Source organism: Pseudochaenichthys georgianus, chromosome 24 (assembly GCF_902827115.2).
Source record: "Pseudochaenichthys georgianus chromosome 24, fPseGeo1.2, whole genome shotgun sequence".
Classification (NCBI taxonomy): domain Eukaryota; kingdom Metazoa; phylum Chordata; class Actinopteri; order Perciformes; family Channichthyidae; genus Pseudochaenichthys; species Pseudochaenichthys georgianus.
In genome coordinates, this window is record NC_047526.1 from 32,301,458 (window position 1) to 32,373,546 (window position 72,089).

Consider the following 72,089-nt stretch of genomic DNA (forward strand, 5'->3'; position numbering starts at 1 on the left):
GAAGGAAAAAGTGTGTGAAGCAACCAATAATTTTGTTACAACAATGGGAGTTTCTGGCATTCCTATGTCCGAGCCCGTTTCAGAGCACACTAATATTTCAATCGAAGGATCACATGTCCAACACTCTTTCATTATTTCAGATGGAAGTCCTATTAATCTAATGGGCCAAGATTTGCTTTGTAAATTACAAGCAACAATACATTGCACTCCAGACAGATTATTTTTGACTATTCCTGACAGCAAAGTCAATCAAGCTGTCCAATTCATTCAATCATCTCAAGACAACCTTTATTGTTGGTCATTTCCAGATTTCAACATGATTTCTGTTTTCTCAAAAACAGGAATTCAGAAAATTGCTGGCATTTCCCCTGTGTGTGCTTCCTTAATGTCCCTTATGCTGCCTGTATTGAATTGTCACTGCACAGCTGCTTTTAACCCATCAGATGACTATGCGCTATCAGTAAGAGGTTTTTGCAACAGCTCAGATCAGTTGGAATGTGAGCAGTTTCTATTTTTAGGACCCCAGGGGTGCGCATTGCCTGTTAGGCTCACAACCACACAGCAGGCTTTTTATGCTGCAGACACGATCCCTCACCTCACACTAGCGGTCACTTCAGGAAGTGAACCTGAGGAAGTGCGGGCCATGGCAGCCCACTGCCATGCTCTGCTGAAGGCTGCAAAAGCATCTAATTAACCTCGGAGAAGAACATCACATGCTGTATCTCTCTGAGCAACTTTCTCTCCCTCAAAGCACATTTCTTCATTTACAGCCACCTGCACCCACACATTATGGACCTCCATCAGATTTTTCTGAGGTTCCGGCCACATTATGGGCTAAACCAGGGGTGCCCAACCTTTTATAACCGAGAGCTACTTTTAAAGTTGCCAGTCTGCCGAGATCTACCAGTCCAAATAGAGGCGTAGCCATTACTACAGGTAAATACACACTTCTACTTGTATAAAACTGACCTTTGTACGATGAATACTTCATAAAATACTGCAGATCCTTTATCTCACCTCTTTCTAATCTATTCTACACACATACAAGTATTTAACTGAAGTTAACAGTGTTGTTGATACAGAGTTGGAGTTTATTCACACGTCACACTAATGTTTAAGAAACATTGAACAGTGCTGCCACATATGACACAGGAAAAAACTCTGAACCCTTTCTTTGCCATTATTTAAAAATAGTGTTGCTACAAAAGTATAAATTAGTCTTACTAATAAGACGACTCAGATCTGAAGCTGCTCAGGAATCTGATGCAACAGTGCAATAAAAAAGACAACATTAATAGAATCAAACCCTTTTTTGTAGCATTTTAGTAGATTATAAAAATAAATGCCTTTAAAATAGGATGCAAGCAACACTAGCTTCTTAACCTGAATAGACTATAATCAATTTAAGTTTGCATTCTTATACCATGTTGTACAATAATTAGAATGAATAAGTTCAAACAAACTCAAACTTACAGCTGATTAATAACGGTATCTAACTTGAGTTTTTATCATATCAAAAACCTGTTGAAATGCTTCTGTTATTTTTATTACGCGTCGGCAGCCTCCAGGAATGCTTCTTTCACAACTTTGCCGTCTTTGAAGACTTCATGTGTTTCGCAATAACGTGACTGACACGATAAGATGCTCTGGTAGCAGGCCTTGCTCTTGTGTTGGGCCTGGTGGAAATGGACTGCTGTGCATTTAGCTGTCCTTTCAGGCCCCCTCCCCTTTTGGGAGCATAGGGTAGAATCAGGAGGGAATTCCGTCTTGTAGCATTTGTGCACTGTTTTGAAATGCCGCTCCTAAATGACCCTTCTTCGATAAAGCCACGCTCGCAGTGCAGATGAGACAGATGGACTTTGAATTGGAATAGATCTATACAAACATAAACATCCTCCCACTCGGAGTGAAAATTATATATGTTTTGCTTCTGCCATAATTGCGGTCTTGTGTGTGTGCGGACTGTCACTTCTGTTGACACGGACAACGTTAGCAAACTAGTGCCCACTGCGGACCAGCCACGCCCCGACACACGCCGGCCAATCCCAAAGCTTTGATGCGTTCAAGTGCATTATTCTGGCACAGGAAGATTATGTTATAGGACATTAACGATAAAACAGAATATTGTTGTTCTATTTTTAGACACATCTCGCGATCGACTGGGAATCTCCCGCGATCGACCGGGTCGATCGCGATCGACCGGTCGATCGCGATCGACTTGTTGGGCACCCCTGGGCTAAACACAAGAATCACGTGGGGTTTTGTTTGCTCAGCCCCTCCACACAGAGTCACACTTAAAGCCAATGCCAGATTGCCAGCTATCAGACAGTACAATTTACCCCATAGAGCCATTTGGGAATTGAAGGAGTCATCCAATCTCTGCTCGATCAAGGCGTATTAATCTACACGACCAGCCCGTGTAATACTCTGATTCTGCCATACCTAAACACAATCGCCCTGATGAGTGGCGTTTTGTCCAAGATTTGCAAGCTATTAACGCTATTGTCATTCCGACAGCTCCTATAGTGCCTGACACTAATTCAATTCTTGCATCATTACCGCCAGATTAAAAATGTTACACAGTAATTGATTTGTGTTCAGCATTTTTATCTGTTCCTCTGCATCCAGACAGCCAGTATCTGTTTTCATTTACTTTTAAAGGTAAACAAATCACATACACGCACCTCCCACAGGGGTATGTTGAATCGCCTACTGTGGTACGCAGCAGCGGTTAAGAGAGATCTGGACACTTTGGTCCTTACAGGAGGTAGTACCTTGCTTCAGTACGCAGATGACCTGTTGTTAGCTTCTCCCAACATGGACGCATGTCGCATCGACTCCATTCTGCTCATGAAAAGACTTTCTGAATGCGGACACAGAGCATCCCTGGCTAAGTTGCAGTAATGCCAGACTGAGGGTCACATACCTGGGTCACATTCTGAGGGATGGACACCGACTCCTCTCGCCAGTGAGGATTTGCCTTTTGAACAAAGTGGCACCACCCCGCACAAAGAAAGACATGCTGTCTTTTTTGGGCATGGCTAACTATTGCAGACACTGGATATACGAGTACGCTGCTTTGGACTCTGTCCTGCGTGCTGCCACTCTGCAGGCTGCTCCTAACATTGTTCAATGGTCTGAGGACATGCACACAGCTTTTCAGGACTTAAAGCGAGCCCTGACATCAGCTCCTGCCCTGGGGCTCCCTGATTACCATCAGCCGTTTCACCTGCACGTCCATGAAAAGGGGGGCTTTGTAACGGGCATCTTGGTACAGAAGCATGGCTCTAATTTCCGGCCTGTTGCATACTACTCATCTCGACTCCCCCCTGTGGTACTTGGTATGCCTTCCTGCCTGCGGGCAGTGGCCGCAGTTGCAATTGTTATCAAACAATCCTCTCCCATTGTACTGGCCAGTGACTGTGTAGTACATGTCCCACATGCAGTTTTGCATATTCTGAACACCTCTGCTACTCAGCATATGACAGCAGCTAGGCGATCTGGTTATGAAGCAATAATTATTTCAAGCCCACACATCACACTTAAACGCTCCCCCCCTCTAAACCCAGCTACACTGGTGCCAATTCCAGATTTTGAAATAACACATGACTGTGTCACAACGATTGACATGTCTTCTTCCCCCAGAACTGATATGTTGCAAACTCCTATCCCTAATTCAGATATTATTCTATACACAGACGGGTCTGCGAGCAGGCCGTCTGACACAGTACACTTAGCAGGGCTATGCTGTTGTAAACAACTGGGAGGTTTTAGAAAGCCGGGCCTTGCCAAATGGCACGTCGGCTCAGGCCGCAGAGTTGTATGCTCTGGTGAGGGCGTGCATTTTGGCTAAAGATAGAGTTGCAACCATTTCCACAGACTCCAGGTATGCATTTGGTGGTGCCATGATTTTGGTGTCTTGTGGAAAATGCGCGGTTTCTTAACATCGGCCGGTAAGCCTATTCAACATCATGCTATTAGACGCTATCATGCTCCCTACACAACAAGCAGTAGTTAAGTGTGCTGCTCACACAAATTCTGATGATCCTATTTCGCGTGGAAATGCGTTAGCCGACACCGCGGCTAAACAAGCAGCAGTTTCCTGCTCTTCTATGGTGCTCCAATGCCTCTTGACACAATCCGCAGAGCCCATTTATTTGCCTTCCTTTAATGATGCATGCAAGCCCGCGCTGATGTTAGGGAGAAAGATTTATGGCTAAGACGAGGTTGTACACTTGACGCTGAGTTCAGCTTATGGCTCCACCCAGACGGACGGATGGTCTGTCCACGTTCGTTCCTCCATGTTTTGGCACATGTTGCACATGGCAAATCACATGTAGGAAAAGGAGGGATGAATGGGATTATAAAGTCACAATGGTTTGCTCCAGGCATTACACTAGCTACACAGACCCTGGTAGATAGATGCATGATATGCCAGCAGACAAGACGAAGAAGTGGTCAAGTTCAGCATGAACACTTACCGCCCCCCTCGGGGCCCTTTGTAAATATGCAAATTGACTTTTCACATATGCCACCATGCCAAGGATTCAAATATCTTTTGGTAATATTGTGCCAGTTCTCCAAATGGGTAGAGGCCTACCCTACCAGAAAAGAAGATGCTAGAACAGTTGTAAAGTGTCTTCTCAAAGATGTTATTCCTAGATTTGGTGTGCCCACAGGAATGAACAGTGACAGAGGTCCAGCATTCATTTATAAGATAACCCAGAGTCTAGCTACAGTGTTAGGGTTCAAATGGGAATTGCACGTTCCCTATCACCCACAGAGCTCAGGCCAGGTTGAGAGAATGAACTTGACTATAAAGGAGAAATTCACTAAAACAATGTTGACCACAGGACTAAAATGGGTAGACGCGCTGCCGCTAGTTCTGTGCTGAATCAGAAGTTCACCAAATGCAACGACAGGGCTTAGCCCACACGAGGTATTGATGGGAAGGGTAATGTTCGCAGGAATCTAGCCCCCAGTAACACCCCACAAACTCACTCTTTTGTGGACAGAGGATTACATGACTAACTATGTCAAATATCTAACTGACATGTTGGGAAAGTTTCACAGGCAAGTGGCTGACAGGCTCCCCCAGCCGGGAGAGGAGCCCACCCACCCCTTTCAGATTGGTGATAATGTACTAATCAAATCTCTTGAAAAAGATGCTCTGTCTCCCAGGTGGAAAGGTCCTTTCCAGGTGTTAATAGTGACCAGAACAGCCCTGAGAGTACAAGGGAGACCGGAGTGGATTCACACTACCAGATGTCGTCTCTCTCCTCTACCGGATGCTGGCGTGTGAAGGCAGTCATCATCATCATCATGCTGGGTCTTCTTTACCTGGCCAAGGACGCCCTGCTAGATGGAGCTGTGGAAATCCCAACGACAGGTGGCGAGGGATCTCGCCCGTCTGAGGAAGAAAATAAGGTGCTCTTATCTAAGAGCGCAGACGACTTGACCACTCAGGGCCCAGACCCTGAGGGCGAAACGACACCAACGGGCAAAACAGTGCCTAGCGACAAGGACAGGTTGTATCCAATCACCACACAGACATTCAGTATGGTGCAAGAGACACAACGAGAGAGAAAAGGAGGAAGAATCAGGAGGATTGTCTCCCTCCCTGATCATAAATCAGAGACTGTTTCTTTTAACTGTCCAGCTTTAATATGTGATCCATCTAACTGTATTATTATATGTTATGTGTCCTTAGTTCACTCAACGTGGGAGATATATCCAATGGACCAGTACCGTGCGGACGGTGTTGCATCAAGGGGGGTGAGAATAGCACTCGACACCATTGAAGACATGCCCCCAGAACTGTGGTGTAGCACTAGAGAACAGTTTAAGACACTGATAAAGGATAAAGCAAACATGTAGAGTGAGGAAACCAGATTACCAGGTTCCCAATCCAGGTGCTACTGCATGCAAAATGTCTGGACCAGATAGAAAAACAAATGTTCTATCCACTCCACTTAAACACTCAGGAGGTGATGTAGATTTTTCAAAAAAGGCCTTAATCACTCCTTTTAAACAAACTAAAACTAATTCTGCAGTAAGTTTAATGTTAGACTGCGCACATGAACGCAATATTAGCAACTGTTGGCTGTGCCAAAATATACCAGAATCTATGCATTCTCCTATGTTTAGCCCAATTCCTTTCACGAAAGCTGACTATAAATTAGTCAGCTGGAATGACATTGATTCCAGAATTAGCGATAAGGCTGAGGACTGCTACACTCCTTCATATCCAACAGACTCTGATAAACCGTTACAGTACGAGGGTCTGGTCTCTCTCATTGTTGAGACAGTAAATACAAATTACCTGCCTGACGGTTTCAAACGATTGATGTTTTTAAAACTAATATATGTGAAGAAATACATTAACCTAGCTTTTGAATACAGATTCCAGTTAGCTCTGGTACAAACTAACTGTTCGGTTAATTCCACAAGTCCAACATGCACAAAACAACCACACATGGCATCTTTGTTAGCTGAAGCTTTAGTGACAGTTGTGCCCTGGTTTGGCTCCAGAACAGTGGACTCCGTTGAGGTTAAAATACATGATTGTACGCAACCAATACCCCTAGGCAATCACCCTACACGTGACTGTTCAATATATGTTCCCCCAATTGTAGTACATGAATGGAAGAATGTGTCCATCTGTTTCCAGAATGAAGCAGGATCTCACACCTCTCCAGATGTGGGACACAGCGACTGTAATACCATAGTGAGGGTAAAATTAGCCAGAATTTACCCGCCCACAGAGAGTTTACTTAGTTTGTGGAGACCGAGCGTATGGCTGCGTGCCCTATGAATCTTTTTATGGCACCTGTTATCTAGCCTACCTAATTCCTTTAATCCGTGAAGTAGAGGCTAATGAGATTGCAGCGATACTTCCCTCTCTACACAGGAACAGCAGGTCCATTACAAAAGGACAACAGATAGCGAGCCTATTTTTGCCTTGGTACGGCATTTATGTTAGTCAGCAGGAAATCATGGCATTATCCAAAGTAGTGGAAAATCATCTAAATGTATCTAACACAGCAATGTTAGCTGAACACAAAGAATTACAAGAAGTTAGGACAGTAGCACTACAGAATCGCATGGCGCTGGACCTCCTCTTAGCTGCCCAGGGGGGCGCATGTAAAGTAATTTGTGCGGAGTGCTGTTCCTTTGTCTCTGACGCCACACCGGAAGTTATGGATATGATTCATGATACGGCTAACGGGATAAAAGAATTGCATGAAACTCATGGGTTTACATTTGGGGATTTAAGTGGAACCCTTGGATCCTGGGGAGTGGGGTTGGTTACATTTGTTGTTACTGTTGCAGTGTTTATCTTGGTTGTGCTAATCCTAGTGATTTGTTTGATCACTGTAGTTAAATTAGCCATACACAGGGTTGCCAAGACTGCCCTCCAGGCCCCACAGAGGCTAGTGGGGTATTCAACTGTAGATAACACAATGTTAATGTACGACGCTGACCTCCCAGACCCATGGGTCTCCATCGCAGTTCCTGCACCTTGGGTACCCCCTATCAGCGATTGATAAATTGATTAAAGTTGACACTCAGAATAAAGAACAGATGTTTTGATTTTCCTTGAATAAAGAACAGATGTTTTGGATTTTTCCTTCCTCAGGTTGTTACAATAAAATGTCTGACTTTTCCTTTTCAGATTTTGAAACAAATGTATTTGAATAAAATGTATGTAGTAAAGTGCCTTACTCTTGAATAAGCGTATTGAAGTAAACGTAATGCAATGTTAAAGATTGAGGACACTGTAACTTTACAGATTACAGATTGATCGATTCATCACTGTGAATGTATACCTTAACTGTGAATCTTAACTGGATCCCTTATGATTCTGATTTTATACCTCAATTGGATTTCTTATAATCCTAAATTATAATTGTGTTTTAATAAGTAATTGCCTTGAAGTAAATCTTTAAGATGTTGATTTTGAATTTGTGTTTGATGAAAGAGATTAACTGAGTGATAAATGATAAAAGATCTTGTTCTTGAAACATATATTTTACTATTATATTTTTGTATTGCATGTGTGTTATTATTGTGCTTTGTGACAAAATAAATCAAACACTGAAGAGAGATGATTTTTCTATTGTGGTTGTCTGTATCAACCATTGTGATTGACTGTTTCAATCTTATTCTGCTTTTGATGTAATTAATGTAATGGGAACCCACACAACTCTGAGGACGTTTTATTTGATTTAAGTAGTGACTGAAATACTCTTAGACTAATGTTAATTGGTTATCAATAAATTGATAAAAGGAAGGATCTGTGAAGGAAATATTGTAATGAGAATTACATGGGAGAATGTTAGTGTTTTCCTATGTGTCCTGCCTGTAACTTGAAGAGGGCACAGGTCAAGAGGCCCTGCCTTCCTGTGGGGGAAGTGTGGACCATGCGCAGATGGCTTTAACATACTGGTTATTTGTCTTTAACATGTCTGGTATCTATTAGGATGGAAAGCGCGCGAATATAGGCCACTCCTATATTCTCTGTGTAGATTTGCGCTGTGCTTCTGTGTATTCCTCAGTGTTGACTGGGTCTCTTCATGATGAAAGTTGTGTAAGATATCTTGTGAACGCTCCCGGCCGTGTGACTCTCAATAAACTTCAGTGGATGATTTAAGCAGATTTCAGTCTTCCATTCTTTCATCACTTTGCTGATCAGAAGTTTCTTTCACAGCCACTAATTATTTTAACGCGATTAACGCATGTGTATGTTTTGTCCTCGGCCGGCCGGTTGTTTCAGAGCGCATGGAGTTTAAAATACCATCGACAAGCTGATGCTGACAGCCCCGCTCCTGCTGCCCGCTTGCAGCAGACCACACTTCCACGCTCACCGGCAGGCACCGACTGTCCATCGGGAGGTCCGGGAGGGTGTGTGTATGTGTGGAGCGAGCGAGCGAGAGAGTCCTTACGTGTATTGTTGTTGTTAGCATCTGGTGCTAGCTAGCTGCACTAACGGATATAAGGAGCTGTTTAAATGAAAACAGAGGAGCGACATTTCGCCACAACTGCGCCGAGCACTTGACTTTATGCAGGAAGCAGACAGCGGGACATTGTATGAAAAGTCATTACACTCAGCACGGATAGTGCGCGTAACATGATTGCAGCGTCCAGGCAGCTCCCGTTCGAGCATATGCCTTGAGTTGCACATAGCTCCAACGATCCATCACACACACACACACACACACACACACACACACACACACACACACACACACACACACACACACACCACACCACACACACACACACACACACACACACACACACACACACACACACCACACACACACCACACACACACCACACACACACATTATTGTATGAGAGAGGTTCCAGGTTGAATTGAGGAGAATATTTGTAATGTTCAGAGGTTGTTGTGTTTAATATTCATGAGAATATCATTGTTGAAATGATAATAAACATTTGCATAAAGCATATTTGTCCACTCATATGTTGATAAGAGTATTAAAAACTTGAAAAATATTCCACTAAGGTACATTTAGAACAGATAACAAATGTGCGATTAATTTGCGATTAATCGCGATTAACTATTTTAATCGACTGACAGCCCTAATATATATATATAAAAACAACAAAATGAAATTATTAAATACGGATAAGGGAACAAATAATATAATAATTGTTGGTATAAAGAAATGTACAGATTATAAGATCAGTTTTTCGTGAATAGTATATTGTAGTATAACCGTAATGGTATGTTGAAGGTGCTCTTCCGAGAGTATCCTCAATCAACCTTCAAATAGCAGCAACAATGGATCACTGAAGGACTAAAGAGAGCGGGCTGCAGAGAGAGGAAGAGCCTGTGTGTTTCAACCGTCCCAAGTAACGAACATTAAGGTAAGACGGGTTTACCATCAGGATATCAAACATTATTCACAATTGTAAATGTATTATCTCTGCCTGGGTGTTGTAGTATTGTTGTCAGTCCCCTCAGGAGAGAAAGCTTCATGTTGTCTCCGTCCATATAGTCAGGTGTCAGCAAAACCAACATGTGGTGTAAAAGCACAAAGAAATAAATTAATCTAAAACTAGATACATTAAAAACATGTGATAATAACAATAATAACATTCAGATCAGAATCAGAATACCTTTATTAGTGCCACAGAGGGGAAATGCACATTGTTACAGCAGAAGAGAGCCAGAGACAGCTTAATGTTACCTGAAGCGTGCACACAAAAGTTTTAAAGATTAAAAAAACTGAAAAACGCCATCATGTGCTTCTTGGTATTGAATATCTTCCTACTCCGTGGAAATGTTACTCACTGCAGTTTATTTAGACTCGGTTTATGAAGAAAACGTGTTATTACCGGGAACTTGAGTGAAAAATAGTCACGTGGGATTAATTGAGTCGGGGTGATTAACGCAAAAATGTCATAATTGAAAACTGTTCTTCGTGTTCTCCGTAGCCGTTCCTCTGACTGTTTCCAAAGAGTTGAGGGACAGAAATTGAACCTCATGCAGGATTACGGGGCTGAACGCACTGCCATTTGTTGAGAAGACGATATTCCCTCATGGACCTGGAAGATAAACAGGGAGAGTACTCTTGTTATATAACCAACGATCACTGAAAACAGATCTCTTAAACAATTAGTAATAAGTTACACAAAAGTTCAATGTGATGTTCAGAGAGATGTTTATATTCCTCCACTTTCCCAGTGGTGGGTTTATTTATTTAAAATATATAATATGTAACATTTCCTTATTCGAATGTCAAAAAATGATTACCCTATGGTTTTTAAACATTATTTTTGAGTTGTGTTCATCCAATACCTGTTCTTTCACACAAGTGAAAAGCTATCATTAGGCTATAAAGGACCTGCATCACAGTCACATGGTTTAACATCACAGCCAATGAGGAGATGAGTTTCTCCGTGATCAGCGTGATGACGTTATTATGAATTTAGCCACGCGTTAGAACCGCCTGTTTAAAGACACTCTTTGAGCTTTATATTATTTAATAGTTAAACATTTATTTTCTTGCTGTTTTTGTGTATATTGAAGGTATTATTATTTAGTGTTGTTATTGAAGTGAGTTAAAGGCATTTTGAAGGCATGTTTGGGCACTGGGTGTGATTGTATATATTGGAGACAGGTGGTGGAGGGAGTAGAGCACTAGTGGGCTCATGGGCTGCGGTCCAATTGTCCGTTTAGTTTAGGAACCTTCCTAACGGAGTGAAATGACCCGGAAGAACCTCAGTGGCCGCCATGATACGAGCTGTTGGAATTCTCTAGATGATAGGAAAGGAGGTTTGAAACTTCCTTTATAACCTCCTTTAGCTTAGGAAACACTGGACCTTCCTTTACGAAAGGAAAGGAGAACATGCTGCCCTAGCAGCCGCAACATTTACCGTGACTCAACATTGTGATGGAGAAATTATATCATGAACGTTACGGTGCTTATTAAGCATTTTACTTGCCAAAGGGCTTTGTTTTGAACGTCCAACACTATGATAATCAAAAGGAGAAATATGAACGCTACTTTTTTACTGAAATTATCAAATAAAGTCAACATTTAATAGTGTTTACTGAGCTGTGTGGGGTTTTCTTAAACTTTAAACATGTTTTAATGGTGGTACACAGTGGTAGATGTTAAGGACTAACACGTTTATAGTAAATACATTGTATTTATTTTAATATCTTTTCATACAATCATCATACGTATTGGGATTCACGTGGATTAATACCTTTGGACTGGAAGGGGACGAGCATAAGTTTCACTTCACTTTTTTATTTCAATTCCAACCTTGATCATGAAGAATATGTTTCTCTGTTGTCCACGTTCACAAAGCATAAAACAACACCATCAGAGCACGGTGCAGAGTCTCTAGATGCGCTTCCAGTAGTCCGCCGTTCTTATTATACATCCATGTAGTCCGCTGTATAGAAAACTGTAGTTTCCCCACAGCAGCAGACGCACACCCCGTGACGTCCACACAGAGGTCGAGGAATAGTGGATAGGAATAGACGATAGCTGATTTTTGGACAATTCGACTGCAACCCTCGTTTTTTACCAGGGTGATACAAGCCACGAGGAAAGCCATAAAAAAGGTCTGAAGGAAAGGAATCGATAGGAAAGCTGCTCATTGTACTTTTGTTAATGATATTGGACCATGAAAATAAATAAATGCACAAACGGAGATTCTTGTCTGAACTTGTATCAGTTTGTAAGATTCAATAACTGGTGCCTCAGCTGCAGGGTTATTTTAAGTTAATTATCTGTTTTATTTCTATATGGTTTCGGCCGCTTCAGACACATATAAACCTCAACATTCAGTGTGGTATTTATTGGATATAAGTGTGTCTAACGTTAACATTTCTTAACATGTTGTTAATCACATTATTTCAGGCGTCAAATCAAATACACATTTGACTTTAAGACGAAGGAACAGGAAGTGTCATTTCAGGGTTTTAGGATGTGTTCCTGTGGTCGCTCGCTGCCACCAGTGTGTGAATAAGAAGCACAACATATAAGGCTGCTGTTATTTTGCAGCTTAAAGAATGAAGATATTGAAGTTACTGTTATTTTGTATATATTGATTGTTGTGTTTTATCTTAATGTGTGCATATGTGTAAATGTGTTGATTGTATATATAGAGGATATACATATTTGTATACATATTTGTATTTTGTATTCTGGATTGTTGCAAACGTTATTTCGATCTCTCTGTCTGTACAAACACACAGAAACATTGATATTAAAGTTGACTTTGAAAGAGAAAGTTGATTGGTCTAATGGTATTTACACAGATTCGATTCAATCACTATATTTCATTTCACTTTTGAAGGGATACTCTACGCATCATTTGTTTGGATCAGACCTAAACGCAGTTCTTGAGCAAAACGTTTAAATCTGTTAAACTGTCACAAGTTTTATCGGTTTATTTTAACAATGTGATCGCATGATTCCTTCAGGGATTACTGCAGATCTGCTGTAAGCTAGCTAACCTTGTCCTTTCAGATATACTGACAAAACACTTAATATGAAACAGACTCTGCCACCAACAGAGACAGCTTTCCAACTTTATAATGTTGACCAACTGTCATTATACTGTTCTATATCTTTATAATATCCACACTTTTTAGTGTCCGCATTTCAGTTCTGTTTTAAGCTTCTTGCAGCGTTTGCTTCTTGCAGCGTTTGCTTCTTGCAGCGTTTGCTTCTTGCAGCGTTTGCTTCTTGCAGCGTTTCATTAATATAGGGCTTTTAGTAAATGCTACCTTTTCTAAATACTGCATGTGTTGTCAAGTTGGTGAAGATGTTTCTTCATTTGCATGTGTTTTGGAACATTTGTGTTTTTATATTGCATTGTATTTGAAGCTTCAGCGCCTTTCTCCTAATGTAAGTGTTTTGGGCCGTTGGAGCAGGTTAGCTCAGGCACAGATTTCATCAAGTGATACATATATAACCAGTGGCGACGGGTCATTAGGGGCAGGTTGGGCACAGCCCCACCTAGTGTCAGCAGAAAGTATTACAAATAATGATTACACAAAGAAAATAAAAATACAATAAAAAAAAAAAATATAAATATATTTAAGATCATGGTTAATCATCTGATTCGTCTGTACATTGCTGTTTTAGTCTGTGTTCTTCTAATTAGTGTCTAGAGTGCCGTTTTGAGCTGTTTAGAGCCATGTGGGACAAAACCCGATCCTGCCCCTCCCTCTCACAGTCTAAGTGAACGGTGCTGTAAAAACTACACTGCGCATGCTCAGAGTATTTTTCTATTTAATGTGTGTGGCAAAAAATAATGACCGTAGGGGCATAGTGCTGCCATCCCCACCATACGTCATCTCACATAATTCAGAATTGATTGGCTGTAAGTACTCACGTGTGCAGTGCTGCGAAACGTCACGTGTAGTTTGAAGAGGAGACGAGAGAGCAGCATATAGCTAACATCACCAGCGATTAAAAGAAGTAAAAAACTGAAAGAAAATGAATGAAGTTGACCATTTACTGGAGCACACATTTGAGACACTTAGTCTCGGAGAGAAACTGGAGGTAAAGCGCCTCGGTGCCCACCATCCACCGGATTTCCAAATGGTCCAGACTGCGGGCAAAGTTAAACGTGGGTTTAACGCTGAGTGGTTTGCTAAAAAAATGGCTAACGGCGAGCATCCAGAAGAATTCCCTCTTTTGCTTTCCTTGCCTGCTTTTTGGTGAAGATCAAGGTACTTGGTCGAGGACAGGTTACAAGGACTTAAAGCATCTTTCGGAGAGGACAATGAAGCATGAGAGCAGCAACAGTCATTTGGAAAATGCCGTAAAATTGGGATTACTTGGAAGGGTGAATGTTGCAGCTCAGATTGACAGCGCCTACAGACGCGGCATTGATTCTCATAATAGGAAGGTGGAAGAAAACAGGTACGTGCTTGGTCGGATCATCACCTGTATTAAACTGTGTGGGAAATGTGAGACAGCACTGCGGGGCCACAACGAGTCGGCGGACTCTCTGAATTCAGGGATATTCAGGTCAATTTTCGAGACAATGTGTGAGGGCGATTCCAGGCTTCAACGGCACTACGAAGCTCAGCTTGTTTTCAAAGGGACATCAAGCACCATACAGAATGAACTCTTGGACTGCATGTATGATGTGTACAGGGAGGAAATAGCCAAGCAAGTGGACAACACATCATTTGTTGCCGTTCAGGCCGACGAGACAACCGATGTCTCCTGTAAATCGCAAATGGTGATTGTGTGCGATACATTATGCCTGACCTCACAGTTACAGAGCGTTTTTTGAGTTTGTGGAAGTAAAGGACAAAACTGGTGTAGGTCTCTCTAACAGCATCAAGGCTGTTCTGGAACCCCTGAAGCTGAAAGAAAAGCTAATCGCTCAGACCTATGACGGGGCAGCCGTCATGAGCGGTAACGTGCGGGGGTAAGACGGTGATGAAGGACCCACGTACCACCAACTGAACCTGACCCTGCAGCACTGTGTTCAGCAAGGATGAGCATCCTGAAGGTGTTTTGCAGATCTAACTGCTTTTTCCACTTTTTTCTCCGGTGCTCCAAAACGTGTTGCAGCTCTTGCAGAGGCAACACAGAGACGCATACCACGGCCACCGGCTGTGAGATGGAACTTTAAAAGCAGAACTGTGGTTTGGGAGACCCGAGAAGCACTACTTCAGTGTATGAGCATATACGCGCAACCAGGATGGGATGCGGTCACCATAAGTGAGGCATACGGCCTGTCAAAGAAACTGCGGGACCGAGCATTTATGCAGCTCCTGGAGTTTTTTTCGTTGCTTATGCCAGAAGTGGATGTTCTATACAACACTCTGCAAAAACGAAGCATCGATGCACCTGGGATCAACAGCGCGCTCTGCCGTTTCAAGGAAAATGTCCAGAAAATGAGGCAGAAAACTGATGCATTGGCCGCCACGCTCATGATGGAACAGACGAGCCAGGCCGACGAGTCAGCAGCACAGCGCCGGTGATGAAGGAGGCTGACACAGTCATCTCACAGGTGGAACAGAGGTTCTCACAGAGTGACCATTTGATCGCTGCAAAGCTTGTTGACAGCTCATTCTTCCCACAGCATGTCCTGTCATTTCCTACACCTGAGCTTGACTGCGCCGTGAAACTGTGGCCTGCGTTGGGAAACAAGGAGAAGTTGAAGTCTGAGCTGACCACGCTCTACCGCCACAGTGAGCTTCACACTGGAAACACTGCCCTGTCTCTGTTGAAATCCATTCACGAGAACAACTTACGTTTGCTGAGTTATTTTGGTCAAAATAATAGTAACAACTCCGATGACGACATCCGAGTCAGAGAGGAACTTTTCCACCCTCAAAAGGATAAAGACTTTCACTCGCAACACCATGGGACAGCCGCGACTTAACGCATTGGCCATGCTTTCAATTGAAAGCCAGTTGATCCAGCAACTACAGGACTTCATCCCCAAAGTGATAACTCATTCTGTCAGAGGAAGGACCGCCGTGCCGCTTTTCTTTCAAGTGAGCCTTCAGCTTTGGTAAGTTCATTTATGTCATATATTTTGTTGATCTTCTGTGTTTTGCCTCTGCTGGATCGATTGATATTGTGACCTCGGTGATGAGTGTTGTGTTTTCCTTATATTTACAGTCTATGGTGTTTTAATGCTAAAGCATCACGGTTGTTGTTATTGTTAAGAATTGCTTTGTGATGGTGACCTTTACTCCATGTATTAAGGTGCATTACTATGACATCCCCACGCTGTGTACGTAAATGTATGCGCTCAGAGTGTTGCTCCGTGTGTCTTTAGTATGAAATTTGACACTCCCCCCCCTCTCTCTCTCTCCTCCCGTGCCCCTCTCTCTCTCTCCTCCCCCTCTCTCTCTCTCCCCCCCTCTCTCTCTCCCCCCTCTCTAATCTGTCTCTCCCCCTCTCTCTCTCTTATCCTCCCCCCTCTCTCTGCCCTCCCCCCTCTCTCTCTCTCCCCCCCCACCTCTCTCTGCCCCCCCAGTTGTGTACACATAGAAACGCCACTGTATATTACCTATGATTTGATTGCATGTACGATAGTTGGATATATCTGGAGGATATGGGTTCAATACTCACATTTCTTCTGTTTCTTGGCTTTCATTGTCTAGTCATCGATCCTGCAGAGATGAACACAATCCAACAGTTATAGATAGAGTTAAAATAAGTGTTTGTTCTTTGAGTTAGTGAGCTTCACAGTCAGAGTGATCCAATGCTTTACATCACATCATATCTTCTCTGCAAACACTACGACTGACTGTCCACAGCGCTCAGCTGCAAGAGAGAATTAACTAGGCATTAGTCCAGGAACTAAAAAACGTCATAGGAAAAACAAACAGACTACCTTTTTAACTGTAACATCCCATGTGTCTGTTAAGGAGTTGCAGCAGACTGAAATGTGGCTTTGCATTGTCAGCTTGTATTATCTTGCTTGATAATAATGAAAGTAAAGAACCGCGAGATGAAGAAAAGGAGGAACTGCAGATAAACGGTAACATCACTGATGTGTTGTGCTAAGCTAGGCTACGGCTGGAAGGTGGAACTGGAGAGATTCCCCAGTGAGAGGAACACATCCACCTCCCTGTGTTTGATACAATCCTGCTGAACCAGCAGAGAGTCGACCCCTTACTGACCTGAGAGCCTCCAGTCTGCAGTCTGGACTCTCCTGAAGATCTCTCAGCAGCTTCACCTCCTGAACCCTGCAGATTGTTGCCTCTCAGGTTCAGCTCTCTCAGATGGAGGGGTTGGACTTCAGAGCTGAGGCCAGAGCAGCACAGCTGATCTCTGACAACCTGCAGAGCTGCAGGCTGAATAAAGAACACATGATCACATGTCAGTTTAAACCATTCAGTCAGTATGAGCATCTTTTAGCTTCATACAAATGTTGGAAGAAGCAATACTGAATATATTTGTATGTTTGATTGGAAAATACTTATTAATTTTACTAATTTGTCTTTTATATAATGTAGTAATATAAAACTTGACGGAGGGTTCAGCGTGAAATATGCAGAGTATAATTCTTATTGTATATTTACATTAAAGCTGAATATTACTCTGCCACGGTCAATGAACTAAACCACAGAAGAAGAAAATAGCCTTCAGCATTAAGATGCTCAGTGAGGAGCAGGGTCATATCAGCCTGATGTCTGCAGCTCAGAGTCAACACAACTCTCACATATTCATCTCAGCACAGAAGGAAACGATGGAGAACTGACCTGAGAGCCTCCAGTCTGCAGTCTGGACTCTCCAGATGATCACTCAGCAGCTTCACGACTGAATCCTGCAGAGCGTTGCTACTCAGGTGCAGATCTCTCAGATGGGAAGGGTTGGACTTCAGAGCTGAGATCAGAGCAGCACAGCTGATCTCTGACAACCTGCAGCTCCTCAGTCTGAATAAAGAACACATGATGCAAGTTTAGAAAACAATGTTCCTATTGAAATAATGAAAGTTCTAATAATCTGATTATAGCTGGAGAAGTAGAGAATGTAGAAGTTTATAAAGTGGACACTCCCGACAGGTTAAACACAGTAAGTTCCAGAAAGAGAACAGAGCTCTGATTGATATGAAAGACAACGTGCTTCACCTTCAATACAAAGTGGTGACTTCACATCTGAAGCTCTGCTCCTTCGACACTAACTCGTGATGTGCAGCCAGACAGATACAAGCCCACAGAAACTGATTCAACTCAAGATCACAGAGTTCACAAAGATCACAAAGATGTCAGGAAGAATTTTGAAGAAATTTGATCAAAAATAAATAGAGAATATTTATTTTAGGAATAGTGGAGACATAGATCACAGCATCTTCAGTTTAAACCATTCAGTCAGTTTGAGCATCTTGTAGCTTAATACAAATGTTAGAAACAGCAGAAACTGAACATATTTCTTAGTGTTTGATAGTTTTAATAGAAATATTTAATTATTGTATTCATGTGTTTATAATGTCATTTATAAAAACATGATGGAGAATATAAGATGAATTCAGGTTTTTGAGAGGTTCAGAGTGAATTATGCAGAGTATGATTTGTCTTTAACATTGCTCTGCCACGGTCAATGAACTAAACCACAGAAGAAGAAAATAGCCTTCAGCATTAAGATGCTCAGTGAGGATCAGGATCATATCAGCCTGATGTCTGCAGCTCAGAGTCAACACAACTCTCACATATTCATCTCAGCACAGAAGGAAACGATGGAGAACTGACCTGAGAGCCTCCAGTCTGCAGTCTGGACTCTCCAGAAGATCACTCAGCAGCTTCACGACTGAATCCTGCAGAGCGTTCTGACTCAGGTCCAGCTCTCTCAGATGGGAAGGGTTGGACTTCAGAGCTGAGATCAGAGCAGCCCAGCTGATCTCTGACAACCTGCAGCTCCTCAGTCTGAATAAAGAACACATGATGCAAGTTTAGAAAACAATGTTCCTATTGAAATAATGAAAGTTCTAATAATCTGATTATAGCTGGAGAAGTAGAGAATGTAGAAGTTTATAAAGTGGACACTCCCGACAGGTTAAACACAGTAAGTTCCAGAAAGAGAACAGAGCTCTGATTGATATGAAAGACAACGTGCTTCACCTTCAATACAAAGTGGTGACTTCACATCTGAAGCTCTGCTCCTTCTACACTAACTCGTGATGTGCAGCCAGACAGATACAAGCCCACAGAAACTGATCCAACTCAAGATCACAGAGTTCACAAAGATCACAAAGATGTCAGGATGAATTTTAAAGAAATGATCAAAATAAATAGAGAATATTTATTTTAGGAATAGTGGAGACATAGATCACAGCATCTTCAGTTTAAACTATTCAGTCAGTTTGAGCATCTTGTAGCTTAATACAAATGTTAGAAACAGCAGAAACTGAACATATTTGTTAGTGTTTGATAGTTTGAATAGAAATATTTAATTATTGTATTCATGTGTTTATAATGTCATTTATAAAAAAAACAGTCAGTATGAGCATTTTTTAGCTTCATAAAAATGTTGGAAGAAGCAAATACTGAATATATTTTTAGTGTTTGATTGGAAATACTAATTTTACTCATTTGTCTTTTATATAATGTAGTAAAATAAAACTTGACGGAGGTTCAGCGTGAAATATACAGTATAATTCTTATTGTAATATTTACATTTAAAGCTGAATATTACTCTGCCACGGTCAATGAACTAAACCACAGAAGAAGAAAATAGCCTTCAGCATTAAGATGCTCAGTGAGGATCAGGGTCATATCAGCCTGATGTCTGCAGCTCAGAGTCAACACAACTCTCACATATTCATCTCAGCACAGAAGGAAAAGATGGAGAACTGACCCGAGAGCCTCCAGTCTGCAGTCTGGACTCTCCAGAAGATCACTCAGCAGCTTCACGACTGAATCCTGCAGAGCGTTCTCACTCAGGTCCAGATCTCTCAGATGGGAAGGGTTGGACTTCAGAGCTGAGATCAGAGCAGCACAGCTGATCTCTGACAACCCGCAGTTCCACAGTCTGAATAAAGAACACATGATGCAAGTTTAGAAAACAATGTTCCTATTGAAATAATGAAAGTTCTAATAATCTGATTATAGCTGGAGAAGTAGAGAATGTAGAAGTTTATAAAGTGGACACTCCCGACAGGTTAAACACAGTAAGTTCCAGAAAGAGAACAGAGCTCTGATTGATATGAAAGACAACGTGCTTCACCTTCAATACAAAGTGGTGACTTCACATCTGAAGCTCTGCTCCTTCTACACTAACTCGTGATGTGCAGCCAGACAGATACAAGCCCACAGAAACTGATTCAACTCAAGACCACAGAGTTCACAAAGATCACAAAGATGTCAGGAAGAATTTTAAAGAAATGATCAAAATAAATAGAGAATATTTATTTTAGGAATAGTGGAGACATAGATCACAGCATCTTCAGTTTAAACTATTCAGTCAGTTTGAGCATCTTGTAGCTTAATACAAATGTTAGAAACAGCAGAAACTGAACATATTTGTTAGTGTTTGATAGTTTGAATAGAAATATTTAATTATTGTATTCATGTGTTTATAATGTCATTTATAAAAAAAACAGTCAGTATGAGCATTTTTTAGCTTCATAAAAATGTTGGAAGAAGCAAATACTGAATATATTTGTAGTGTTTGATTGGAAATACTAATTTTACTCATTTGTCTTTTATATAATGTAGTAAAATAAAACTTGACGGAGGTTCAGCGTGAAATATGCAGAGTATAATTCTTATTGTAATATTTACATTTAAAGCTGAATATTACTCTGCCACGGTCAATGAACTAAACCACAGAAGAAGAAAATAGAATTCAGCATTAAGATGCTCAGTGAGGATCAGGGTCATATCAGCCTGATGTCTGCAGCTCAGAGTCAACACAACTCTCACATATTCATCTCAGCACAGAAGGAAAAGATGGAGAACTGACCTGAGAGCCTCCAGTCTGCAGTCTGGACTCTCCAGAAGATCACTCAGCAGCTTCACGACTGAATCCTGCAGAGCGTTGTAACTCAGGTCCAGATCTCTCAGATGGGAAGGGTTGGACTTCAGAGCTGAGATCAGAGCAGCACAGCTGATCTCTGACAACCTGCAGCGCCACAGTCTGAATAAAGAACACATGATGCAAGTTTAGAAAACAATGTTCCTATTGAAATAATGAAAGTTCTAATAATCTGATTATAGCTGGAGAAGTAGAGAATGTAGAAGTTTATAAAGTGGACACTCCCGACAGGTTAAACACAGTAAGTTCCAGAAAGAGAACAGAGCTCTGATTGATATTAAAGACAACGTGCTCCACCTTCAATACAAAGTGGTGACTTCACATCTGAAGCTCTGCTCCTTCTACACTAACTCGTGATGTGCAGCCAGACAGATACAAGCCCACAGAAACTGATTCAACTCAAGATCACAGAGTTCACAAAGCAGCAGCACCAGAGACTGAATAAATAACACACAATGTAAGTTCAGAGAACAATGGTCCTGCTTGAGGTAGTTCAAAGTTTCATCATCTTTTCAGACCTGGAGAGGGTTCAGAGGTCAATGTCAGAAATGATGTAGATACTTTTATAAATGTAATATATAAAAGTATCTGTGATAATGCATCAGAACAACCTCCTTCATCTCCCTCACAGCTCATCAGTGCTGACAGCATCTTCACTGAGGCATGGAGCGCAGTGAGAGTCTGTGGAAGCTCCAGCACTGTCCGTCACACATCTACTTTCTCTGCTTTCTGCTAGTCTTGTTAAATATTCAGCAATTTAGAAAGAAATGTGAACTTATTAAAATATCTTTGTACTCAGGCAAATCATGGAATTATAAATATATCAGTTATAAATACTGTACAAAACCACATGAACTGCAGCCAGTGATCTGACCTCAGAGCCTTCAGTCTGCAGTTTGGACTCTTCAGTCCAGAACTCAGCTGCTCCGCCTCCTCTGAATCCAGCGGAATGACTTCCAGATCCAGCTCTCTCAGATTGGAGGCCACGACTTCCCAGTCTAAGAATCCACTGTCAGGAATTCTGTTATAACACATATTACAGAATGTGTTAATATAAAAAAAGGGGAAACAATATATTGACTTCATGCATTTGAGGAAAAACATTTTGAATATCACGATCTGATCACCACTGGATGGCTGAGTGTGATCTGATCCCATGTCTGTCCCCTCTTTGCTAGCTACCTTCTAGACTAGAGTCAACATCAATCAGATATTACTCTGTGTCTAATTTAACGAGAAAGAAACTGCAATCATTTCATAATAACTTTACTCCATTTAATGACATAATACAATGATTCTGTATGTTGTGATCACGTGTTGCTGTGATAAAACATCCTTCATGTCTTTTTGACAAGGACAATGAAGAGAAGAAAAAACTGTACAATTTTGAAATTATTAGAATAATTGTTTTAATTCAATTTTGCTCTCACAGAATGTGAAACAGCAAAAAGTTGTATCGTGTTTATTTGAAAGGCTAAAATCCTTATCTACTCTAATCTATAAAGTTAATCACATCTGGACTCACACAGCCGTCCTGCAGTTCCTCTCAGCTGGAGTCCGTCTCCGTCGTCTCTCCTGTGATGTTTCGTACTTCTCCAACTCATCCAGACCCTCCTCTGACATCTCCAGCTTGGAGGCCAGAGCTGAGCAGCGTTCCACAAAGAGTCTCTTCTCTGATCTGTTCTCTGACTTCAGGAACTCTGTGATCTCCTGAAGTACTGAGTGGTCGTTCATCTCTGTCAGACAGTGGAAGATGTTGAGGCTCCTCTCGGGAGAGACGTCATCACTTCTCATCTCCTTCAGGTTGCTGATGGCTCTCTGGATGGTTTCTGGACGTGTGTCTGTGCGACCCAGCAGGCCTCCTAAGAGTCTCTGGTTGGACTCCAGAGAGAGGCCGTGGAGGAAGCGGACAAACAGGTCCAGGTGGCCATTTTTACTTTTGAGTGATTTCATCATGGCGCTCTTTAGGAAGACATCCAGGGATGGGTAATCCTGATCACTGCTAAACATGTTGTTATAGTCTCCCTGCAGGAAGTCCTTCAGCACCGCTGTGTCTCTGTTGGTGTGACAGTGCAGCATGTAGACTGCAGCCAGACACTCCTGAATGCTCAGATGAACAAAGCAGTATACTGTTTTCTTGAAGATCACACTCTCTCTTTTGAAGATCTCTGTACACACTCCTGAGTGCACCAAGGCCTCTGTGACGTCAAGACCACTGCGCTCCAGGTCTTCTTGGTAGAACATGATGTCTCCTTTCTCCAGATGTTCAAACGCCAGCCTCCCCAGCTTCAGAAGAAGCTCCCCGTCAGCCTCCGTCAGCTGCTGTGGACTCGTCTCATGTCCCTCTTCATACTTCTGCTTCTTCCTCTTGGTCTGGACCAGCAGGAAGTGTGAGTACATGTCAGTGAGGGTCTTGGGCAGCTCTCCTCTCTGGTCTGTAGTCAACATGCGGTCCAGAACTGCAGCAGTGATCCAGCAGAAGACTGGGATCTGACACATGATGTGGAGGCTCCTGGAGCTCTTGATGTGAGAGATGATTCTGCTGGACCATTCTTCATCACTCGATCTCCTCCTGAAGTACACCTCCTTCTGGGCGTCAGTGAAGCCTCGTACTTCTGTTACCCTGTCGACACACTGAGGAGGGATCTGATTGGCCGCTGCAGGTCTGGAAGTTACCCAGACGAGAGCCGAGGGAAGCAGCTTCCCCCTGATGAGGTTTGTCAGCAGCACGTCGACTGAGGACTGCTGAGAGACATCAGACACAACCTCATTGTTTCTGAAGTCCAGAGAAAGTCTGCTTTCATCCAGACCGTCAAAGATGAGCAGCACTTTACAGACAGCCAGCTGCTCTGCTGTGACCTCCTGTAAGGTCGGATGGAAATCATGGAGCAGCCTGAGAAGACTGTACTGCTCACCTTTGATCAGGTTCAGCTCCCTGAAGGAGAGCGGGATCACCAGACTGACATCTTGGTTCTCCAAACCCTCGGCCCAGTCCAGAGTGAACTTCTGCACTGAGAAGGTTTTTCCAACTCCAGCGACTCCGTTGGTCAGGACCGCTCTGATGGGAGTCTGCTGGTCAGGTGAGGCTTTGAAGATGTCCTGGCACTTGATTGGAGTGTAATGGACGGTATTCTTCTTGTAAGCTGCCTCAAGCTGGCTCACCTCATGTTGGGTGTTAACCTCTTTACTCTGTCCTTGTGTGATGTAGAGCTCAGTGAAGATCCTGTTGAGGCTGGTTTCACTTTTATCAGTTCCTTCAGTCACTTGTTCACATCTGCCCCTCAGACTGAGCCTATGTTCATCTAAAACCTCCTGCAGACCACGTTCTGCAGAAAGAGAAGGACACGTGAGAATAATGAAAATGTTTTAAATGAACTTATATTATGTACAACACAACAGGAAGAATCCTGTTTTCAGGCATGAAGACACCAGGAGACAGAGGTTAAGACTTACTTTGTACTGTTCTGGTCTGACTGGCTGTCTGCAGTCCAGCTCTGGTTCTGGATCTTTCTCCACACTGGGGACAGGAGGAGTCTCCTGATGGAGGTCGCTGCTCCCAGTATGAGGTGATGCACTGTCTGCAGAACCAGTGTCCACAGCTGGTAGAGACTGGATCCTTCAGGACGTCCTGACACAGAGCACAGCTGGACAGCTGCTCCTCCACAGGAACATGACCTGTCCTCTTCCGTCTGTGGAGATGAACACATCCTTTAGAGCACATTACGGTGACTGATTGTTTAAGTTCTTTATCTGTAGATGATATTTCATCCTGATAACTGTTCCCAAGTGGTAGATATTTAGTTATTCATATCATTATGAACCAAAACGCCCTTCTGTCTGTAGCATCATCGCCTACAGCATGTTCACTGTACCTCACAAGTTGTACTACGGCGAAATTAAACTGGTTTATGTAATAACTACATAATGATTCCAATTTGTAAAAGCAGTTAACACTTTGTCAGGTCTGTCCACAACATGGAAAGCAAATCACTTTACAAATGCTAGTTAATGAATAGGGATTAGATTGAGTGGAGTGAGACTTAGCTGACATTGTGGCTGCTCCATTAACAGTCAAACTAACATCAATGGTTGATACACATACATGTTTAACTTCAATTCAATATGAAGTACTGTAGAACTGTAGGTGCCGATATTTTATACTGAGCTCTACTGAATTGCTATACTATGGGCTACTGCACTCATGTCATTATTAAAGAAAAGTGTAAAATGATCAGATGGCCTATATATAGATGTATACAGTATATATCTCTCTCTCTCTCTTTCTCTCTCTCTCTCTCTCTATATATATATATATATATATGTATATATGTGTTTGTCAGGTCAGTTCACAGTAGAAACAGACTCTTACTTTGTGCCTGCGGGTCCAGGTTCATTACTGAACCATATAGGTTCACCTTTGGACCGGTCACTCTTCAGAGACTGACAGCTGGAGAACGGAGACTCTTCTCCCCGTCTGTGGAAACAACGAATGTTTAAAACACATCAATAGTTCTTGTAAAAAGCAGCGTTTGATTTCAGTTTTGATTTTCTTTCCCCTTTTAAAGATTTTCGTTTTTACTCTAAACTTTATGTCTTAACAATTGGGTTTTTGGGTTTCTGTTCTGTTGTTGTCTTTGAGTGAAAAGTTCTACATGTTCCAAGTTAATTTACTTAACCAAACACAAAGTCCTACATGTCGAGTGTGAGAATGATTTCACTGTTGCAGTTTATGTACTACCGCTGATGATACCAAGGAGAACAGCGTCACAGGCGTGCAAAGTGTGGACCCAAAAGCACGGATGCAGACACAGCTTTGAAGCACAAAAGAGTCTTTACTTGAGTTACTGATAAAAGACACAATAATGCTGTGATTCCAAAAACACAGGATCAGCAGATCCAGAAAAGACATACAATAAATATCTACACTAAAGCTTACCTATCAATAACTAGAAAAATACTTAATAACTACTACCTGATCTTACCTTACTATAACTATGAACGTTGACTATTACTTTAACTGGACGATGATTTACGAAAACGCTGGAGAGCTCGGCACAACACACAAGACAATCTGGCAACGAGACGGTGAATAGCTGGGCCTACATATACTGACATCACCAGAGGCCTGTACTACGAAGCTGGTTCAACCTAACCTGGATATGTTTGAGTTAGCCGGTTGGCCTAATCCAAAACATACGCGCTCTCGCTAAACTGTCCTACGACGCTGGTTATCAAGTGGATCGCTCAAGCCAGCCGTGTCCTATGTAGTTAGGTGCGCGTTCACATGAAAGGGGTGGTATCTGGAGCATTCGACCAATCACAAACATGGAGAAGCGTATGAAGAAGTTAAACTTTAAACATCCATGACTTAAAGAGCCTGTGACAGCATCCCAACAACTGTTGTGCAATGAAATATTGGGCTACTAGTAATCTCAAACCGTCAGTTTAAAAAAGAAAAAGCGATACCGTTCCGTTAAATATCAATAATTTCGAACATCGCGGCGAAATTCCTTCGACTCATTTTGAAGTTTTGGGGGAAGCCGGAAGTGACGTCAGTGCGGGAATGCTTCGAGAGCCAAACACGGACAAAGTGTGTTGTCATGCGTAGAAATGGTGAATTACTGAGTTTAGGCACGTTAATAACGTTGTAATGAAGTTGACTACAGTATATTCATATTTGTCAGTGCTTTCATGTCAATTCGGCGACATAAACATAGATGATCGTGGTGAAGATGATGATTACATTAGGATTAAAAATCGGGAGTGAGAGCTGCTGAATTTCCTCCCGTCGGATGTGATATAAAAACAAATCGATTATTTTTGTAGTAGTAAACTCAAGTGGATGAAACTACATTTATTAGTGCTTTCATGTCAATTCGGCGAACATATGATACATTAAATGATCGTGAGGATGATGATTAAAAATCGTTTGTTTGAGCCGGTCTACATTTCCTGATGAGAAAACAAACCGATGCTTTTTGTAGTTGTAGTACACCAACAACGTGGATTAAACGTGTGTTTTTTTTACCACAATGTTGGGGAAATTAATGGATAAAATGCACGGATTATTATTATTATTATTCCCACTCCGATCGGGACACTAGGTCCACCGAAGTATTATTTAACACATTATGTTGACGAAACACTCGAGACAAATGTAAATAAAGTCAGATCCACTCGTGTTTTAGACGTGAACGCGCTCTCAGCTGGAGAGAGAAACCCTGGCTTGATTTACCGAGTTGATAACCAGCGTCGTAGGACCACTTAGCGAGATCTCGTTTGTTAGTTTGTTGTTGTTAGTTTGTTTGTTACTCAAACATATCCAGGGTCTGTTGAACTGGCTTCGTAGTACAGGGCACAGGTGGCTAGCAGCGCTAAGGTCAAAGACACAGACATTATATTTGTATTTTACCAGGATGCAGTGACACAAATATTTACATATTTTTTACATTTACTATCTAGCACCCGCCGCCCCTGACATCCCCCACTCCCCCCGTTGACATTTTACTAGCGGTACCGAAGTGGGCCGGTCGAGAGTCCCGGGATGATTTTTGGTCCCATATTGACGCACCTCATTCCTAAACTTCTAACAAACAGATACAACATAAACCGATCCTTCAGCCTCATATGAGCTCTCAGACACGTTCAAAATTAAACTGTCATCGCTGTCTGAGCTCGCTGCTGGGATCCTGAATGGTGCAGCTGGAGCGCTGTGCCCGCAATGACGTCACCCATCATTTGGCGGGATTTGAAGAATCCGCGAGAAGATCCAGAAAATTGTCAACATTGAAGGCAGATTAATGGTTATCAAAGTACAAATATCCAAAATCAGTTCAGTAACGGTTTTCAAGGGGACAATATGTACTCAAATTGATGGGTTTGGATGATGGGGGAAAACCGTGTCACAGGCTCTTTAAACACTTGATCCAGGATCAAAGCCACATCGCTGCAGCTGCAAGGTGAATACAGCTGGTAACAGAACAAGTGTTTGAATGCTAACAGGTTTATGATATCACTGCCCCGTCTAAAACACGATCTGACTTTAATTACATTTGACTCGAGTGTTTAGTCAACTTAATGTGTTGCTTAAATAAAATAATACTTATGCATGCAGTATGTGACACTGAGTGTTGCACAGTCAGATACGGCTCAGCTGACTCAGATAAGGAGAGATATGATACATTATGATGTGATATGATGTGATATGAATGATAATGGGACACATCGACGTCTGCACTCACAGTGCCGCTGACTGTAGGCTACGTAATGTACTCTGATCCGGTTACTTATGTTGTGGCCGATATTTAAGTGCTTTCTTAACGCTAATGTTATAATAGTCAGATTGCTCTGAAGATGGAGGTGATATTCTATTCATGTTCACGTTCACACAGTCGGTGATTTTTGCCGGCCGTCTTTCCTGCAACGGCAGTTTTTCTGTATTTCCTTTCTCCTGTAATATGACTTGATCGCTTTAAACTCCGCACACTGAGCTCTGATTGGTCAGCAGGCAGTGCTTTCACTGAGTTGAGCTCTAGCCTGCAACCTAACCTGCTCCCGACCAGGGGGGTATACTACGAAGCAGGATTTTCGTTTAGCAAGATAACTTCTGGGATTTCCGGTACTACGAAGCTGGTTCACTTTTTAGCGGGCTAGATCTCCATGGTGACTTATCCTGGAACCTAGCCTGTGCTCCGATGCCGGATAGGTTCCGGGATAAGAGATCAACTCAGCGAAAGCACCACGCCTGCTGACCAATCAGAGCTCAGTGTGCGGTGGAAATACAGTTTTTAACTGCCGTTGCAGGAAAGACGGCCGGCCAAAATCACCGACTGTGTGAACGTGAAAATGAATAGAACATCACCTCCAACTTCAGAGCAATCTGACTATTATAACTAGCCTACACTATTATGTTAAGAAAGCTTAATTAAATATCTGCCACACCATAAGTAACCGGATCAAAGTAACATTACGTTGCCGACAGTCTGTGGCACTGTGAGTGCAGACGTCGATATGTCCCATTATCATTCATATCACACGTTGTAGGACAGTTTAGCGAGAGCGGCTTCGTTTTGGATTAAGTCAACCGGATAACTCAAAACATATCCAGGATAGGTTGAACTAGATTCGTAGTATACCCCCCTGGTTAGCCATTCAGCATAAGTTACCATGGAGATCTAGCCTGCTAAAAAGAGAACCAGCTTGGTAGGACCGGAAACCCCGAGTTTTCCCTGAAGTTAGCCGGCTAAGCGAAAATCCTGCTTCGTAGTATAACCCCCTGGTGCAGACAATAATGACGTGACAAACAATCACCGGGGTGGGAAACAGACCAACATATGAGGAAGACAGACTATCAAAATAAAACCCGGAACTAAACATATAACATGAAGTTGACTAAAACTGAAACTTGACAAACATTTAACAAAGTTGACGACGCACAACAAACAGCAAGATTCAATTAAACTTCTTGAGTGTACTTTAATGCGTTTCTTTACTGTAATCTACTACGATTATTTACAGCACTGTGTTTCTCTACTGTAACTGTAATACTCTGACAGAATATGTGGATAAAGGCCCTGTCACACTGTCCCGAAATTGACACCCGATGGACACACGATAAAGGAAATGTTCAAATTCGGCTCTGATCGTAGCAACATCGGGCCGTTCGTGAGGGCATCTTAAGCCATCGTATGACCGCCGGTGGAGTTTCTCAGGCTCCGGCAGCAACTTCGTGAGCGGCAACTTTGTAAGGCACTCGTGAGGGCATCTTGTCAAATCGTGTCATCTTCGTGTTATCATCGGTGCATTCACCCTCACTCTGATCGGGGCGAATGCCCGATGGCACTGATGATAACAAGATGCCCTCACGATGGCCTTACGAAGGGCAAAATTGACACACGAATTCAACACGAAAATGAACCTTCGCAAGGTCCTTCGGCAATTTTTTGGCATGCCAAAGATTTTGCCACCGCTCACGAAGTTGCTGCCGGAGCCTGAGAGACTCCACCGGCCGTCATACGATGGCTTAAGATGCCCTCACGAATGGCCCGATGTTGCTACGATCACAGCCGAATTTGAACATTATTTTGAAGGAGAGTTGACAGGAAGTTGTTGTTGCTATGGAAACAACATTACGGAGAAAACGTAATATTTTCTACATATAAAGACGGAGAAAGTAAAGAACAAAGTCTGAAGATATCAGTACAGTATCATAGTACTGTAACATAATTGTTTTTGGTACTTTCATTGCAGTTGTATGTCTTAAATGTAATTTAAATGTTGCCTTCGTGTGTGGTTCGGGCCATCTTCGTGCGAAATTCACAATTCCATATTCGTGTGTCCATCGGGTGTCAACTTCGGGACAGTGTGACAGGGCCTTACGCAATGCTTGTTTATGATTGGTCCACGTGATGTCGTAGTAACAATATGCGTCATCAGCCAGACAGACATAACTCTACAGTAGAAGTTTACTGTATTCTACTGTACTGTAATCTACTCACTCGTATAATTATAACATTATATTTTAAATTGTCAGATAGCATTCTAACTAAATCCTCTTCAGGTCTGATCACTGTTGAAACAGACTCTGGTCCGCCTAAAACAGGTGGTCTCGGAGCGCTTGCTCGTGAACTCTGGAGCGGTTCATCGCTGGTGTGAACGCAGTACTAGTGTTAATTTCGTCAGCTATTTTTTAATTTAGTTTTAGTCTTAGTCCTGTGTTAAATTTCCTTTTTAGTTTTAGTCATATTTAGTCACCTTCATCCTGTTTTTATTTAGTCAAGTTTTAGTCGACTAAAAGTCTGAGCATTTTAGTCTTATTTTAGTCAAAGAAACTAATTATTTTAGTCTACTTTTTGTCAATGAAAACTGTTGAGTCTTTTTTAGTCATCAGATTATATAGAACATTTCAGTCAAACTAGTCTAGCCAAAACCAATAATTTGTCATTTTAGTATATAAATAAATAAGATTATATCTTGTCCTTATTTGATGAAAAACACAGGTTGAATGATTAAGAAAGCAGCTTTGCAGAGAGTATCTGGTCAGGTTTGTGGTGTTTGTACCAGCTGTGTTATGGCCACATTGCTTCCCTTCTGATAAAACAATGCATTCGCTTTTTTTCTCCGCCTCATTGTAGCGAAAATGGGCCCAAATATCACATCGTTTCTTTCTCCCAAGCAGTGGTGGCTTTAGACTTTTTCGTTGTCAGTCATTTTGACGGACAGGATCGTAACATTTCCGTCATAATCCATTATTATCCGTCGAGTGCACAATGTATCACTCACTCGCGCTGACGGGGGGTATTCGGTTAACGCGACCACTAAGCCCTGTTGTTGCCATTTTATTTTCTGTTAAATAAGGTTAGTTAGACCATGAGTTAGACCCGAGTCTTCCTGACAGTTCATATTATTGTGCCGCTGCCCGGTGTAATTCAAATCTCCCGCCGCGCGCAGCACAGAAACAGCTGCTGCTCTGCCGCAGAACCGGAAATGGAACTGCTGGTAGAAAAACTGACTATCAGAGATTTAACGTTATCTTTGATAATATTTCGTCTCCTCATTTTTCGTCAACGAAAGTAAAGAGATATTTTGTCATAGTTTTTATTTAGTAAACTCCATTTTCGTCTCGTCACTTTTCGTCAACGATATTGCATGATGATTTCGTTACAGTTATTGTTTACTGCCGTCGGTGCCGTCTCGTCATCGTCTCGTTTTCGTCATGGAAAAAAAGGTCGTTGACGAACATATTTCGTCATAGTTTTAGTCAACGAAATTAACACTACGCAGTACGCACCAAAACACAGGAAGCGTAGTATTTACGAGTCACAAGAACGCGGATGTCTTCAAAAATCTTTAGCGAAAGACTGAAGCAGAATGAAGTGTTGAACGGCGTCGTGTAAAGAAAAAATGCTCCGTCAACTATACATAAAAGTCAGAGCCACCTGTCGTCGATGAAACCTCCTTCTGACTGCTGAACGTCTCTCATTATACGTTATAATGTTTTTTAACGCACGTCGTCTGATTGTATAATCATATGCGCCGTCCGCTAGAGTCTGTTGATATGCTCTCCAGATTAGATAGATAGAGAGATGGATAGATGGATAGATGGATAGATAGATAGAATATAGATGTGGAAATACAAATTTCTAGGAACAATTATAATGCAGGATATTATTGTGCAAGAAATTGATTATTCTAGTGGTTCCCAACCTGGGGGGTTGGAGCACTATTGCAGGGGAAGAAGTTGTAAACAAACATTGTTTGCTCGTAAAATCAATAGAATTGACACATTTTTTAACACAACCGGCAGTTAAAATAAAAGTGGCCTTTCAGCTATAATGCCCACATCAACAAAGTATGATGAGGCATACATCTCCATTGACATCTAACGTGTTTGGTGCGGAGATCTCTCTCTCTCTCTCGTCTGTGTTGGGGGCGGGGCATCTCGCTCACAGACTCGCTGCAGCACCGTGCGCACAGAGATCTGCTGGAGGAGAAGTGACAATCTAATCTACAGAGCTCGATGTGGTCAATGCTCGTTTGCCATAAGTATTTTCACGGAAACACGAACAATCTGTCCATCAGCTGGCCAAAAGGCATCATATTCATACGGAGAAATGCACCGTTTTCAACTTCCTTAACTCTGAGTTCTGTTGCCCCAATTACGTGTAAGGTGGGAGAAGTACTCAGATCAAGCACTTAAGTAAAAGTAGTATACTGCAGGGTAGCTTGTGAATTTACTCCAGGTGTAACTAACGTCTGATCATTCTTCCACATCTGTAAAGTAACTAAAGTTAAAGTCAGGGGCGGACTGGCCATTGGGAATACCGGGAGTTTCCCCGCACATTTGTAAGTGTTCCGGCCACTCCCTTTTTTTTTTTGCTTACCTAAATCCTACCGGCCCACATTTGTAACGGCCCGTCCACACAGCGGCGTGCGTTGACGCTTGCCGGCGAGCGTGTCTGACACTCGACCAACAACCAATCACATGAATCTCCCGCCCCGGACACACAAGCAGCGGTTTGATTGGCTAGAGCTTGTACTGGCATATGATTCGATTGGCTGACGTTTCTGCCGAGGCGTCAAAAGTTGAACATTGCTCAACTTTTGCAGCGAGCCATGCCAGCAACGCGTCGCTTCCCACGATGCAGTTCGGTTAAAATTGACGTCATCCTGCTATCTTCTCCATGCAGTCAGTCAAAATGAATGAATGAATGGGCGTTTCTTTGACTATTTATCGGAAAATATAGGCGTTACGTGAAGCCCGCAAAAGCTGCACCACATTTCGAGTCGATTGTGATTTATAAAGGGAAACCGGCGTAGGAAGTGCTGTACGCATTTTCCTCGCCGGTACGCAATGTTTGGTGAATTGGAACATTTCTGTAACTATTTTTTGGATTTCCACTACGTAAACAACCTTCCCACCTGAATCCTACGCACGGCGTTATAAATGAGGCGCCAGGCCCGTCGCAGCTGTCACTGCACAGTGAACGATCAGGAGTGAGTGACTGAGAGACCTAGCTGGCAGTTGCTTACAGATGGATAAACAAGCTCCAAGGCGTAAAGGCGTTTTTGTATAGTTTGTGTATACAGTATACAGTATTGTAGCGAGCCCTGGGTTCAGAGGGAGGGGCTTGCATAGGGGAGGGGGAGGAGGGCGGGGTTTGGCAGGGTGTACCCGTAGGATGGAAAAGGTGGAAGTTACGTCTGACTTAGAGGTCGAGTGGCTGTGGAGAAGAACGTGTTGCCCACATTCTGTTACTGAGTTTAGGCTAGTTAGCTAGCAGGTTTATTGTTTTGGGTGCAGTCACTTTTGCCTCCACTTGCTGTTCAAATAAATGTTGAAAGAAAAAGTAAATCTGTTTACAGTTCTGTTTTATGAAGAAGAAGAAGAAGAAGAAGAAGAAGAAGAAGAAGAAGAAGAAGAAGAAGAAGAAGAAGAAGAAGAAGAAGAAGAAGAAGAAGAAGAAGAAGAAGAAGAAGAAGAAGAAGAACCCCTCTTTAATGGTCACACATGCAGAGCACACACAGTGAAATGTGTTCTCTGCATTTAACCCATCCTAGTACCAGGAGTCTAGTACTAGGATCAGTGGGCAGCTATTGTACAGCACCCGGGGAGCAATGGGAGTGAGGGGGGAAGGGGGATGTCCGGTGCCTTGCTCAAGGGCACCACGGCAGGGCAGGAGGTGAACTGGGACCTCTCCAAGTAGAAGTCCACACTCCAAATGTAGGTCTGGTCAGGGACTTGAACCGGCGACCCTACGGCTCACAGTCCAAGCCCCTACTGACTGCCATAGATTTAGTCCCTAATGTTGCTCTCAAAATGGACCAGATTGATGCATTTAACTTCAACATTTAAAAAGAAATCTTCCTGGGGGAGCTTGCCCCCGGACCCCCCTAGAGGAGGTGAGGTCCACCACCTGCCCACACCCCCTGTTAAATTCTCTCACCCACATTGAGGATGCTTCCTACGCCCATGCTTTATTCAAGTCAGGCAAATTGGATCAAAATGTTATTGCATCAATGATCTGTTAACATTAAAATCACTAAATATATGCTGTAACTATTTTGCTCTAGGCAACTCAAGGGCTCAGGTAATGTGATTACTATATGAATAATTGTCCAAAATAACATAAAATGCATAGGGTTTTTTGTTAAGTAACATACTTTCGTCGCCGGCCGATACATGCCGCGCATTAAGTGGGCCTGTCTGTCAATTAATCCCCGGGCCACATTTTCCCCCCAGTCTGCCCCTGGTTACAAAATACAGTTAAAGAACCGGATCGATAAGCAGTATTTGTAATTGTTTCCATTAGGCCTCATTATTTCACAGTGGCACAGGATCATCTGCCAATACAGCACTTTTGTTCATGTTAAATCCATAATGAAATATACAATTCTAGTTATTATTATTAGCAGAGAAAATGTAATGTAATGTCAAACTCTGAGTTTTAAAATTGTGTTTGTGGGTTTCTGTTGTTACAATTTATTCGTGAGATTGAAAAGTTTTAAATGCTTGGAGTTAATTTACTTAACAAAACACACATTCTTACGTATCCGGTGTGAGAATTATTTCTCTATAGTAGTTTATTTACTATTGCTGTTGATGCAAAGGAGCACAACGTTCAATCACATGTCTTTACTGTAATTTTCTGTGCTGTTATTTACTGCACTGATGTAAATATTAAAGAACAGTGTATATTATCTGTTGGCATATCAAATGAATCCTCTTCGGGTCAGTTCACAGTAGAAACAGACTCTTACTCTGTGTCTGAGGGTCCAGGTTCATCACTGAAGTATATAAGTTCTCTTTTGGACCAGTCACTCTTCATAGAAACACAGCTGGGGACTGGAGACTCTGCTCTCTGTCTGTGGAAACAAGACATTTGTGACACACATCATTAGTTCTTGTAATAGAAAACAGCGCTTGATTTCAGCCCGTTTACCCGATTAAAGGTTTTTGGACTTGCTCCCAACTTTCTGTTTTCGAGTCATGCTTGAGGGTTTGTAACGATCAACTATCAAAAATAGCTGTGTTAAATAAACGCACAAGGGGTTCTTGATATGAAATAATATTATAAAGGCGAAACAGAACTGATAAACGGACAATCTACTCTTTCCACAAAAAGTGTATCTACTACTGTCTCCATCCACACATTCACAACATAAACAAAGACGGGTTTTATATTGACAGTTCTATTTTGTATATGGCTTCGCCCTCTAAGGCTATCGCTATTGGGTTATCCCTCTGCGCCCCCGCGCAGCACTGAAACACTTGTAGTCCACGCCCACCCGCTAGGTGGGCCCCACCCTCGGGCCTCCTTCCGGTATAAATAGGAAGGTGACCCGGCAATCTGCTCCCTCTTTTCTTCAGCAACCAGCAGTTTACTGAAGCACGAGAAAGCAACAGCATGAGCAATAAAGAGTGTGTCCGTATGTGCCCTTCGTGCAATACAGGCTACATTATGAGCTATGATTTGCATCCGATATGCGCAGCCTGTCTGGGGCCAGAGCACGCGGACGCGGCTCTCAGCCAGCAGGTCGCATGTCCTCATTGTGTGCGTCTTCCTTCATCCGACAGGAAGCAACGGGCGGACGCCCTAGCTGCTGCGGGTGAGGAAGACGTCTGGGGTGGGCAGGTGCCCATCCAGGACAGCCTGTTTATGGAGGCGAGTGGGGGGCAGGAGTCGGACGACCCCTTCCCCCGCGTCCATCCAGGGCTCGCCATGCGGCTCTCCCCATCCCCCTCTTCCCCGGACGGGGGAGACGGGGTCGGAGCGAGAGTCAGAGGTGGCGTTCGAGCACGTGGTCCCCTTCTCCGTGGCCACGGCGCTACCGGCATTGGGAGGCATCATGCTGGAGCTGCCGGAAATAATCGGCAAGGCAGCAGCATGTAGAGGTCTCCCCGTTCCACAAGTACGGGAGAGGGTGGCTCTGGATGACATGGCGGGCGTGTTTTCCCGGGTGCAGACGGGCAGGAGTGTTCCGATCTGGCCGCGCTTCCCCGCCATTAGGCGGTATCAGGAAGGTGCAGCGGCGAACCCGAGGAGCTTGAGGGCTCCGGTGGCCTCCCTTGTCCCCTTCACCAAGGTGGAGGGTTTCACAGATGAGGTTTCCCAACCACCCCCGCTCTGGAACCGAGCTTAACGGCATTTTTCGGGGTAAGACAGGCCAACTTGGTCGCCGGACGGCGCCCTATGTTGGCCGACCCCAAGGACCAGTATGTCGCCCGCCAGGCTGACCGGGCGCACCAGTGTGCGTTCCAAGCGTCAGCAGCGGCAAACAACATCGCTTTGCTGACCAACTCGGTGGTGACGTTGGTCGAGCGATCCACCACCGTGGCTCCAGAGGAGTCGGAGGAGATCGCTAAGGCGGCCAGCATGGCGCTAGCGCTGTGCGCAGCCGTGGCGGTGTCCCAAGCGAGGATTACGGCATGGATGACACAGATCCAGCGTCACCTCTGGTTACAGCAGGCAGCGGTCACAGAGCCAGTCAGGAAGGTCTTACTGGACGCTCCGATCAGCTCGGACGGGCTGTTTGGGCCCCAGTTCCTGACCATGGTTGATTCCATGAAGGCGGCTTCGGAGCAGGCGGAGGACATCCGCCAGCACGTCGGCTGGCTCCAGCCAGCGGTGAAGCAGCAGCGACACCAGCGGCGGCAGCAGCAGCAGCCAACCCGGCCACAGCGGCAGACGGACAGACACCAGCAGCAACAGCAGCCGAGGCGTCAGAATCGTCCGTCAGCAGCGGCTGGGGCACCGACCCGCACCTCCAGGACACCGTCCCGCACCGACGGGCCCCCACCAGAGAGGGGGGGTAAGAGGGGAGTGAGGTACTCCCGTTCGGCGGCTACTCCACGAGAGCCACCGAAAAAAGAAAACCGACCTTGACGGTTTGAGGGGGAGTGTGATCGAAATAAAAGTTGTTTATTTCCTAACACGTGGTCTGAGTCATCAGTTACAAATGTGTGTGACATATCCCCCATCCTGGGAGCTGCCTATGACCTGTCGGTTAATAGCCAGCCGGGTTCGGTACAAAAGCCTGCGCTATTTAATCTATCGATTAATAAGCACAATAATTACACCAACTGCCTCCAATCTGATGATTAGTAGGCGGCATGGTTCGCGACAGATTTCTGATGGTTATGACTCTTCGGTTATTAAACCACAGACCTCGCGGCATTCTTCTGTCCGAGATACGCCACCTATACACGGTCATAATAAGCCCATGAGAGCAGTGTTAACGCCTCATGTGGATATTACTGCACACACCTCCATCCATCCTCTGAGCGTGTACACGTCTCATGATGTGAGGCGGAGTGATACGCAGCGTGTGGAGGCCTCCGCACAGCCCTTTCGCTCTAGGCCCACCTTGGGTTGCCTCGAGGGCTTTGGAGTGGCTCGTCGTCATGACAACCACAACACATCTCGAACAGGCGCGCCCGCTGTCAGAGTGTTTCTCGGCGTGGCAGCGCCTGTGTTTGATGGACGGATGGATGCACAGACTGATCAGCAGAGGGTACACCCTGAAGTTCGCCTCCACCCCCCCACAGTTCAAAGGGATACAGGTGACATGCCTAACATCCCGAGAACAGTGTCTTGCGCTCCAAGCAGAGCTACGGGAACTCCTGTTGAAAGAGGCTATTTCCAGGGTTCCCCAGGAGGAAGAAAATCAGGGGTATTACTCCCGCTATTTTCTTATCCCAAAAAAGACAGGGGGAATGAGACCCACTTACTTCCATGTGCCATCATTCCGAAACACAGGAAATTCCTGAGGTTTTCATTCCAGGGAATAGGCCGTCTGCCGTTCGGCTATTCCCTGGCTCCTCGTACTTTTTCAAAGTGTGTAGAGACGGCGCTGCAGCCGCTACACAGAGGAGGAATGAGAGTACTTTTTACCTGGACGACCTGCTGCTGCTGGCTCGCTCCAGGGAGGAAGCGGCTTTACAGACGGTACAACTCATATCGCATCTGTCAAAGCGGGGTTTCATGATCAACTGGGAAAAGAGCTGTCCTGTTCCAGCCCAGAGTATTGTTTACCTGGGGGTGGAATTGAACTCAGCCCGCATGAGAGCACGACTCTCACGGCAGAGAGTGGAAACGCTGACAGCTCTCCTTCGACGTGTCATACCACGCAGCCTGGTGACGCTGGAAAAGTCCCCACGTCCTGTCAGAGGGGGTTCCCCTGGGCAGAGTTACGTCACACATCTCGGTGTTCACAGACGCATCTCTCTCAGGGTGGGGAGGAACGTGCATGTCACATGTTTTTCCACATAAATGTGCTGGAATTGATCTCCGTACGGAGAGTAATTCAGCACTTTGCCCCGTTGCTGCGGAATCAGCATGTGTTGATTCGCACAGACAACAAAGCCGCGGCGGCCTACAGGGCAGGACACACCGCCACTCATCCCCTGAGCGTGTACACGCCTCATGATGACAGCCGGAGTGAAACGCAGCGTGTGGAGGCTTCCTCGCCCCAGCGGCAGCGCCCGCAGCGCCACGGCGTCAGGGCTTGCTGCAGAATTCTGCTAGTTTTAACTAGGGATGTCCCGATCACCTTTTTTTTCTCCCGATCCGATTCCGATCATTTAATTTTGACAATCTGCCGATACCAATTTTTCCCGATCCGATCTTTATGCAATGCATTAAGAGAAAAAAAAGGTAACAGATAACGGCTGGTCATCCAACGCGATGAATTCAGCTATCTTGGCTGTTATTGTTTGGCCTTTTCACTGTTCTGGGGCAGTTTCTCTTTCCTTTTTAAAAGTCTCTGAAAGTGTCGGTTGCTTCAGTGCCGTTACCTGAGTGGCCGCTGTGTACTCGCCGTGTTGTTGTTGGCGTTTGTTTCTCAGGTAGCGTATTAGATTGGTCGTGTTGAACGTAGCTCTGTTCTTTCCACCACGCGGAACCTCTGCCTTCCAAACATTGCATCTGGCTGTTACACTGCCTTCGCTTTCAATTTTATAATACTTCCAAACTCCTGACATTTTCTCTGTCCCGACTCCCGAGTCACCAGCTGAACGTAGCCTCTCGTTAGCTTGCTGCTACTATTAGACACTGCGCCCACTCTGTTGCTTTCAGAGAAATAAGCAACCAGGTCTGAAAACAAGCCCAAAGAAAGCAACACATACATGATGTTGTGTAATTTTAAACCAAAACTAAGTCCTCAGGATGACTTTAAGACGTGAACATGGTCATTTTTGTTTTGTAACATTAAATAAAATAAAAATATTTTATAACATTTTTTTTAACATCCCGATCCCCGATTTATTTCTCCCGATCCCCGATTTTTTGAAAATCACGTGATCGGCTCCGATCCCTGATCACGTGATCGGATCGGGACATCTCTAGTTTTAACCTATTGGTTAATAAACTGCAGAGCTCGCTAATTAAGCCGGCTGCCACTAATCTGTTGATTAAGTAGACAGCAGGGCTCGCTGCAGACGCCTGCCGGTTTTAACCCCTGTTAATAACCTACAGAGCTCGCAGCATTCCTCTGTCCGAGATACGCCTCGTACACACGGCCTTAATAAACACGGCCTTAATAAACACATGAACGCCGTTATAACGCTTCATGTGGACAGCACTGCACACGCCTCCATCCATCCCCTGAGCGTGTACGCGCCTCATGATGAGAGTCGGAGTGAGATGCAGCGTGTGGAGGCCCCCGCCTTGGGTTGCCTCACGGGCAGCGGCGGAAGGGGCTCTGGCGTGGCTCGTCACCATGACGACCAAAAACACATCTCGAGCACGTGCGCCCGCTCTCAGAGTTTTTCTCAGAGTGGCAGCGCGCGGGTCTGATGGACAGATGGATGAGCAGGCTGATCAGCAGAGGATACGTCCGGCAGTTCGCCTCCCCCCCCCCACAGTTCAATGGGATACAGGAAACACTCCTGTCCTCCCAGAAGCTATGTCTTGCGCTCCAATCCGAGCCGCTGGAACTCCTGTTGAAACAGGATATCTCCAGGGTTCCTCAAAGGGAGGAAAATCAGGGGTTTTCACTCCCGTGATTTTTCTAATCCCGAAAAAGACTGGGGCAATGAGACATCCTCGATCTGTCAGTATTCCACATGCTGACGATCAACAGGTGCTGGAATGTGTTCACCAGGACGACTGGTTCACTTCCACCTGAAGGATGCATACTTCCACCTGAAGGATGCACACTTCCACCTGAAGGATGCATACTTCCACCTGAAGGATGCACACTTCCACCTGAAGGATGCATACTTCCACCTGAAGGATGCACACTTCCACCTGAAGGATGCATACTTCCACCTGAAGGATGCATACTTCCACGTACCCCTCATCCCGAAACACAGGAAATTCCTGCGTTTTCTCATTTCAGGGAATATCAGACCAGACAATCGTCTGCCGTTCGGATATTCCCTGGCTCCTCGCATTTTTGTGTAGAGAAGGCTGGAGCCACTACACAGAGGAGGGATGAGAGTGTGGTTTCCTCTGGACGACCTGCTATTTGCTGGCTCGCTCCAGGGAGGAAGTCGCTTTCCAGACGGTACATCTCGTATCACATCTGTCAAAGCCTGGGTTTCATAAGAAATTGGAAGAAGATAAACTCAGCCAGCAGAGCGCGGCTCTCGCGGCAGCGAGTGGAGGAACTGACAGCTCTCCTCCAGCATGTCACAACCCACACAGCCCTCTCCGTGACGCAGCTGCTCGGCGTTGGCGTCAGCTGGTCACGTGATGATCCCCCGGGGTCTCTTCCAACAGGGGGACACACCAGAGGTGGTTCATTTGCTGCAGAAGCCTGCTGTTTTAAACTTATTGGTTTATAAACTGCAGGAGTTATGCCTCCTACACACGGTCATAATAAATCCACGAGCACCGTTCTAACGCCTCGTGTGGACAGCATACACATATCTCTCATCCTCTGGGCATGTACGCGCCGCATGATGAGAGACGGAGTGAAATGCAGCGTGTGGAAACTCCCTCGCAGCCCTTTGCCTAAAAGTGTGAGGCGGTGTCGCAGGCGTATGTCTCGGTAGAGCCCCGGAGAACATTAATGCGCACTCCACCAGAGGAATTCCTCCTCCACGGCTTTGCACGGAGGAATGTCAGTGGAAGATATTTGCACGGCTGCATCTTGGTCTTCCCCCTGTTCATTTATTCAATTGTATTTGAGGGATGTTTCCCTTTCCTCTATGACGCACCCCGTACTGGGTGTCCTGTCAGAGTGAGTGACGTCAGGGAGCCAACTGAGCGCCTCTCTCCTGCCTCTCGGCACACAGAGAGCGGCCTTTTCCCCTCGTAGGAGAGGGATGTTCCCCTTCCTCTAATACACTTCGTACGACGTGTCTGATTAGAGTGAGTAACGTCAGGGATCCAGCTGAGCGCTCTCCTACCTGGCTGGCGCGGAGAGAGCGGCTGTTCCCCCTCTATGATCGCAGGATAAGGTGGGACCTTCGTCTCTACTTCTCACAGCGGTCGGTATGTATTGTTCCCAGCCTTCACCCCGTCAGGAAAACAGGTATGTTTGCTATGTTCCAGGGACGGGGAGGTGCCATTACGCATGGCACAACAGGCAGGGGGGTGTTATTGAGCAGGTGTGTGTGCTTCTAGTGCTGGACGGACCCAGTGGGGCGCAGACTACATCATGCTTCGCCCTTAACCCAATAGCGATAGCCTTAGAGGGCGAAGCCATATACGAAATAGTACTGGGGTTACCTACTGTAACCCAGCTTCTATGAGTAATGGCGCAGCCCTCTAAGCGCTGGGCCCCACTGGCTCTACGAATAGCTGAATAAATGTTATATTGTATGGGAGCAGATTGCCGGGCCTCCTTCCTATTTATACCGGAAGGAGGCCCGAGGGTGGGGCCCACCTAGCGGGTGGGCGTGGACTACAAGTGTTTCAGTGCTGCGCGGGGGCGCAGAGGGATAAACCAATAGCGATAGCTTTAGAGGGCTGCGCCATTACTCATAGAAGCTGGGTTACAGTAGGTAACCCCAGTTTTACAGCCAAGCAAAACACAAACAAAACTCAACAAAAAGTCAGCTCGGCGATAAACCGAAATTGTCATTATTGCCTAATCCAGGCCACTATAGTTCATTGACAAAAAAGGCTGTCGCTCCTGCGCCCGTCGGCAGCTAAAAACGGAAATGTTTGTAGGCCTATTTAGGCTATAATCCACAAAAAAGGAAACACGATGATCGGCGTGGCACAAAGGAGCGATCTCACCCTGTGTTGGAGAGAATCTCTCTCTCTATATGTGCGCGTCCTCTCCACGAGATGTGCTTCCAGGTCGGTCGATGCAATATCCACTTTCAGTTATATTTCCCGTTGCATTTTAACATATGTATATGTAAGGTAACAGCCTTGACAGGCCACTAGGTGTTGCTGTTGCGCAGCAAATTGTTGTTTTTTGTCCATTGTGGGACACCGTATTTCTCTTGTTGTTCTGGGTGCGGCCGCCATCTTGGCGCTAATGTTTGTATTCACTCCGCAAAGGGTGAGCAGTGTTAATGGCGGCAAATAATTGTACACATTATTATGTTAAAAACGTCCAAACATTCCATTTATTTAATTAATGGGTTAGTTTAAATGTTTATTTACCCGTTTGTGTATGTTTGGGAGTGAGATGTTTATGTTTTGTCTGTTCATTTGGTTATTGTATTGGTTAGCATGTAGCTAATGTTTGTATTCACTCCGCAAAAGGTGTCAGAAGAGCTGCCATTATGAAGAATAAATCGTTACTCAGCGTCTCCACCGCAATCCGATCTGCTGTGTCCTGTTTTCCACCCCTCTGCATAACATCCCATCACCAATAACAAACACAACGCAGAGTCCCATGGTGTTCAGAGAGGCTACGGGACATTTGGGTTACATATACATGCTGAGGAAACTTAAATATCCCGCTGAATACCCGCATTCGCCACACACACACTTCCTCCTCCCGTGAGAACCAACCCCTGGCCTCCCGGTGAAGCGCCCACTAAAAAGCCTCTGGGAGCGCCGCGACAGGTGAAAGTGCAGGTGAGGCTTGCAGACCCGCACCCTCAACCCGTACATACCAGTGGACATTAACAACGGCAGTTGGAGGATATTATACATGTATCATAGATAGTTCATTTCATGATAAACAACATGCCTTAAACCTTTTCCCTGCCACTACAGTTTAGAAGAAACACCTTAAATCAATGTGCGGCCGTCACAGATGTCTGTCATTACAATTAATTTGTAACGGTGACAAATCTTACATGTTTGAATTTACTGTAATTGACCAAACTGTGTTTCTGTTCTGTAAAATGTCATTATTTAGAGAACACTTTAGATGATCACATGGCATAAAAACTGAATCCTCTTCCGGTCAGTTTACAGTAGAAACAGACTCTTACTTTGTGTCTGAGGGTCCAGGTTCATTACTGAAGTATATAAATTCATCTTTAGACCAGTCACTCTTCATAGAAACACAGCTGGGGACTGGAGACTCTGCTCTCCGTCTGTGGAAGCAACAACATGTTTAACACACATAACTAGTTCTTGTAAAGGGCAGCTTTTGATTTTAATTTGTTTACGTTATTAAAGATGTTTGGACTTGCTCTGAACTTTCAGTTTTTAAGTCGTGCTTGAGGGTTTCGGTTGTTAGAATTCATTTGTGAGAGGGAAAAGTGTTACAAGTTCGAAGTTGATTTACTTAACACAAAGTCCTACATCTGGAATGTGAGAATAATTTCACAATAGTAGATTATTGACTGTTGCTGATGATGCCAAGGAGCACAGCTAGAGCTCAGTGACACCTCTTCACTTTCCTCTTCTGGGTTTCTTTACTCTAATGTACTTTGTTTCATGACTGTACTCCACAGTGATGCTTTACGGTGTGTATATACTGTGACCTGCTACTCAGATCAAACCAGACTCCTCTTCAGGTCAGTTTACAGCAGAAACAGATTCTTACTTTGTGTCAGAGGGTCCAAGTGTATTACTCAAATCTGGAGGTTTTCTGGACACTGAAGATGTGTCCTCCTCCTCCTCATCCAAATCTCTCATGGTCTCCATTCTGAGAGATGAACTAGTAACCCTGGAGACAAATACATAAACACACACACTTTATAATGCAAGCATTTCAATCAAATCCATCATAATGATACGTTTTGGTTTAAATGTGTGCTGTAAAAAAAACGTGAATGTTTGTGAATAATCTGCAAACCTTAAAATGTCAAAGAAATTAACCAAAAAATAATCATATTACCAAGTTTCACCCAAACTTCCTTCGTAATTCCAGCTGGAATTTTAACATGAATTGCATGGCAGTGAAAGTCAAGGAAAGCGAGGAACTGGCACAAGCTACATGTACATGTAATCAAGTAATAATAATAATAATAGATGACATTTTTATAGCGGACCCAAGGCCGCTTTACATGGTGAACAAACAAACACACAAACAAACAAACAAAAGGGGCAAATAATAGTAAAAGTAAAAAAATAATGTTTAATAAATAGCAGTAGGAGTGGAAGCAGGGGGGCTGTGATGGGTTAGGGGTCAAAGGCCATGGTGAACAGGTACGTTTTTAATGATGACTTAGTACCAAGTACTGTACTTAAGTACAATGTTGAGGGACCTGTACTTTATTTCAATGTTCCCCTACTTTGTACTTCTACCCCTCTACAGTTCAGAGGTAAATGGTGTACTTTTACTCCACTACATGTATTTAACACCTTTAGGTACTTTACAGATTTTGATTAATGATGTGAAATATAGTGTTAAGTCAGACTTTAGTTCCACCTGGAGTAAATTCACAAGCTACCCTGCAGTATACAAAGTCATTCAAACTAGCTGCACCTTTACCAGCTTTGAGAACACTTTAATGATCAATCATTATAAAACATATCATATATATTATTCTGAAATGGACCAATCTGCACAATCACTACTTTTACTTTTGGTACTTTAAGTATATTTTGATGCCAATACTTTCTACTTTTATTAACATTTTGTATGCACGACTTTTACTTGTAAGTAACCGAGTATTCCTACACTCTGGTAGTTCTAAAATATCTGTGTACTTCTACTTTTACTCAAGTACAAGATCTGAGTACTTCTTCCACCTCCAGAAATCAGTAAGAGTTGTAACTACCTCCGTGTAAAAGCACATTTAATCGAGGACAAATGTTGAGCACTCGTTCTTTAGGTCTGGTGAAACGGAGGGGTGGCATTATGCTGAATCCAGGAAATGGACAGGAAACTACTTTAGGAGCAGAAAGTGCTCGCAATATGCTCTGACGTCTGCCAGTAATTCGGAAATCATCATAATTTAGCTGAGACGTTATAATAAAGTGAAAACCCCTCTTATTTCTCTTAGCAGTTTTTCATGGACCGCTTTATTAGACTACAACACACTTTTGTTTGTTTTATATCTCTCCAAAATACAAGTTAAAAGGCCTACTAATAATTTAAACTTCTGATTTATGCCATGAAGATTAATAACAGTTTATGATCGTGATTTACACTATTACTTTTTTGTTTTAAATCAACTAACACCACTAGTGTAAACAACAACAAATACGTCTGTATACTGTAGTTATGTAACCACGATGGCGCAGTTCTAATAAGGACGTGACACTTGGTGAAAGGGGAAGTTTAGGCCTACAACATTTCAATATGCCACATCGGACTCTAAGATGTTGCTTTTTATCGAGACTGTGTTTTTCTGAGATAAAGAGTAACAGAGTAAACATAAATTGTTTAGACAAAAACAGCAGAGCCTGGTTTTAACCATAGGTTTTAACACTCACCCTGTTTTCTTTCTGTTGAAGTTTAAAACGGAGTCTGGCAGGCTGTCTGTTTTCTAAGTTTCACTTTTGACGTCTCTCCCTGTTGGTATGGAATCAGTTTTGTGCCATTAAGATAAAGCAACACTTTCTCTGAATCAAGCAAAACTAAGAGTTTAAGAGAAATAAAAAACTGAGTCAAGCAAAATACATTCATTTTCAAAAGTACATCTATAAGTTCCAAACAAATAATGGGTGTAATCATGTAAACTATACGTCTTTTTTCTTTGTTTTATCTTTTTTTTTTTTGCAGTTCTCTTTGCTTCTTTCTCAATAATCAGACTTTTACTCTCGCTGTAGCTCTTCTCGTTTGCGCTCCTTCATTTTTTGTTTGCGATTCTGGCACAAACATCTTAGGTGGGCGGGACTGTCAGGGGTGCGTCCCCATTGGCTACTCAGTTTTTGAGTGACAGCTCACTACACCACAGATTGTACAGTGCAACTCATGCAGCAAACTCCGGAGTCCACTTGGCCACGTTAGTGTCGGTGCCTCCAGGGGAGTTTTCATGGAAATGTCGGACTCATCTTATGGATTGCTGTGCATTATACTTGTGTTGTGAAGTTTATACTTTATTCCAACTTTTTATATTTTAATACCTGAACACACTGCTGCTGTAACAAAAATAATTTCCCAATTTGGGATTGATAAAGTGTCTGTCTGTCTGTTTATTTTATAGATATAAAAAAAACATATCTATGTATTTTCAAGCTAAAACTAGTGTCACATTTCACTATGTTATGGAAATAAACCAACAAAATAAAAAAAATAAAACAGTCAGTCAGTGAATCCGATTTACATGAATGGATGAGAGTCTGAAGAACATGCAAAGATCATAACATATGTATATGCAGTGATGTGGTTGCTTGTATAAGACCAGTCTATCTTTGACGGTGGAAAAAGAGCCATAGCCAGCCAGCTTCAGGTTCTACATGGTTCTTATTCAAGTCTTATTCATGAGGCGGAGGGAACAAATGCATACTTAAAAGACGAGGTGAGGGAGGAGATCTGGATCCGCCTGTGAAAAACACACCGGGGGGGGTACGGAGGCTTTATGGGACATACACGCTGCAGGGCCTGTTGATTAACTCCTGCAGTGTACTTTGGAAAGTGTGGTGCACACATAGAAAGGCATATATAAAACACACAGATAGAGAGTCTCCACATGTGCAGGGACGGAAATACAGTATATAAAAACATGATTTCACTGCTGTATTGCTTGCTGAAGAAAAACATGTTAACGCCCGTACATACAGAGCTGTTAAAGTTACACACTACATCAAACAATGGGTGTCAGCAGCAGAATAAGTCATATAGGAATAATAATCTGTTGTTGAGATCACAGCTTGTATGGAACCAAAAGGAAGGAGTGCTGGTTTCTATTCTTTTTACTTCCTTTGTACTATATATCTTCCAAAAAGAGATAAAGCAATATTGCTAACCCTCTTTCATTCCCTCTGCCAAGCTTTTATTATGCTGTATGTCATTTTATAAAGCCTTCCTTACAAGCATATACTGTAGGTCCTCGTTTGTACACACCAAATGTTTTTTATCGGATCAATGATTAGATACACAAACAAGTCCCACACGGACACACAGGAAATAAAATACAACTTCCAACAAAGTCCTGTTTTCATTTCACATATGGAGGCAAGATATAGGGCCAGTAATAAAGCTGTGCTGTTGGACCAGGAGAAGATTATTACAGCGCTGAACATATCGCAAGTTATCTATAGGCGCATTCACACCGCAGTACTTTTCCCACAAAGGTTCATCAGAACTTAGTTCATGAGAACTCTTTAGTTCTCATGAACTAAGTACAGATCGCGTTCACACCGGAATAAGTCCCTGGGGGAGGATTAGGCAAATGAAGCCGCTGACGTCACTTCTTCTTCTGCTTTGGGTTTACTGTCAGCCCGCAAACCACTTCACGGCGTATACTGCCGCCCAAAGTCCCCGGCCGGAAGTCCCCGGAGCGTGGTTTGCAATCCGCCCAGCCAATCAGAAATAGGAACCTTTTTCTCCCACGAAAGTCCCTGCTCTCTAGCAGGGACGGAAAAGGGGGTGAAAAGGTTCTCATGAACTAATTTTTGTTCCGGCTCTTTTTGATGTGAATGCAACATTTCGTAACTATATCGGAAGAGTACTGCGGTGTGAACGCGCCTTATGTATCCCAGGAGGGTGAGGGTGTGTTTTTTCAACGTGTGGCAGAAATGAAAAACACATGGAACTGTGGATCAAAACAGTGGAAACAAAGTGTCGTCAATGTTTTAAACATAAAAATACATCACTTTTAAATGTAAATTGATCCTATATAGAGCCAGAAATAGCTTTGCAGTTAGTTTATGATCTCATCCACTTCATTCCAACCTGGTCTCACCAGAATGCGTGACACCACCACGACTTCTTAACACCACAGTGCTGGTGCGTGGTGCGAAACGTTTTTTTCATATGGAATGCAGTTGGAGGTCAACCAATCACAGAGCTTGAGGCAAAGCGGAACAATAGCTGAGGATTCTGGGTAGTGTAGTGTCTTCGGCCATCCTAAACTCTGAACAAATATTTGTTTCTCCGAATCGAAGGGGAAAATTACAAAAGCATTGTACACAATTTAAACCAATCAATGTTGTGTAATTAACAAGGATAATCTGGTGTTTTTGAGTTGATGAGTAGTGCAGATATCACTGTAAAATCAATCGACAGTAAGGAGAATACTTACTTCCGGGTGTAAAATCCTCCGTTATCCAATGGGAATGGACGCTCGTAATACAATAAAGGGGACATGATCATTATCTTTTAAATAACGTTAACTAAAGGGAACAATCTATTTGACACAGCTGAAGCTCTGGCCTTCCTTAAAAACTAACTAATTTAATAAAAATCACAGTTGTATTACACACAATGCACTGTTTTTTGAGAACAAAAATTCGTAAATAATGCACCATTGTAGTGCCGTGAAAAGGGAGTCGGAGGCAGTGTATTAAGAATGGAGTTCCAATCTTTATTATTCATTAATATCAGAGAGGTTAACACATGAACTGCTCTGCCTGACGAGCTAGCAGGAATGGCAGCTAAAGCTACAGGTGTTCCCACTAAAGGGTCCGTGTGGCAACCCAATAAGCAAGGTGAATTATGGTCCCACATGGTGTCACCACACAAGCCCCCCCAGAATTCACTCGTAAACAAAATCTGTATGGCGGGGAGGAACAACACGCCTACCCCCACGAGTCCTGCGCACCGGAGCCGGCACAGCGACCTCCGCCTGTGCGACCCCCGTCAGAGGAAGGACCGGAACAACAGGTCCAAACTCCCTGACAGGAATCAAAGCCGGAGGGGGGACCCGTCTCGGCGGCCGAGCCAGCACAACTGGCCGGTCCACGTCCAAATGAGCAGCCTTCACCCGGTCAACCGAGACGTGCTCAGCCTTGCCTCCCATGTCGACCACTAGGTGCTTGTCGCCGTGCTCCAAGACCCGGAAAGGACCATCGTAAGGGGGCTGCAGGGGGCCTCTATGTGCGTCATGACGTATGAAGACGTGCCCAGCCGAGCGTAGCTCCGCGGGAACTTGAGACCTTGGCGCACCGTGCTGAGTAGTCGGAACCGGAGCGAAAGCCTCCGCTGCGTCCCTCAGGAAAACCCGCTGGGCCGTGGCAGACCAGGGAGCTGATGTGTTCAGGAGGAAATCCCCTGGAACTCTCAACGGCTGCCCGTAGACCATCTCCGCTGTATAGCACTGCAGATCCTCCTTAGGCGTGGTCCTCAGGCCCAGCATCACCCAGGGCAGCTTGTCGACCCAGTTACCGTCCGTAAGTCCGGCCTTGAGGGCCGCCTTTATGGAGCGATGGAAGCGCTCGCAGAGGCCGTTAGCCTGAGGGTGGTAAGCGGTAGTCCTGTGCAGCTTAACCCCCAAACCGCCTGCCACGGTGTTCCAGAGTTCGGACGTGAACTGAGAGCCCCTGTCTGAAGAAATGTCTGACGGGGTGCCACAACGACACACCCACGTTGCAATGAAGGCCCGGGCAAAGTCTGCGGCCGACGTCAAAACGAGCGGGACCGCTTCTGGCCAACGGGTCGTCCTGTCCACCATGGTGAGGAGGTAGGAAAAGCCCTGAGAGGAGGGCAATGGACCAACCAGATCGATGTTGACGTGGTCAAACCTCCTCTCAGGCACCAGGAAACGCTCCAAAGGGGCCTTCGTGTGGCGGTGCGTCTTCGTGTGGCGGTGCGTCTTCGTGTGGCGGTGCGTCTTCGTGTGGCGGTGCGTCTTCGCGCGCTGACAAGCCACGCACTCACCAGCCCAAGTCCTCACGTCCTTTTTCAGCCCATGCCAGACGAACTTTGCGGCCACCAAGCGCACCGAAGGCTTAACGCCGGGGTGTGACAGTCCGTGCACCGCCTCGAACACAGAGGGCCTCCAGCTGGCGGGAACGACTGGCCGCGACAGGCCTGTGGAGACGTCACACAGGAGGGTAACTCCACCTTCAGAGCCTGGACGCCGGGACCTGTGACCTGGACGGCACCGATGATGACTCTGGAGAGGCAAACAGCAACCAGGTTCGACTTGCCAGCCACGTGCTTAACCTGTTAAGCCCCGAGCCTGTTTTTCAGGTTTCAGGCTCGAAAATGACATTCCCAGAACAAATGACCATATCTTCCCTTCTAAAAGGGTTAAATTAATAATCTCTTTTCACAAAGTAATGATAAACCTGTGAGTTGGCTGTAAAAAAGTCAGATTCAATATAGATGTTTTTTATTTTAAAAAAAAAATTCAGATTGAACATGGTAAAAAACTGTAAATTATAGTGTCCGTCCAAAAAATATGTTTTACTTATAGTGAAAACGAACCTTGGATGATGGTAAGGTAGACTAAAAGCTTTAGGAATCCAAAGTACAACATATAATATGTACCCTGTATCAAGATTGATGCAAAACAAGTGATATTTTACCTTTTTAGACAGATTTAGCAAAAAAAAACCTCTTCTGGGGCCATTTGGGTGGATTTTCCATATCTTTTTTAGTCAGTTTATTGAACATGTCAGAAACAAAAACATACAACAATAATATATATATATATATATATATTCACTTTTTTTCCTTTTTTTTCCTCACTGAAATTAATAATTATAACAAAGTACAAAAAAAAAAAAAGAACAATAATAATTCTCAAATAGTCTGTCATGTTCAACAGGGGCAAGAAGAAGCTTAAAAAAACTTTTCTGGTCCTCCCCCCTCGAGCATATATTTTTCTTATAAATAAAACATTATGTGTTATATATGTTTGTCTTGTTAATTTGTTTGCTTTTTGTTTTTTTACAAAACAATCAGAAATAAATTACTTTTACAGTTACAAGAAATAACAACAAATGGGATTTTACAGGTCCTGTTCATAACCATTAATGATTAGACTCCTAAATAATACTTTCAGTTTAGATAGACTTGTACAATATTTCAGTGCATCGTTACAGTTATTCCACAGACTAACACCTTTTGATGAGATGCAATGAAGTTTGGCATTTGTTCGTACGGGTGGTTTTTTGAAAATGCAGTTTCCTCTCAACATGTGCATGCTTTCTCTCCGTGTGAAAATCCCTGGATATTATGAGGTAATTGTTGATTTGCGGCTTTGAACATAATTTGAATAGTTTTATAGTCAACCAGGTCTTGTAGTTTTAGTGTTTTTAGTTTGATGAACAATTTATTTGTTGGTTCTCTGTAGGTAGTTTTATGTATAACTCGTATGGCTCTTTTTTGCAAGATGAAGATAGGATGTGTATTTGTTTTATATGTGTTCCCCCAAACTTCCACACAATACATCATGTATGGAAGTATGAAGGAGCAGTACAGCATAAACAAAGAAGCTTGATTAATTAGGTATTTGGCTTTATTCAGAATTGCTATTGATTTGGATATTTTGGCTTTGATATAGCTTATATGTGGTTTCCAACTTAATTTATTGTCTATGATTACTCCAAGGAATTTTACTTCCGATACTCTTTCTAATTGGACGCCATTTATAGTGAGTTTCTTCTCTGTATTGGTCGATCGATTCCCAAATATAATGAGTTTGGTTTTGCTTGCGTTCAATGTTAATTTATTTTGGTCAAACCAGATCTTCATCCTGCTCAGTTCCTTCTCCATTGTGACCAACAGCTGTTCGAAATCGTCCCCACAGCAGAGTAGACTTGTGTCGTCTGCAAAAAGAATGGTTTTAATAATTTTTGATACTTCACATATATTGTTAATATACAGAATAAATAGTAATGGCCCCAAGACTGAGCCCTGAGGCACCCCACATGTAACCTGCAGTAGTTGTGATTTATGGCTTTTTAGTTCAACGTACTGTTCCCTGTTGTGTAGGTAGCTGGATAGCCATGATAGTGCAACACCTCTAGTGCCATATCTCTGTAGTTTTTTAATTAATAATTCATGGTCAACCGTGTCAAATGCTTTTTTAAGGTCCAGAAATATCCCTATTGCATATTCTTTCTTTTCTATTGCCTTAGTAATGTGTTCCATACATTCTATAACTGCAAATGATGTAGTTCTGTTTGCTCTGAAACCATATTGTTGTTCATAGAGTATGTTATGTTTGGTGATGAAGTCATTTAGTCTTGTATAGTAGATGTTTTCGAGTATTTTAGAAAACTGTGAGAGCAATGAAATTGCTCTATAGTTTGACAGTACATGTTTATCTCCAGATTTATGTATTAGTATGACTTTAGCAGTTTTCATTTTATTTGGAAATACACCGGTTTGTATTGACTGATTACAGATGTGAGTTAGTGGTTTGGCTATACATTCAATAATGTTTTTAACTGTATACATGTCAATATCATGACAGTCTGTAGACCTTTTACTCTTAAGTTTTTTAACTGTGTCAATAATTTCATTTTCATCAGTCCCTCTTAAGAATATAGTTTCCTTCACATATATATCTTTACTTTCAACACCATCGCTACAACCAGTATTTGGAATTTCCCCAGCTAGACAAGGACCAACATTGACAAAGTACTTATTGAAATCTTCAGCAACTGAGGTCATGTCATACATTACTGTATCGTTTTTTGACAGAAAACTGTTTGGGTATTGTGCCTTTCCATTTCCTTTTTTAATAATGGTATTTAATACATTCCATGTGTTTTTAATGTTATTTTTGTTATCCTCCAATAATTTGTTGTAATGATCCATTTTGCTACATCGTATTATCTTTGTTAGTTTGTTTTTGCATGTCTTGTATTTTTGTTCAGCCTCTACTGATCCATTCTTTAAGAAGTCTTTATATAATTCATTTTTCGTTTTACATGCATTTAATATTCCCCTAGTGATCCATGGTTTTTCAGCATATTTTTGTTTCATTATTTTCTTTACACAAGGACAATGTTTTTCATACAGCCCTGATAGAATATGTAGACATGATTCATAGGCTTCATTTGCATCCGGTACATGCACTTTGTTCCAGTCTTGCTTAGATAATTCTTCTTTAAAAGAATGAACAGACTCTGGTGTTTTGTGTCTTGTAATTGTGACTTTTCTGGTGTCTTTTTTGATCCTAGTACAGTTCTGTATTGTTGCAAAGACTGGCAGGTGATCACTTGTGTCATTGATTAATATTCCACTTATTACGTTCCTATCCATAACATTTGTGAATATGTTGTCAATGAGTGTAGCACTGTGTGATGTTATTCTGGTTGGTCGTGTGATTGTAGGATATAAACTGTTGCTATACATAGAATTAATAAATTCTGTAGTTGCATTGTGTTCTTGTGGGTTCAGCAAATCAATGTTAAAATCTCCACATACAAAGAGCATTTTCTTGCTGCTTGTGTAGTTATACAGTTCAGCTAGCTTTTTCTCAAATGTGTCAATACATGATCCTGGTTTTCTATACACGCAGCTTATCTGAAGGTTTTTAGATGTTTTCATTTCAATTTCTACTGTTATGCATTCCATAATGTTGTCTATAGCGAAAGACATATTACTGACAGATCTACTTTTGTAACTTTTGTTAATATAAAGTGCAGTCCCCCCACCTTTAGAATGTGTCCTATTAGTAAAAAACATGTTGTATCCCTCGATTTCAACCATGTCAGCTTGCTCCTCACTAAGCCAGGTCTCTGATATTGCTAGGACTGTAACTCGTTTCTCCAGTTGCCTTAAACAGTGTTTGATCTTAGATACATTTGAAATGAGGCTTCTGCTATTAAAATGTAATATTGATATTGATCCATCCATTATTCCATTTCTTTTGAGTTGATCTTCTGTGTAGTATTCACATTGGTTATGGATGTTATTGTAGAAATTATTTTCAGGGTCAATATCCTTTTCAATGTCTTGTGATCTATGTTCCGTGTATTTGAAACATTTCAAGTCCAGTTTTTCATATTCAGCAGGTGAGTGGTTTTTGTCCAAGCTTATCATGGGTGTTCTTAGTGTGTTCATTTCAGTGTGTAGTTATTCAGTTAGGCCTACCTTATGTTGATTTTGATGTTTCATTCCTCAAACTGATCCAGCTCTGGCCCCCCTTGCTGGATTTTGACATGTGACATCTCTTTCTAACCGTCAGAGCCAATGGAATCGAGGGAAACTCCCACATAGTCCTTATTTGGTAATGTGTGTGTGTTAGACTGCCACATAGCCAAGACCGGAAGCAGCAGCCACTCTGGTGGCTACCATTAGCAGCTAACTTTTGCTCTCTGATTTTTACATACAAATGGAATTATGGATTATAAATGAAATAATTGTTTTATACAGAGACGTTAAAAACCTATGGATTAACCGATTCAGCCGCGTTTTTTCTCGTTTTAATGCTATTGATCAGATTGACAGCTACGGTGAGACGATCTCCCTAGAAGCTCCGTAAAGGTACGTGTTGTGATGTCTGTGTTTGCTTCCCCTGTCGCGAGTTCGGATGACTCAGTGATGATACTATATACCTAAATAATCTGTGGAACCTCAGCTATAATCGGATATCTTGTATGCGCAGCTACGATAAGTAATCAGGGTACTTTTATCTTGAGTTCTGTGCCAATGTCCGTTAGCATTTTTCGCTAAGGGGTCATTTAGATGCTTCTTATGAGACTTGTGTTTTGGTAAAAATGGGTTGTATCGTCAGTTAGCTGAGATTATTCCCGTTAATAGGTTCTTAAATATTAAGGTCCCCTGAGACACAGTGTCGTGAAAAAAACCAGGGTCCCCGCCGACGGGGCTTAACACGTTAATGTCCGTAGTGAACTCTGATATGTAGGACAGCTGACGCTGCTGACGTGCCGACCAAGGTTCCGCCACTTTTGACATGGCGAAGGTGAGCGGCTTGTGGTCGACAAACGCCGTAAATTCACGGCCTTCCAGCATGAAACGGAAGTGCCGCACGGCCAAATAAAGTCCAAGGAGCTCTCGGTCAAAGGCGCTGTACCTAAGTTCTCTGGGCGTCAGCTGGCGGCTGAAAAAGGCGAGCGGCTGCCAAGCGCCCTCCACCCACTGCTCGTGCACCGCACCGACCGCGTAGTCCGACGCGTCCGTTGTGATGGAGATGGGAGCCGCAGATGATGGGTGTGCCAGCAAAGCCGCCTGACAGCCCGTCGTACGCTGCGCTTCCAAGTGTGCACACGAGGGAAGCAAACGTTAAGGCATCAACCAAACGCCTATTCTTAACGTCCACTAAGAGTCCATGAGCACACAAAAAATCCGCTCCGAGGAGGGGAAAAGAAATGTCCGCTGTCACGAAATCCCAGCTGAAATGCTGTCCTCCGATGCACAGACACATAGGCCTCACGCCGTACATGCGAATGGGACCGCCATTAGCCGTCGTCAATCGCGGTCCGTGCCCACCACGGGTGACGTCTTCACTTGACGCTGGAACTACGCTCCGTTGAGCGCCCGTGTCACACAGAAACAGGCTCCCCGAAACGCTGTCGCTGACGAAGAGGAGCCTGCACGTGCCGCCGATGCTCAGGGCCACTACTGAGCGCCGGCCCCTCCGTTTCCCGGGGGTTTGTAGCGGCACGGAGCGATGCATTTCTTCGCCATTGTCCCGAAACGTGCGTAGTAAAAGCACTCTCCGGTGTCTCCCCGCCGGCTCGATACAGCCATGTCCGGCCTCCGCCATGCTTTCTTGACTGCAGATGGGCCGCTGAGCGTCGCGGCTAACGTCTCTGCACCGGGCTGTTGTGTAGCCAGGAAAAAACGATCCGCATCCTCAGCCAAGGCACGGGGCTCCGTGACAGGCGAGTTGGCCAGCGCCGTCTGGACCCGGGAAGGTAAGTGACGCAGGAAAATCTCCGTGAATAATATCCGGGGATCTTCCCCCCCTAGCAGATTTAGCATTTTCTCCATTAGCTGAGATGCCTTGAATGTCAAGTATCTGGCGGGCCCTCTCCTTAGCAGATAAGCTAAATGTCTTAAGGAGAAGGGCCTTTCGCCTCATATTTGCCATGATGTGGGGGGGCTGCGAACATCCCACCAACCTGGACGACGTGGAGCTTCCCAGCGCTGCTACCACATGGTAGTATTTCAGGTCCCCGTCACGGACCTGTCGGCAGGCGAAGTGCACCTCCACATGTGCGAACCATGCCTCCGCGGCATGCTCCCAGAATTCCGGCAGCTTTATGAAAACATCGCGTTCAGCCATGCTCGTTAATTTTCCGGAAACTTTCTCGGAAAAGTCAGGGTCACAGTGTAGTGCCGTGAATAGGGAGTCGGAGGCGGTGTATTAAGAATGGATTTCCAATCTTTATTATTCATTAATATCAGAGATGTTAACACATGAACTGCTCTGCCTGACGAGCTAGCAGGAATGGCAGCTAAAGCTACAGGTGTTCCCACTAAAGGGTACGTGTGGCAACACAATAAGCAAGGTGAATTATGGTCCCACATGGTGTCACCACACCATAATGCAGTCTGACGAAAAATTCAAATTATTATGAATACAAATAAAATAAAAGAAGCCTCCCGTGAGTTACAACAAGCTATAAAGTAGATTTTAAAAACGTTTTATAGAATAAAAGCTCACTGCTGGACGTTGTAGAAATGCGTGTGTGCACCACGACAAAGGAGCCTCATTCACTTTACAATGGGGTTGTTTGCGTGGTGCAGACACGTAAATGTAGCAGAGTTCGTGAATCCACCATGCAATGCGGTGTTAAGGAGTCGTGGTGGAGTCACGCATTCTGGTGAGACCAGGTTGCTTCATTCTCACTAGATATAAAAGGGATTTTCTTTAACCAAAAGGTCCTGATAAAAAAAAGTAGCTGAACTGCTGTCAAAGAAAGCAGAACAAAAGACGAAGAGGATAACCTCAAGCGCTGATTAAAATGTTCCCTTCACCTCTGGATTTAAAACCACTTCTTTGCTTCAAGAGCTATTATCTGCTACAACAATCATTATTAGAAGGGAGAGCATCGCTGGAGAAATAATATTCTCCTGGGTTTACTTTAACAAGCAGGAAAACTGTTTGTGGTTTAGAGATAGTGGAAACCACAAGAGGAGACACAAAATACGTCTCTTTTTACATTACTTTTCATGGTTCATACATACAGAATTTAACTAGAAATTTAAATCTATTTTCAAAGATATTAAGTTCATTTTAGAAAATATATTATATTTTCTTAATAAAATTGAAATACAAATCTTACAATATGTTAATTAGTTGAGGTTCGTCTTCCTGGGAACTTGTATTTGAGTACATATTATCAGGACTTTTATATTCCAACAGCTTTTATTAGAGCTTTTAATCTAGAATGGCTCTTTATCGTGTTATACTGTGTATGTGTTATGTGAATGTTATGTCGATCTGTATGAGTTAAATTGGTGGTAAATGAGTTTTCCCACTGGGAATTTATAACGCTTTTTAGTCTAATCCACCTTTGTTTTTTGCTTTTCTTATTTAATATTCAGTTAAAGTGCTGATGTTTTGAAAGGTATCTTATTGTAACAGATCCAACTCTCACAAATGTAGATAAAACAGTTTGACAATGGCGCCTGGTTGTCGGTCTAAACTGTAATTATAACGTAATATATTTAAAAATCAAACTTCATTTGGGGTTGCCTTATAGCTCAGGTTTGAATCCGGCCTGGGAACATTTACCCCCTCTTTCTCCCCCTTTTAAAACAGTCTCATTAATAAAAGGCAATGTTGGCCTAAATTATATATTTAAAAAAAAGGAAATCCAACTTCATTACTAATTTATGGTGAGTATCTAAAATATATGGTAACATTTAAAGGAATGGGGAATTATCTTCATTAACTGTGAAAAATGAGCTTCTCGAGAAAAAATATTGGTTTTAACATTGAATGCAAGTGGCATAGCTGAATTTGTTAACACTATCTACAATAAGGCAGTGTTTCATAATAGCAGCCTGCTGGCATCTGTGTTTAAAAGACAACATTTTAAAAGTGTTTCCCTTTAGTGTCTGCAGGAGGGTAAACTCAGTAAATCCATGGTGCTGCTGTTGGCCTTTTAAAAGCTATCAAATCAAATACAATTTTATTTGTAGAGCACATTTAAAAACGATTTTGGTCGAGCCAAAGTGCTGTACATGTAATTTAAACACATAAAAACACATTACATCACAATAAAAGACAACAAATCACAACAGATAAAGCAACACATGGAACAGTCCGTGACCCCACTCTAACTAGAAGGCCAGAGAGAAGTAGTGTGTCTTCAGTGTGGATTTAAAAGCCCCTAGGGTCTGCCGACCTCACATGGAGGGGAAGAGTGTTCCAGAGCCTGGTGCCAGCTCCTGCGAAGGCTCGGTGCCCTCGGGTTTTGAGCCTAGTCTGCACTACCAGCAGCAGCTGGTCAGCAGATCTTAAGGCTCTGGCTGGGGTGTAGCGCTGGAGGAGTTCAGCTATATAGGCCGGAGCCAACCCATTTAGTGCTTTAAAAACAAATAAAAGGATTTTAAAATCAATTCTGAACCGGACTGGAAGCCAGTGCAATGAGGCCAGTATTGGGGTGATGTGGTCACGCTTTTTGTGGCCAGTGAGAAGACGTGCATCTGCATTTTGGACTAGCTGCAGGCGTGTAATTGATGCCTGGTCCATACCCACATACAGAGCGTTACAATAGTCCAGTCTTGAGGTCACAAAGGCGTTAATAACCCTTTCCAGGTCTTTAAAAGATAAATACGACTTGGTTTTGGCCAATAGTCTTATTTTTAAAAAAAAGCAGGATTTTACTACGGTGCTGACCTGCTTGTCGAATTTAAAAGTGCTATTGAAGGTCACTCCAAGGTTCATGACAGAGGGGAGGATGTTTTTACTTAGGGAGCTCAGAATATCAACCGGAGAGGCTGGAGGTTGGGGTCCAAAAAAGATTACCTCGGTCTTGCTCTCGTTGAGGGTGAGGAAGTTTTTGCTCAGCCAGGATTTTATCTCTGTTAAGCAGTCCATCAACTGCTGTAGTGAGTTGACATTTGCTTTGAGAGGCAGATAGATCTGTACATCGTCCGCGTAGCAGTGGAAGGGAATATTGTGTTTCGTAAGAATTGAACCTCGGGGCAGTATGTACAGTAAAAAGAGGATGGGGGCCCAGAATTGAGCCTTGGGGGGCCCCACAGGTAAGAGGGGCTTTGGCAGAGGATGGCTCCTTTGATACTCCTGAGACAACAAAAGCCACAGTATTTGTATTGACGGGCCAAACAAGTGGATCACCCCGCAGAGATAAGCCTTGTAATTGGTAGAAAATACAGCCTTTTGTACGAGGTGGGCGAGAGCGGGGCTGATTGAGTATGCGCGGCCAGAGCCAGTGTCTAATATTTGCCATCACCATTTAAATTCAGTGTTTTACATTCAACGGAGTCCCACATCGCTGATTAATTACCGCAAACATGGGCCTACACTGCAACTGACTTGTGTGTCCATGTGTGTGTGTGTGAATTAAGAGAATATGACAAAATAATGTGCAACTCTGCAACATCTCCAGGCTAATTAGTGTTGGGATTTCGATTGGAAACGCTGACTGCAGCAGGCAAACACTTGTTTATCAGACCTACTTTCTTGCAGTAAATGCTGAGCAATACTAAACGTATCCCTATGCAGCGTGTACTGCTTTGATCCTGATTATGACAGCACGCCAGATTGAAAACTCTGATTCTAAATCTTTGTCCGTAGCTCCGGGGTGAAACTGGGCTAGAGCTGGTCAGAATTAAATAACATTTTTGATTCTTTTTGGCCACGCCAGCGGTTATTTGAGGCTCCAGGTAACAAGTCTAACACTTTGCTCCAGACTGAAATATCTCAACAACTATTGGACGAATTGCAGTTTGATTTGGTTCAGACATTTAATCCTCAGGCAATAAAAGAGGAACAGGATGGTTTTCTATCGACATGCATGCAGTGTCCTTGACTTTTGAAAAGGATTCGCTCTGTAGGATTTTCAGTATCCAGAAAAATTGGCTCCACAGTGAAGACCTTATCAGAAAGGACACGGAGGCCTACCAATCACGTCTCTGTGGATTATGAGAGTCTCTCAGTATCCTGCAGGCTGAAACATGGAGACCATCTTCTGAAACGCAAATGTGTTTTATGCTGCATGTTAATCAGACTCAAAAATAACCTCCACAAGGCTTTCCTACTTTTTACTTCCTTATAACAGGTTTTTTGCACTATTTTGTACAGATTTTAAGGTTGTTTCCTTTTAAAATCACTTTGAATTGCCTTGCTATTCTAATTTAATAAATAAATAAACCTTGCAATGCAATATTGAGTACTCTCACTAAATCTGACATTTAGGTTTTCCTTTTTTTCATATTTGCAGATACTGTTTTGTGCCATTACGTCTCTTTTTTATGTGCATGTATTTTGACAATGATTAAAAACTCCTCTACCTGAACTCTGCAGAAAGTTTTACTCCCATTCCCTTAAAGTGCTAGTCCTATTTGACCTTTTTTTGGTTTTGACATCAATAAAACACACCTTAACCCGAACAGACTCCAAACCTCGTAGCAGAAAGCTTTCCTTCTTTCTCCTTTCTTATAAAGTGTTAGTACTTTAACCTTTTTTTTAGCAACGAATACACTTGCCTTGAGTCGAGGGCTATCTCCAAATCTGACTTCACATGTTTCATTTCTTCCATTTGCGACTACTGTGAGTATAACACTCCTCTATCATCTATCTGAAAAGACTCAAAACTGATCTGCAGAAGTCTTTCCTACCCCTTTCTTGTACTTCTTTATCTCAAAGTAGGGGAATAATCACATTGAGCATACGCCACATCACGTGTACCCCTTTATTTCATCATCACAACTAATGGTGCATTTCCACTACAGCGCGGAGCTCGCGTTAAGCGTGCCGAGCCGTGCGGGGCCCATTTTTAGTTGCGTGTCCACTTGGCTTAGTTCCGGCTAGCGGGTCCTAATTCACAGTTTTCTGGCCCCATAAAATCTTGGTTCTTTCCGGGCCAACAACCGGGCTGAGTATGCTAAACTAGAGAGAGAATCGCTGGCAAGGGGGCTACAACTACAACAAGATGAACATATTTGACCGTGATTTAATTGTAATACACATTTCTAAATGATGCCGAAGTAACAACATACTGATACCGATTAGTAAAAACCATGAATTAACGCTTTGACAAGTCTGCAGACAGACGGCAGGCGAAAAAACTTTTAAAATGCATGTTTTCTGAATGGAGATCGGCTAAGCTAACGCAGTATATGCTCCGACCGTCCACACTCACAACAACGGCCTACAGACATAAATAAACCAGCGACTGTATCCTCCATGACACAGGCAGTCTGTGGTTTGTACTTGTTTAACTTTTGTCTAGTTTCTGAACAGATATGAGGAGCTGTGAGCTTGAGTGCTAACAGCTGTGTTGTTTTTCTGGGGTGCTCATTGAAGATGACGTCATGGCTCCGCCTACACTGCGTTACTATAGATACTACCCCAGTTCCTAAACCGTAATGGAAATGAAAGTGAGCCAGTCCTAACAAGGCCTAACGAGGCCTAGCCATACCGAGCGAGGCCGTGTAGTGGAAATGTGTCACAAGTGTGTGTTTATGAGTGTGTCTGAGGCTGCAGGCTCATGGGACAATGGCTCAATTTTGTAATTGAATAGTGATTCAATCCTCAAACTCATCAAACTGAAGTGTAAAGCAATTAGGCGATTGATGGTGACCACTGACCGGTGTGGGTGGAGCAGAGAAGAAGGAAGGGTGTGTTTGTGTGTGTGTGTGTGTGTGTGTGTGTGTGTGTGTGTGTGTGTGTGTGTGTGTGTGTGTGTGTGTGTGTGTGTGTGTGTGTTCTTTAATCCCTGGGCAGCCACATCAATCACCATCAATCATCTAATTACTCTCTCAGCACACACACCCACACCCCCACACACACACCCCCACACACACCCCCCCCGCACCCCCCCCCCACCCACACACACACACACACACACACACACACACACACACACACACACACACACACACACACACACACACACACACACACACACACACACACACACACACACACACACACACACACACACACACACACACACACACACACACACACACACACACACACACACACACACACACACACACACACACACACACACACACACACACAGTAGGAGCAGAGGGGACCCCTGGTGTGTGTCAGTGTGAAATTCCCTTGGCAGCAAGTAATTCAGAGTATAGGCATGGAGTCTCGGTGTGAAATCCCAGCAGTGTGTGGTGGATTACTGCTACTCAATTCCCACAGGCCCTCTGAGAGACAAGCAGAGCGCCTGTCAGTCAGACAGCCGTGTTCAGATCCACATAATTGTGAAACGCACCCTATGCCTCGCTGCGACACACACACACACACACACACACACACACACACACACACACACACACACACACACACACACACACACACACACACACACACTCACACACACACACACACACACACACACACACACACACACACACACACACACACACACACACACACACACATGAAGAAGAAGAAATACCCGAGTCCGTGGTAGAAATAGAATCAACAGGACGACGAGCAGAAACACAAGCCGAGAGTGGTGCGGAGAAGCTGATTATCACAGGATTACATTAAGACAACCATCTGCAGATAGATTCACATTTGGCGCTTTCACACCGTACTTTTCCCAGAAATAGTTCCGATAGTTCCTGGAATTGTTTGCGTTCACACCAAAAAGATCTGGAACTAGAACTTTTTTTGCTAACCTTTTCCCCCCTTTTTAGTCCCTGCTAGAGAGCAGGCACTTTCCTGGGGAGAAAAAGGTTCCAATTTCTATTGGCTGGGCGAAAGTTTTGTGAAGCAGCCGTTGTATTTGCTGGCATTAGCATTATTAGCATTAGCCCAGCGCACCAACGGAGAGAGACTAACTTATGGCAACACAAAAAAAACATGGGAGCGGAGGAGATGAGGAGGTGTCGGCGTTCTGGCGATTTACTCGGAAGGCTTCAGTAGAAGCTGCTGGGAGTCCACTGCCAGTAAACCCAAAGCAGAAGAAGAAGAAGTGACGTCAGCGGCTTCATTTGCCTAATCCACCCCCAGGGACTTATTCCGCTGGGAACGTGATAGTTCCGGGAACTAAAGAGTTCCGATGAACTAAGTACTGGGAACTAAGTACGGCAAAGTACTTGGTGTGAAAGCGCCTAATGTATTTAGACAGGCTGTGTGTTCTGTCAAATATATATATATATATGTAGTTTGGTTATTTTTGGATTATAAAACAAGAACATAAACAATACAGCCTTCCTTTGCTAAAGCAGCAACTATTGAGTATTTTCATATCAGTATGTAGTGTCTCTACTTTAAAGAGTCCTCTCCTGCTGATGTTCAGGTGTATATCAGTATGTAGCGTCTCTACTTTAAAGGGTCCTCTCCTGCTGATGTTCAGGTGTATATCAGTATATAGTGTCTCTACTTTAAAGAGTCCTCTCCTGCTGATGTTCAGGTGTATATCAGTATGTAGTGTCTCTACTTTAAAGAGTCCTCTCCTGCTGATGTTCAGGTGTATATCAGTATGTAGTGTCTCTACTTTAAAGAGTCCTCTCCTGCTGATGTTCAGGTGTATATCAGTATGTAGTGTCTCTACTTTAAAGAGTCCTCTCCTGCTGATGTCCAGGTGTATATCAGTATGTAGTGTCTCTACTTTAAAGAGTCCTCTCCTGCTGATGTTCAGGTGTATATCAGTATGTAGTGTCTCTACTTTAAAGAGTCCTCTCCTGCTGATGTTCAGGTGTATATCAGTATGTAGTGTCTCTACTTTAAAGAGTCCTCTCCTGCTGATGTTCAGGTGTATATCAGTATGTAGTGTCTCTACTTTAAAGAGTCCTCTCCTGCTGATGTTCAAGTGTATATCAGTATGTAGTGTCTCTACTTTAAAGAGTCCTCTCCTGCTGATGTTCAGGTGTATATCAGTATGTAGTGTCTCTACTTTAAAGAGTCCTCTCCTGCTGATGTTCAGGTGTATATCAGTATGTAGTGTCTCTACTTTAAAGAGTCCTCTCCTGCTGATGTTCAGGTGTATATCAGTATGTAGTGTCTCTACTTTAAAGAGTCCTCTCCTGCTAATGTTCAGGTGTATATCAGTATGTAGTGTCTCTACTTTAAAGAGTCCTCTCCTGCTGATGTTCAGGTGTATATCAGTACGTAGTGTCTCTACTTTAAAGAGTCCTCTCCTGCTGATGTTCAGGTGTATATCAGTACGTAGTGTCTCTACTTTAAAGAGTCCTCTCCTGCTGATGTTCAGGTGTATATCAGTACGTAGTGTCTCTACTTTAAAGAGTCCTCTCCTGCTGATGTTCAGGTGTATATCAGTATGTAGTGTATCTACTTTAAAGAGTTCTCTCCTGCTGATGTTCAGGTATATATCAGTATGTAGTGTCTCTACTTTAAAGAGTCCTCTCCTGCTGATGTTCAGGTGTATATCAGTATGTAGTGTCTCTACTTTAAAGAGTCCTCTCCTGCTGATGTTCAGGTGTATATCAGTATGTAGTGTCTCTACTTTAAAGAGTCCTCTCCTGCTGATGTTCAGGTGTATATCAGTATGTAGTGTCTCTACTTTAAAGGGTCCTCTCCTGCTGATGTTCAGGTGTATATCAGTATGTAGTGTCTCTACTTTAAAGAGTCCTCTCCTGCTGATGTTCAGGTGTATATCAGGATGTAGTGTCTCTACTTTAAAGAGTCCTCTCCTGCTGATGTTCAGGTGTATATCAGTATGTAGTGTATCTACTTTAAAGAGTTCTCTCCTGCTGATGTTCAGGTATATATCAGTATGTAGTGTCTCTACTTTAAAGAGTCCTCTCCTGCTGATGTTCAGGTGTATATCAGTATGTAGTGTCTCTACTTTAAAGAGTCCTCTCCTGCTGATGTTCAGGTGTATATCAGTATGTAGTGTCTCTACTTTAAAGAGTCCTCTCCTGCTGATGTTCAGGTGTATATCAGTATGTAGTGTCTCTATTGGGACATGTCTCCATGCTTTAATGTTCAAAAAGCTCTTTATTTTTCTCATACTGCCCATACTACTTCTTTTCACCCTGGTCAACAGATTAGAGATGTCCCGCCCCTTAGCCTATCACGTACAATGTGTTGGACATTTCATGAACTTAGGGAGAAGTTTTTGTTCTGTAGAGGGGCACAGTCCATGAGATGGTTCTGGATTCAAGTGATATGTTCTGGCATTTCTACTAATGACACCTTTGTATTTGTCAGCACAGTCTCTGGCATACTGTCATAGTGAATCCTGCAGAGCGCTTTAGATGTAAGTGTCAACGCAGTTAAAAGAACTACAAGAAGAGATGTGAAATATGTGTGTTGAAAACCCAAGAGATTCCAACACAAGTGTATAAGGCAGTGGAAGTGAACCGATTCAGAAACAGATAACAATCGAATAAATAATCCTGGAAAAAGTTGTCATTATTGATCCGAGCCGGGAACATGCTTCATATGTGAGCGCTCTAAAGATTTTCTGTCTGTTTCAAAGTGATGCAAAGAAGGCTTGGTTAGCTCATCAGCATCTTACTGGTCTCAGTATTGATCACACGAGGTGTTGACTGGCACTGGACCATTATTACATTGACCCCTTCGGATGGAGAGATTGATAGTTCTGTCTTTATAGGCGGACGTTTCCCTTAAAGGGGACCTATCATGCAAAATGCACTTTGTGATGTCTTTTATACATATATATGTGTCCCCGGGGCGTCGGGGAACTCACGCAGCGTCAGAAAATAAAACCCTCTCTCTTTTCCTCTGTAACCAAATCTTTTAAAAATTGGTGTACAACGAGCGGATACAGATTCCATCCGAACTGACGTCAAATCGGCAGCGGACCCACAGAAAGTTTCTATCAGAAACAATGCCTGACGTGTTTTTGACTTAATCTCGTTTTTGTTTACGGTAGCAAGCCTCGCTAACACTCAGAGCTAACCTGTACTGGAGAGCACATGTTTAAAAATAAAAATAAGGAAATAAAAAGGAACTCACCTTGTGATAAACCGGGAAGAGAGAAAGCATTTGAGCTCCATACTGTTTCAGAAATATTCCGTGACGTGGTTTAAACAGGATGGCGTTTTATCACAGCAGAATTTTACTTTATCTCCGGTAGAATTCTGATCAGGCATTAGCTCCACCTCCTCTTTTTTTTTTTTTAAACTAAGGATCCAAGATCTGCATTTCTCTAACAGGGCTGCAAAAGAGGGGTATGAGCAGTATGAGGCATGGCTACAATGGGTGAACTGTTTGGTATTTTGAAAAAAAAACTTCACAGACATGTTTTGTCATGTTTCAAATATAGCATGATAGGTCCACTTTAACTTGCTTACCACATTTATCCTGGTGTGAAGACACGTTAAACATCGACTTCACAGAAACAGATTCCTTACAACATGCTGCTGTTGGCCCCTATACCTCAAACACACCCTGCATGTCACATATATACAGTAGCTCCCCTATAGATGCTCATTAAATCCACTCGTCACTGCAGATGTTTGAAAGCTTCTACAAAAAGTGTTATCCTGCTTGGAATAAAGAGCATGGATGAATCCTCAAACTCCAGCTTGGATCTTATAATGAAATCTCCTGGGTAGATTCCCTGCAGTATCTTCTGCTTTTTTTCCTGTAATTTACAGAGAAATAAAAGTTTGGTATGGGTAAAGGTCTGGAGAAAAAGTGTCCAACAGCTCAACACACAAGGAGAAGGACAACAACAACAACAACAACACACAAGCAGGGATAGAAAAAGATGGATCTTTCTCGTCTCAAACTGTATTAGGCAGCTTTTTTAGTGCGCTGCCTAAGGATCAATTGTTATATTATGAAATGTATGATGGGAATGAGGCACCTCAACACAATGAAGCTAAAGAGGGAGCAGTTGGATTGGCAGTCATCAGGATTTCTAACTCATATTGGTTCAGATTATTTAGCTTGAAGGCAAAGAAGAGGCTCACTTTCAGCTGGGTGGGAATGCTGAATCCACTCGGGGGGAAAAAGATAAAGAAAATAGATGAAAGATGGAGCAAACGTGGGGAGGGGAGAGAAAGGCACAGATGTTGAAAGCCAAAGAACGACGGTGGTGAGAGATGGATTGAAAATGTGAAAGGCAACAGCTTCAATATCACCATCCATGTATCAGTCAGTGGTCCTCGTCAATTTAGGTCAAGCTCTTTAATGATTGTGTGAAAGTGCTTTGCTCCATTCCCATGTTTCCCCGGCTGCAAGATGAGGTGGAAAAGAGCTTTGCATGCATGTAATTAAACGAGTGCTATGGCTTCTTGACCCATGAGTTATCTGAATAGCTGGAAATGTGTGTGCATGCATTTATCCACGAGCTAATGTGAGCCGAGGTTAGACTGAGAGTGACATCAGGGTCAGCGTGGGATCTCCTCTTCAATATGCAGTTTCATGCAACCTGGTTTTATGTTTCTATACTCCTTTGTTAACTTGGTTTTTGTAAGTTAAGCATTAACCAAGTTTCTCGACAAAAACTATATTATGCCAGGTTAGATCCGAACCTAACATTATGCCACTTCATTACACGGCTTATTTGAATACTCAATTGTGATTGGTCAATTAGGACATTTCAGAGGTTTTTAATACTCAATAATACACCGCTCTCATGCTAAATAATGGCCGTTGCTTACATATTACGGATACTGTTATTAATTGCCAAAAAGATTATAACTGTGAACTGGAAAAATGCAAAATCTCCGACAATCATTCAGTGGATGCACAGACTTAAACAAGTCTACACGATGCCTGCAGATACAAATGGACTCTTTTACCCAAAGATGGAACTGTGTTAAAAGATATCTGGATGTATCGCTGGTTGAAGAGGGTTGTTGAAACTGAACCGAACTTTAGATGAATACTATGGAAAATGTCCCTGTGTATCTGATCCTGCTGTGCCAAAGATGTCAGACCCTGTGTAAAATGCTTTCATTAGTATTAAATTGATTTTACTTTATTTATTTATTTGTATTTCCCCGTTTGTATTTATTTATATTATTTACTTAATTATTTCAATTTACACTGGATTTGCTTTATTTAATTAATTACTATACTTTGCTTTGTCATGTAACCATCTGTCATTTGAATGAAAACGACCTGTCAGGATATGTCTTGTCTTGTTTTGTTAAAATGAAAATAAACAGTTAAAAAAAATAATGGCCGTTGCTAAGGAGGATCAAGGGAGAGAAGTAAAGGTTAGAAAAAGAGGTCGCTGCACATCATCCCTTATACCTTCAACCCAAACTAGTTACCTGAAGTGAACTTTCTAATGAATCTCAATGAAACATCGCTTCGACAACATCAGCTGTGTTCATTGGTCAAAATATATTCGCTATTGTCCCTAGGACGACCTTAAGCCCCGGTAGAAATACAAGAACAGTCAAAAATTCTAAATTAGACATTATCTTAAGACTGAAGAATCATTTATTGTGCGTTGGGGTTGTGCAGGAATATGCAGTAAGTAATGTAGTAAATATGGATTGTTGAAATGTAGAACGATTCGTTTCCTTCACCATGAAGCCTTATGTAAGTCAATCAAGCAGGTATTTAAATTACAGTATAGAGTACAGAGACAAAAGGACTCTGTACTCTGTCACTGTTCTGATGTCAATGAGAGCTGCATGGAAATAACAAAGTATTCAAGACGGTTCGTCCAAATGTTCGTCCAAAATACCAGTTTAATGCAAACACTGTATAAAGCTCCAGAAACCCTGCCATGCTGCCCCTTGTGTGCAATCTGACATGACAGTCTGTCCTTGCCTCTTTAGCATGCAACAATGGAATAACTGACTGGTTGCCTCTCGCTGCCCTTGGGGTTATATATGAGCCCCTTACATTCAGCCTCGGCTTCACAGACAAACACCCCCGCCTCTTGATGCGCTGCTGCTTCCAGCTCAATACTCATTGTAAACAGTGGACACAGCAGGGAATGTATCCTGTTCAAATGTGGTGGCAAAGAAGGAGCTGAACAAGGGGGAAGGCTTGAGGAAAGTGTTGATACATGAGGAGGAGATGCTTTCAAAGTGTCTTCATTCTGTCTATTATGCTTGATGGGGGTTTCTTACTTTCCTGCAGGGTTTTCTGCATGTAACTGGTCTGCAACAGCTATAATCCCTGTGTATCCTCCAGAGAGAGTACCACACGTCCTTACTGGTGTATCTTCAGCATTCAAGACACCCTACAAGTGTAATAAAATGCATCTTAATCTCACATTGCTGTGACCTGGGTTTGTATATAGCAGCTCCTCCATCAGAGTGAGTGAACGAGGCGTTATCGCAGCGAGTTCACACGGTGCCAGGACGAATCGCTGCTGAGATGTACACAGGTACACCGATAGCACTGAAATATGTGACTGATGTGTTGAAAAATCGCATGCCTATCTCAGGTCTCAGCATCCGTGCACTTAAAGAGAACACATCACTGCCGCTTGCAGCTTTATGGGCGGATTTCACAAGATAAAATAGTGCTGGCAGACATTTTGGAGGTCATCATGTCTCTGCAACAACGTGCTGATGAAAGTGCAGTGGAAAATAACAGACAGGTTTATTTACAATTCCTGCTGACAAATTCTTTCACACACACATACGGGTATTGGGCCGAGGGCGACACCGTACTTCCGGTATCCGCCGTTTTACGAGAGGTGCAAGCAGGCCAAGGGTTTAGCCGTACACCGTCTAGGTGTTGCTAAGCTTCCTGTACTGAATATCATAGTCTATTGCCTTAATCAATATCTAGTCAACTTTTAAAATACCACATATATGCAATGGCATGATAATATTATTGTGACAAGTGGGGTATTCACCTGGTGTTTCCAGAAGATAGACGTAGATGCAGCCAAAATCGACGCAGTCTGTAAGGGCAATCCGACAACCCACACAGCTCTAGTTTACGCTGGTAACGACCTAGAGCACACCCCTCAAGTCCAGAGATGTAATCCGAAGACATGCAGCGATTTCTTCGGTCGTTAATTCAGAAAAAAAACCTAGTGCGCTCTGCCTTGCTACGTTAGCTAGCTGTTTATATTTGCACTTCCAGGATATTTGCACCTCCAGGAGAATGGCGTATTTATATATATATATATATATATGGCGCGTGTTGCATTGTGGGTAGCTCGTGACATCACTGTGTGTGAAAGAATGCCAGTGCTATGTATAACTGATATATGCTATTCGTGCTACACCTGCATGTAAAGGCAAGGCAAGGCAAGGCAAGGCAAGGCAAGGCAATTTGTATAGCACCTTTCAACACAAGGCAATTCAAAGTGCTTTACAAAAAACGAAAGACATTAAGAAAATGGCATTTAAAATCAGTCATTAAAAAAAGATGGTTCAATCTTGCTCCACTAGCTCTTACACCTTGTAGAATTTTTTTAAGCGAAATAACCACTTCTTGCAGCTGTCAGCCACTTTCCCTTCTAGCCGGCAGGATTACAAATAAACCCTTCTTTGCCTTTTGATATATTTTTGGTTTGTGCTTACTTGCTTTTTACCAAGGATTTTGTTTTGATGGTTTTGTTTTTGCGAAAGCATTCTTCTTTTTTTACACTTAATAACAAAAGACAAACAAACTTAAAAAGCACAACTCTTTTTTTTTTTTTTATCCAGTCACTGTTAGCAACAATAGTTGGCACAACCACCTCAGATTAGGCTCCCCCCTCCTTCTTTCCCCCTTCCTCTTTTCCTAAATTGAAGTTGAATCCGACCCCTCACTAACACAGCTGTATCATTTTCATTGATGCAGCCAAGTTGTTTATGTTTGTGGCAGATGGCCTGGATGTTTTAGTCTCCTGCGACAGAACGAAGTGCAAAGAGGCAACCAGAGATGAATGTGACTTGTTTTCCTTTTGCGTTTCATTTGTCCCTCCTTACTCCTCGTTCTGCCCCAACTCATCGGCTTCAGGTCGCTGATGAGACTGCGCTCCAAGCCATGAGATAATTGTCACTCGCTTTCTACATCCACATATGTTTGTGTGTGTGTGTGTGTGTGTGTGTGTGTGTGTGTGTGTGTGTGTGTGTGTGTGTTGTGTGTGTGTGTGTGTGTGTACACTTGGATATACAGGCCTTTTAGCAGTCTCCTTTTCATTGGTTTTGCCATAATTAGTAGGCTTCTGTGAAATACACACACACAAATTATAGTAAACACCTGAAATATGACTTGTATTTTGCAGCCGCTCCTTCTCCCCGCTGCAGCAGGTCATTAGTTACAGCCGTCCCGCAGAGAGGAGAACATGAAAGGGTCTCTCGTGTGGAGCAATCGACTCAATCCTCTCTCATCTCGGAGCAACACTGTGATCAATAACGCAGTATCGCAGGCCAACAGAAAACATGGAG

The 72,089-nt window shown here is 43.2% G+C and overlaps 1 pseudogene; it reads right to left on the reverse strand.

Moving 5' to 3' along the window:
* Positions 1 to 10,131: 10,131 nt before the first annotated feature.
* On the reverse strand, positions 10,132 to 46,572 carry LOC117439563 (NLR family CARD domain-containing protein 3-like; annotated as a pseudogene).
* Positions 46,573 to 72,089: the final 25,517 nt, after the last annotated feature.